The sequence below is a fragment of the Haliotis asinina genome, chromosome 3, assembly GCF_037392515.1.
Source record: "Haliotis asinina isolate JCU_RB_2024 chromosome 3, JCU_Hal_asi_v2, whole genome shotgun sequence".
In the NCBI taxonomy this organism is placed as follows: Eukaryota; Metazoa; Mollusca; class Gastropoda; order Lepetellida; family Haliotidae; genus Haliotis; species Haliotis asinina.
In genome coordinates, this window is record NC_090282.1 from 62,354,686 (window position 1) to 62,419,013 (window position 64,328).

The 64,328-nt window shown below is 39.5% G+C and overlaps 1 protein-coding gene across 1 annotated transcript; it reads right to left on the reverse strand.

The window, feature by feature from the left end:
• Positions 1–48,645: 48,645 nt before the first annotated feature.
• Positions 48,646–60,567, reverse strand: LOC137278959 (uncharacterized). Its single transcript, XM_067811456.1, has 4 exons — positions 60,549–60,567; positions 58,728–58,961; positions 56,380–57,378; positions 48,646–48,671 (listed from the first exon to the last, which is right to left on the reverse strand). The coding sequence occupies exons 1-4, from the start codon at positions 60,565–60,567 to the stop codon at positions 48,646–48,648; spliced, it is 1,278 nt and encodes a 425-aa protein (XP_067667557.1).
• Positions 60,568–64,328: the final 3,761 nt, after the last annotated feature.

Consider the following 64,328-nt stretch of genomic DNA (forward strand, 5'->3'; position numbering starts at 1 on the left):
GTGGAACTTCGCCAAAGCTAATTGGGACTGCACCAAAGACATTCTCTGGTATGAAAATGCTTTTACAGTCGGGCCATCTTAATCTGAGCAGTGAATATTGAAACGTTCGGTTTGCTGAAACAAGTCCAGCACACCATAGTAGCGTTTCTTCTCCTCCACGTGACAGATTTGATAAAAGACCTAATCATGTATCATGTGACTTTAATACAACTTGGATACATATATATCGAAATTCATTATACAAAATAAATTCACATTGAGGTACCTAAGTGTTTGTCAGTACCTACCCACTCGACATAGTTAATCACTGATTCCATGTAAGTCCTTGCTGCTTCGTTTTCGTCTTTGTACTAATCACCATTGTAATTAGTAATTAGTGTTGACCATGGTAACAATGTCGTCAGATGACAGTGACTGGCTTTTTTCTTCATCATCGTCAGCACCGAGATAATTTTCTACATTCTCCACACCGCCGTTTTCCGTCGGAAAGGGTTGGAAAAATCGCATAGATCTGATAACCCCACGTCATCTTCGTCGACAACAACGGTAGCTAGACTGGGAATGATGTCAACATGTCATCAATTCTGAACAGTTGAAGCAGTATCTTCAGCCCGGGGTGTTTTGATGAATCTGAGCGCTTGTCGAAGATTGAGAGCTGAATGGAATGGTTCACCACCAGGGATCGCTTGTAGTAGGCCTTAATATAAAACTTCCGATAATACCAGCATCCATGGCTGAATGTGTGCAGTAGTGTGGAGACAGGAAATGGGATTTATCACTGGTCAGTTTAAAAGTGACACACTTGTAAATGGCAACACTATCAACATGTAGGATCAAATGACGACAAAGTGATACCATCTGTCATTCAAGCGATCTCAGCCAAACAGAAACCATCTCCGACGTCATCCATGCTTTGGTGTTAAAGCATATCGAACATACATTTCTGGACTGAAATCTCTACCCACATACCTGGGAAGTCTTGCTTTGGTGATGACAAAGTGTTTATTCAGACTTTACTGAGCTGTACTTGATTCTGGTTAGTACATGCCTCCTTTTACACCATAGTTACCAAGTGAGTTTGATTGCTTCAGAAATTATCCCTACGACCTAGTTCGTTGCGTTCAAAAGCAGACATTAAATGAATAATGAAAAAATCAGGACGCCAAATAAATGGTTAAACCTGCAAAAGCTAACGTTCACATTTGAATACCTCTTCATGGTGGAACATGCTCCGTTTCATAAAGAAAAACACATACACAAGAAATTAAAACTATTCATGTCGTGATGGAAATGACCATCAAGGGAAACTAAAGTTAAGAACTTGTAGACACATCAGCTGAACACTCTTCCAAAACGCTCTAGATTGGCGTGTCCAAAATGCTCTAGATTTTATAAGCGTCGTAAGAAACATATCAATACGTTTTCATACAAATTAGGACTATAGTGGTTTTATATTTGTTTAATGCCGTTTTTTGACAGATGTGATACAGTTAGGGGTCATGCCAGTATTGATTTCACTATCAGCAGGACTAGTGAAAAACATTTCCCAGAACCCTGTCAGCTTGTTGATCTCAACATTTTCGATTCGTATTATGACAGTGGTTGTTTGCCCATACGTTGATGAAATGTCTTTTCCAAACACAGAATGAAAGATAGATAGTAGTGTGTGTGGTATGTGGAATCGATAGCAACGTATGCAAACGTTGTTCCATAGTAATGTTGTATGTCACATTGTCACATTGGCACCTTTCGTAAAAAGAGCTTCATTAAAAAACTGTTGTATCAATATTCTTCGACTTGATGAAGGTTTATGACACAGCATTGAAATAAGGATTGATATCTGTAGTGTCTGCATTGTGCAGTGCTCAAAGGTCGATTACTTTCCTGTCTCAAATATTGTAGACGAATGTGAACTATACAATCGGATGTTTCTAAGCAAGAATCGGAGCTAGAGATGATGATAACCCAAAGGGGTTATCTGTTATCATTTTTAGCATAAACAGAGAAAATCATGCTAAAAGGGCTAATCACAACAATAGTAACTGTCGTTTATTATTGTTTATTTTAATATGATGTGTGTAGGTGTAGGTGCCTCAATAGCTTTGAGTCTTTTAAATTTCTAATCCGTTGTTTCTATTTTTGGAAAGGTTCGTCCAGGTACTCATTTTTGTTTTCTTTTAATGTGGTGGAGGAAACAAATTTTCTTAGTATCACCATTGACAATAAATTTCAAGCAGTTGACAACGTAGTGTCATTTGATGTCGTTAAGGTGGCATCCGTTACTAAATCATGTTGGTGAGTATGCCCTTCCATACAGATATATCACTAACACGTTCGTAGTCTGATTATGATTCATGTCTCCTTGGGTCGGCATGACATTCACAGAAAAACAAAAAACATTTGTTCCCTTCATAATTTGGTTCGTTAATAATATCTTTGTGTTTTCCGAAAAAAACAGCTTGGGCCAGCACATTATCTTGGGGGACATAAAGTATGAGTCAAGTCTATTAACGACAGTGTCAATTTGCATCGGCATATGTTATAAATCACCATCAATTAGTGATAAGACTAGACGTTTGCAAAACGATGGTGCGTATCTGCCCCTCATAAACACACAGAAGACCAGTAAAGTATTCTGGTGAAAAGACTACGGGAACATATTGTACAAGTCAAGCGAGGGAATAGCACCAGACATCAATTTTTATGATCGATGAATCAAATTTGGACCTCACCATTTCTTGTGATTTGGGAAAGATATATTATTTGCAAATCCTGAAATTGACCAAATTGTATTGTCTAGGAACTGGACGCCGATTTCGTTGCTGCATTTTGGCTGACCTTCGCATGGACGCGTTTGGCCAGCCAGTGCTGTAAGGATGGAAACGTCATCCGTCTCCGCCATACAAAAATTGCCCACATGCTACAATCTAATCGGAAGAGAAAAGTTGTTCGATCAAATTGTTCCGATGTCTGTCAGGCAGATCATTGTCATTAGCGTCATTTATTGACATACTTTGACCTGATAATATCATCACGGAGTTTTCAACTAGCATTGATACCGTTACATGATTGTTTTGGTTGTGACTTTAGGAATGTATTTTGTCCGATAGTCGATTGACGTAGCATTGTTTCGAAAAGTCACTAAGCACATACTATTTTTTACTCTTTTCTATTTATGCATTTTCAACTTCAGTCATACGACACTTCTCAGACGTAGTTCGATCAAGGTTACATCAGTGAAATTTATTTTCAAAGACTTTCATTGCAGACAAGCATGACGTTTCAAAATTAATGATATCAGTGAAAAAAATATATCCGATGCAGTTTCTGGGGCAAGATATGGTCACCTTTTCGAGAACACCCGGCATCATCACTATTTGATATGATTCATAAGCACACGTTCATAATGTAGCCAGAACTGTACCATCTATTTTGCCTTTAACAGTGATTTCTTACGGGTATAAACCACGTCTTGTTGCTTTAAAGGATTTTTCAAGAGGTGGGATTTCTAATTATATAGATTTCTTTAATCGTTTTGGGAACGCTTTACCTTTCGCGCAACGTTTATGTAAACGATTACAATGTGTAACAAAAACGTAGACTGGTCGTACGACGCTAAGTCGCTGACCAGTACCGATCATATGATTTCGACAGCTGGCATCCCCGCTCAAAATAACGACCACCTGATGGTCCGATGCAGACTTAAATGTTTGCAGGTTGCAGTCATATAGCAGATACGGACCGTTGCATTAAATGACACACAAATGAAAAAGCTATCTGTACATTTAGAAACATGTAAAAAAATACGGAACTGCGTTCTACATCACCTGACAGAATGGTCTCTCACATAGGTGTCAGAATGAAACTAGTGCAGTTCGTTAGCAATGACTATCAAGCGCAATGCCCTGTAAATTTGCGAACTCCAGTCACCGGTTTATAACTGCATCTACTTTGTGTAATAAGTATCATTTAAATTTAAAAATTCAAAATTAATAGAATTTTGGTTTGATACCGTTAGCCGTTATATGAGATAATTTGCACTCACATCTGTCTAACATAATATTCTTATGCATCACTTCGGTAAATCCCTTTTTCTTGTCCTTTGGTCTTCCCTCCTAATTTCCTGACAAACTCCATCACAGTTCACTGAGTTTCACCATCAGGATTTATCCAAGTCTTGAGTAGGTCATATGGTCACAAGGGTCAGTTCCTAAATCATCGATTCCATCCTCAGACAAACCATTTGCATCATACATATAAGAGGCATATAGAATCTGAAATCCTTGAGGAGTTCGTTACACGTCTTACCACACAGAACACGGCGAAAGTATGGAGAACTCAAGACATTCAGGGAGCTGTGATCCGTAGCTCCCACAGGGCAGCACTGACTTGCAATAGTCTCAAGATTAGTGGTTCGAGCAGTTATGCAAAATATGAGGTTTTTGTCTCAATTTTAAGTCCTTTCTAAGCGGGTTTTAGTCTCCTCAATCATTTATCTTCTTTACACACGTTGTACTGTTCTAGTTTCTTGCATTTTACAATATCTTGAATTGACAGTGTACCGCACTCCCTTGTAAGCGTGAGAGAATTAACGGAGAGAAAAATACAATGAATATTTGAAGAATTGTACATAAAATAATAGAAATTATTATTATCTCATGTTGAAATAGCTTATATTAAGTGGCCCTCACACTTACCGTTTTATAACTTCAGTCTTCTGGGTAATCTTCTTATGCAAGCACTGTTTCTAGACCCACAGGGGTTATAAATACTTCCCTCTGATTAAGGAAAATAAGATTGAAATGGTAAAAATACCAAAAGGTATTCTCTTATGTTAACACTTTGAAAAACAAATTTTGTTGCTATCATAGTTCACTTCTGTAAAATAGGGCACCAAATCTGTTTCAATATTATATGCAAATGTACGATTCCATATTCATCATTAGCATGCATTTTGTAATCAGTGTATAAAAGGAATGTTGCCTGATGTTCGCAATTAGGCGTATGGGCCCACTCCCGTCACAAACACACGCACATGCATGTCAGAATGCTGCCTCAGTCAACTCCAAATAAGGGATTGCTTTGGACATGTTTGACACTGAAGAGTTCAATCTTTTGAAAACGTTTGCGAGACCTTGAATGCTGTAACTCTATCGGTGATTAAACAACCTTTGGGCAAGAGTCGTATGAGCTTGTTGTTTGAAATCTTCTGTAAAAAAGCAGACTCGAGCATTGATTTTCCTCTGCAAACATTGTTATGGCATCGAGACGTGTGTGGCGTGTCAGTTGCTATGTTGCTTTTTAACTCTGAACAAGAATTTGATCGGGAACATTTACCTGTCCTTGATATAATTCATTAAGTAGCATTACCTGATTATGATTACACCCGAGTTCTGCAATTAATTAATCTAAAGGATATTTCAACAATCCCTACATTTCCTACAATCAAGATGAACGTTAATGCGTGGTTTGAAGAAACATTTTATTAATTTATTACCTAAAGGTTTCGGTTTTGCGCCATTCATGTTGAGATGTTGATCACAGTGAAGTGAAAACTTTGTGTAAAACATAACTGTTTACAAACAACTGATGTATCTCTGTGGACTGTATCTGTGTGCGCTGAATTTTAGTTATTCTTAATCATTTACATTGGTAATAAAATTTAAAGTAGCACTGGACAAATGTTCAACTCATAAAGAAACTTTAGTATCCCAGATTCCAAATTGTCTTCTGCGAAATTTGGTGTGTCCCAATGGCTGGCGGGATCCTGCTGCTGCCCTTCATTATTCATGACGCTTCAGCTGTGTCAAACGTCAGTCCTCGTGACTTATTTACTTAGGTGCCTTAAGATGAGATTTGACTAGACTTCTATCGCGTTCTCCTTGAGGTCAACACAATCGGATGTGCATTCCAGTTTTTTACCATCTCATCTCAGGCTACTCTGAAAAAAACGACAAAACTGTTAAATATTCATAAAACAATCTCTTCAAAGTTCATTGTACCGTATTATTTGTTATTACCTAACCAGAACATTCCAAAAAGACGATCGTATCCAAATGCATCAGTAACAGATCTGGAGGCAAGAACTGAACCTTCGTCGACTGCCCATTTGTCCTAAGAGCACTATCTTTAAATGCTTACATCCATAAAGTGCTTGGACCTTATAGAGTTGAAACATTCCGAATTCTTCTCGTTGCGTCCTTCGTGTATTTATCATGCATCATTTCAAACTAATTGCATTATTCAACACCTGTCAAGGCGTCGAGTAACCACGCTTACACAAATATCACCCATCAATTCCCACCTCTCACTTGTCACTGATTGAGTATCTCAACTGCCTTTCGTTATCGATCAGTATCATTTATCCTGGACACAGAACCTGTTTGTCATCACAAGTCTGAAAGATTCGCCAAGTGTAATGAGCAAACAGTTCATCCTTGTTCCTTGTTAGTATTAATGTGGAATGATTTCATTATTCTACAAATTAATGACGTTCAACTGCCATTAAAACAGAGAGACATGTCACAAAACACCGTGTGACTTTCCTGGGGTTTTTTTTAAGGACAAAAAGTCAAAATGCACATACCGATTAAAATGTCCAATGCATCTTCTGTTGATGACAATTATGTGATTACATTAGCTTTCTGTGTTATGTGTTTTCTTACTTTGGAACAAAACTATCAACAGAAGAAAACTGCATGTACTTGAAAACAGTTTTTTCCCATTTATGGTTTCAATGTGCAAAGAAAATGTTGAAAAGTTTAGTTCCCCTTTCCTGCTTAATTATTTGAGAGTGTATGTTATACACTTTAATTGTTCATGTTTAGTCTTTTCCTTTGAATGTACATTGGCGTACTTCTATTTAAATGCTGAGCTGCCTGTATTAAAGGACTCTTAAAGAACATTTTAATTTAATTTCAGGTTTGAACACGTTAGTTCTGGTTTTCACAAAAACCAAATATTATTCACGTTTAATGAAAGGATATTCAATTAATTTCTAATAATTTTGTCGTTTTTCATTTTCAACCCAGGTGAGAGTGCCCCAAACAAATTTTACCCTAATAACATGGAATCTCACTCGCTGTTGTAGCCGCACCATCCCCTATCAACAATCTTTATGTCATCACGGTATAACACGTGTCCAGATTGTTTGATAATTTAAGAGTATATTGACATGTGAAGCTTCACAAAGAGATCATTAACGTACTCCGCTGATCCCAAACATCCATGCTAGCTGACAAAATCCTCCCATCAGCTCTGTAGTAACACAAACGGTTTTATAATTGCTCGGTCATCCATCATGTTCCAGTGTATTTTTCCTGGGAAAAGAAGGTGATGTTTGAAGTATCGATCCTCTACTTTAGAGACAATAAATCTGATACCCCTGGACGAATGTCTGCCCGTATGTTCTTTCAGGGTAGCAATGCCTTTCATAATAAAACAAAATGTCTTGTCATTTGGTAGCAATAGCGAGTTGTTCAAATTCCAATCTCACATGCCATAACTAAGTCAGAACATGGTGATTATAATATCATTTATAAGACATAAAGGAACCATGCCCTGTAGTGGTTGCAGAATAACACATTTGAACACTAAGTCACTAAGTTTTATTTGGTCTGTGTGGGGTTTTGTAATGGATTTAATACACTTACTATAATTCCGAAAAAAAACACTTTAAAAAATCGATGTAATTGTACATACAGAATTTCTGTATATTTTCATTATCTTTCACTTTTTCCTTTGCACAGCATCAAATTTATTGTTTTGATATGTGTTAATTTCAAATCTATGTTCATGTTCATAATTTGTATGGTGAAATGTTCAAATTTAAAACTATTTATGACGTTATAATTGATTTATGGTTGTATATTACAGCTATTGCGTCTTCTTGAAATGATAGTAGAGACACGAAAGTTGATGAAACAATTAAGGAACTTTACAAAAAAAAGTTCTGGTTAAACGGTCAGGTTGAACAAACACAACGAAAATGAACGAACATCCTTCGCGAGTTACCATACAGGTTGCTCGTAAAAGGCTTTGTTGCATGTATGAACATGGGCCGGAGGCTTACATTCCTCGTGAATAAAGTTGTCTATACTCTGACAAGTGGAGAAATAGAAGCTGATGAAACAATAAATGAATTTATACACAAAGTATTCTGATTAAACGGTCATCAACAAACAGCAAATTAACGAACATCCTTCGCGACTTACCCTATATGGGTTGCTCGTAAAAGATTTTGTCTCATTTTCTTTTTCATGAGAATGGTATCTAGCTTCGAACTGTGGCCAGTTCCTTAAATCTACAGGTAAATAGTCGTTGTTGATCTCCATACATCTCCATACCTTACGACATGGTGTGGTGTGCACACTGCCACGGTGTTCTTTCTGGTGTTGTGTGTTCTTCATGGTGTTCAAAATGTTAGTCACATGTTGACGTCCTTTAAATGTATTTGCAAGTAAGAAGAATATGAAAATATGAAGCTTTTTATGAATAACAGATTATGTTTTAATTCTTCATCACGACGTTTCAGTGCTGGTTCTTGCTCCTCCTCAGGTCGTTCACCTAATTATGACTTTGTTATTAAAAAAAGAGTCATGAATTCAGTCACAAGTCGTTTTTAGGAACGATTTTTCACATATTGTTGTAACTGGAAAACTCGTCCAAAACCAAACACATTTTAAAGCAACATTTTTATGTGGCCTTGATAAAACGTTTACAACAGTCCATGGCAACATCAGGATTCTGGGTTTGTTTTGTTTGTTTATTGCTCTATTTTTTCTATACTATTTATATATTGATTTCTTAATACTAGCAAGGCATCGAGCAGAATTTGAACGTAGACGATGTAATGAACAGCATGAAGATGCAAATACCTGACACACCGTGGTCGCTAATGATGGCAAAATGAGCAGCTGAATCACGATGACCTGTCGTTGAACATCGTATGAAGGTATCTTTTGAGGATAACTTCTGTTGAGTAAATGCACTGGCGCCGCGAAAAATATAGATATCCGGTTCGCTCCATATATCAGAGGACATGCTTATATGGCCGTAATAAAACATCCATGAAGACTTTGGGGTTTGTTTTGTTTGTTTGTGTTTTTGTCTAACATTATTTCTTTGCCATTTTTTATATTCATTTTGTAAGGCTAGAAAAGCTCGACGTTGCACATATGAAGGAAAGAAGATGCCACAAATACCACTGACACACCGGGGACTCTCGTGATGGCAGATTGAGGCGATGAATCATGATGAAGGTATTTTTTACGAAACTTTATGCTGAAATAAATGCACTGGCGTCGGGAGTAATATAGAATTCTGTTTTAAAAGTATATTCGCTCCGTACATCAAAGAACATGGTTGTCAGTTGTTATTAGACCCCTTTATGTGTAAAGTTCACATCTTATGTTGAGTGTATTCAAACTTTCTCCCCGAGACTCGTTTTATTCTTTAATTCTTTAATGTGGTTTATTTAGTCATAAACAGTTCATATGGTCTGTGAAGGCAAAGCCCGTGGTTGACGGATTTGTTCTCGGGCTGAATGTTTGATGTTTAAGCATGTTATTGATATTATTTTGAGTTGTACACACGGTAAATGAATTACAACACTGACAGTATTGTTTAGATAGGTTCCAGCATCAAAGAACTCTATTTGTGAATCAGTTATCCTGGCAGAAAGGGTACATAAGGAAATCGGAGAGGGGTTTTGAGTCCAGGTCCCATGCACTCTACGCAGAACAACTGGCATTGGTTTTTCAGTAATTTGGGCATAAATTATTTTTCGATATTACTTGGAAACACCGGTTCTTCGATGTAGCGAAAACACACGGCTTTAATGTGATGACTTTAAGAAGCCACTCACTTTGCTCTCTGCTATACATGCCATCTTACTTCCCTGTAACATGACCATACGCTAATGAATCTTCACAATCAGTAATGGTCTCATATTTATCTGATTTCCCTTTGTAGAGGATGCTTGCCGTATGGCATCGAATTTATTCTATAAACAGAGATATCAATACAGTCAAGACAAGCAAGCAATTATCAAGGTCTGTATTAAAGGTTTTGAGCTGACAGGAGGATTGTTTTAGCTTGCCTGATTGGCATCAAAAGATCAAGTTAACAGAGTGCATTGGTATCCATGTGTCATTTATGTGTTGGTAAATCATCAAATGATTACGAGTTATGGTTTAAGTAAATTCTAACTGTCAGTATGTCCTTCACGTAATGCAAAGTGAAAAACGGGTTAAACATGAGAGCGAAGGATATGTATAAAGCTTGATCTGTGTAACGACCTTGACCAAGCCTAAGCGGCCATGTTTATGGTTTTCCATTAAAAGCTTGACGAAAAGTCAGAGTTCAGTTTCTTTTGCTGTTCAGTATTAGTTCTTCGACTGTTGACACACTTTTGACTGATGACAAACCTTACATATTGCCAGTTTGCAGAATTTGATATTTTATCATAAGTGTATAACTGTTTCTGCTCGCGAGGTGCAACATCGCCCGTATGACTTCATTTCTCCTCACTCATTCATTCGTGTTCTGTTACGCTTTGACAGCACAACGCATGTACCTTACAACAGCCTTTGTCAATATGAACAATCCCATATCTATAAGAAGAAACATAATAACGCCATACCTGAAAGTAATTTTCATTTTATAATCGTATGTTTAAGAAAATGCACCTAGGGCATGGGGGTACTTCGAATCAAGTGTGTCTTTTTCATTTCCTTATCACAGACGCCAACAAAGGAGTTCCAGAGTCTCTGTGATGGACATGTCTGTGGGCACTCTTTTCTAATCAGTATTCGCTTCAAAGGAATCTTAAGTCAGAACGTGCGGGATCTTTGTTTAATTGGTTAAATGAATACCCAAGCTAATTATCACCTCAAACACCGACACAGAAGATGCTGAATGAGGTTTAGCGATTTGTTAAGGGGGTGGGGGAAGCTGGAGAGAATGGAGTGGTGACAACTGAAATTAAACCATTACTAATATCTTTTGAACCTTTGAAGGATACCAAACAGGGGATGGGAGTAGAAACTAACAGCCGCAGCATAACAATGAACATATGATATTCGTGAAGTCTTGTAAGGTGCAAGAACCACGAAAACAATAGCGGTGTTGGAATTTCATACTTGGGATGGATTTTCAATAAGGGGGTCAAGATTGGTCAACTATTCATTTATACGGCTTTGCGTGATCTGAATCAGTTTCACAATGATAATTCGAGGTTGTTGTCCACATCTCTTGCAGTATCAGTGAGGGCTTAGGAAGAGGGTGACCATGGATGTCGGTGTAAAGGTCTCTTGATGATGCAAATTATACAGCGGTGTTCAGTCCTCACAGAGATCGCTTCCTACCTCATTACAGACCTACCTCCATATCTGCATGCCGCCCCTACGAGTGTCCTCAACGGTACACAAAGACCAGAGTGAATCTAGAATAATCTGTGGATTCCCTCAGGTTCTTTCCTTTATAGACCATTGTCGGATGGCTAGAATGTGTCTAATGTACAGGTGGAGCAGATTGTCGCTGACGAGCTTGCTGACGGTCGTTTAGTTATTGACGTGAACAGTGTTTTGATTGACGCTAATTTCGTAAAGCTGATTCTGAATTTGTGTCACTTTCTAAGTTCACCTTCCGCGGGGCCAGTAATCAGCGTTTTGAGCCTGCTGGAAGCTGTTGCAAAATTTGCAGTTCGCAGACTGATTCCCATTGAAACAGTTTGACAACCATCATTTTGGCGCATTCTCGTCACGTTCTGGATTACGTCTTCCCAATCTGATCGCATATCGCACAGAAGCAAGAGTAGAGAGCGCACATTTTATGGATGTCAACTTATGAATCGGACGGATCTGTGACCACCATTTGCTGAAGTCTAAATCATCAATGGGATAGATATTGCAGGTTCCCGCTATGTTGAAGCGGCGATAGGCTATAGTTCCGAAAACCTGTCATATCTGCCTTTTTACGACTGATCACAACGTCTTCATTGTATGATTCCCAACTTCCGTAGCAGAGTATACACAGAAGTAATTGACATAACGGCAACGTAAAACGGTGTATTTTTGAGAGACTGTCGACGAAAACTTGAACTGAAATATCGGCGAAATAATTCAATTGTTCAAGCTACACTACTCTAGTCACAAAACCAATGACAGTTAACATCAGCCATGGCCAACGCACAAGGGTACATTTAATTCACTTACTGAAATGCTTGCCTCACGGTTCATATTAAGAGGAACTGCAGAAGCAAGCCGAATTCATTAGAGACGAGAGTGTATGGATTATCATGAACAAGGAAGGGTGGGAGAGACTCGATTTTGATCATACACGTCTTGAAGGAGATTATGTGCCTAAGGCCAAATTAGTTCAAGATATCGGTGAAGTGAAAACCCGTTGATCAATACAAAGGTCCATTTTTCATGAAATTATACTGTAAGAATTCCATGTGTATGCCACCTTTAAACGCGACTATAACATTGTTTTGACTAAGATAGTTCGAGTTAAGATAATGTAAACACCGATTTTGCACCGAACTGCCTTCGGCAAGTGCACAGGTAATACAGGGCAACGTGACAGCAAATCGGCACGTCGGCCAAATTCTTCATCGTCACATTCTCATTAACCACCAGTTGGTATTGTTCCAATATGACAACGCTACACCAGACACTGTTTGTGTCGATATTGAAGACCTTTATAATATAACACCCTAGACTCCACAGTCACAAATATATGACTCTTCTTTTCAAAACACACTTTGCCGTCGAATACTGTTCAACATACATAATTCTACCAGTTTTGAATTCCGAGGTAAATTTCATTGTTTCTTATATCATCACCCGTCATTTATGGCAAAGTATTTTAATTACCGAAAACGACGTCAGAAAAGTAGGTACGACGAGTACTTTTACCACAGTATAATACCACGGCATTATTTTGTATATGTTTTGAAATACGACTATATATTTAAACTGAATAGCCTGCTTGGGATCACACTTATCAAATCACCAATGATTTTTGAGAAACGTCTGCGTCGTCTCCAGAATCAGTTGTTTTGGAAATTACGCAAAAACGAAATTCGAAGGGGTGGTATATACAGAAACACGCCTGTTGTGAGACGCTTATTCCACGTATATTTCACACTCAAATACATCACCGAATTCCTCATATATTTTAAAACCAAATATTAAGTAGTCTTTCTTTCTAAGTGTGTACGTGAAACCCTGACATGGCAGTCGGTATTATGTCTGTTGAACATGTGACAATCACCTGGCCAGGTTACGTCTGCTGAACACGTGACTATCACCTTTCCAGACTATGTCTCCTGAACATGTGACTATCACTATTCCAGATTATGTCTGCTGAACATCTGGCAATCATCTTGCCAGGGTATGTCTGCTGAACATGTGACAGTCAACTGGCCAGATTATGTGCGCTGAACATATTAGTACCAACCGGCCAGGTTATGTCCGCTGAACATATGAGTACCAACTGGCCAGGTTATGTCTACTGAACATCTGACAATCATCTTGCCAGGGTATGTCTGCTGAGCATTTGACTATCACTTTGCTAGGTTATCTCTAATGAACATGTGACTATCACATTCATAGCTTATGTATAGGTTCCACCTTTGTAACAATCACATTAAAAGATATATGCACATTCTATTGAACATAACTACGTTTAGTAAAGTGTGTTTCCATTTTTGAAGAGCATCGTTTTCGTAATGGCGGGTTCGGACCGTTGATACTTCAACACCGTTATTTGCAGAACTGAAATTAAACAAAAAAATACAAAGTTAAGTCAAAATTAAATTATCTCACCACGACAAATAAAAAATAGAAAAAACTCCGATTGCCTGTTGACGCAGGACAAGAATATCTATTACATTACTCAACCAGTATGAATATGCATGTCGATCAATACCAGTATTTAGACTTTTTTTCCACGTGGTCGTCGCTGCCGTTAAAACCAATAACCCTATGATGCATATGGCTTTGCATCATGTTTTGGCAGCGATTAGTGACGTGACGGAACTGAAATTAACACGTAAATATCATGTGACGCCAAAACACGTCTCCCTGTACGATATGTGTGGTAAATGAGCCTTCAATTGATGGTTTTCAGATCCGACGTCATCAGTTTCGAATGATCAAAATGAACCAAACGGAATTTTGTATTTTTTATATTGCCATACCAAATCATAAAATACATGTTATTTCTTTGATGTCCATGAAAACTATCTAATCTTCAGACATCCCACTGCCTACATTTCCGCAGGACATATCGCCGCCATATAGCTGTAATATTGCTGAGTGCGGCGTAAACCTAAACTCACTCACTCACCGCAGGACACATCACGGATGTGATTCCAAACAACCATTACACAAATAAATAGATTTTTCTTATCCTTCAGCAAATTTACGTAAATGACGGTCCAAAGCTAGTTCATAATACAATTTGTCAATAGTATTTTATATAGCGAATACTGATTTTTATTTTATTTTATGTTAAAAGAAGCCCTAGTGCCAGCATTACAATTTAAATTAGGCGCTGGGGTAGACTGGTGGATAAATCGAAGTTCTCAAGCAGTGGAATGATAATAAGTAATGAATTGTTTTAAACTATAATTTGTCCATTTGAATAATTTTTATTAAAATACTGAATTGCTAGCGATTTAAGTTTATTACCTACATAGGAGAAAATAATAAGGATTTATATTTTTCATACGATGCCCTTGGGCGAAATACATGTCTTAGAAATTGTTTGCAAATGTAGAAAATCTTAGAATTTGACAAGCAAATAACTAAATTTTGTTACCTCAAGGTGCTATGTAAAGAAAACGTCATTGAAGAAGAAGCAGAAATTTAAAGGGGATGGCAATGCCCCCCCACACCTCTCAGCCATTGAAGAAAAGGTATTGGGGAAGCAATTGTATTTGTGAAGTTCACTTGAATCATTCATTAAGATTTTAATGGGTACTTACTACATATTTTGTAAGTGGAAATGTAGTAATTAAAATTTAACTGGCGCACATTTTGCATTATCCAGTTACATACTGGAGTTTACTCAGTTTCATTATATGATAATTTATCGATACAATATTGTTACAATCACATTTACTTTATAGACCCGTGAAGGTCCCAGGATAGAATAGGCCATCAGCAACCCATGCTTGTCGTAAGAGGCGACTTACGAAATCGGGTGGTCAGACTCGCAGACTTGGTTGGCTCATGTCATCGGTTCCCATTTGCGCAGATCAATGCTCATGTTGTTGATCACTGGATTGTCTGGTTCAGACTCGATTATTTACAGACCGCCGCCATATAGCTGGAATATTGCTGAGTGTGGCGTAAAACTAAACTCACTCATTCACTTTTTCGTTTTTGTTCTTTAGGCCTTGATGAATATGCGGCCTTCGGGGAACGGCGGCGGTTTAGGAGATGTAATCAGTTGAAGATTCCCTCATTTGATTGTAGGTTTAACATGCGATTGGATTGTAGATTTACGACTATCGTAGTATTACCATCGCTTTGGGGGACGGGGCCCAAGAATACATGCCCCAACTGCAGCGTACGAAACCGAAGAAGCTGATACATTTGTGCCCAACAATAACAACTATCGTAAACACGCACCAGTAATTCCTTGTCTTATCGAGAAATTCAAGTTCAACTCCCCAGCGAGTTATATGTCCTATTCTAACTGCAAGTCCACCTGAGACTTGTAGTTCCCCATAGACACAGACAGTCTGGTTGACATCAATGTAGGCTAACGAATGTACGACTAGCCTTTGAGAGTGATAGAAAATGGAAATGTAATTATTCGTCAAGGACAAAAAGAGACTTAACCTGAATGATGTGAATCAACGCGATCAATCAAAGAATGCACGGTGAAATCTACGCAAAGAAATTAATAATCAGTCATCTCAACAATGATCATTTGCAGACAAACAAGGTTATTTTTCATATTGTTTTGAGTGTTTGGGAAACATACTAAAAATTTTACCCAGTCACGTCCAGAGTAACAGCAAACGTTGCGTAAGAATTTGAAGTAGATATTTTGAGAAATATCATTTTATGTCGCCGAAGACCTGGGTTCTCGATTGATTTTGCAGATCTCAGATCGGGAGACAGTGAGTTCCATAGTTTAAGAGCAGCAACTGAACATTTTCTTTCCGCCATCTTTTCTGTGTTTCGTAGTTCTTTCAGGTAATCTAGTTCTCGTCATTCAGGCGGAAGGCGTTAGACCGAGGACTTGAACTGGATCCTCTGATTTACCGGCTCGTGCACTTACTTCAATACCGGAGTGATTAGCGAGATGGCTTTAGCAACTATGTTCTGCACCCGTTGACGGTGTGATGACACACTGGATTCGATCAGGACGGAGTTACAATAGTCTAATGATGACGTAACATAAGAGTATACATGTAGCTTAGTTATGTCGGTGATTCGTACCTTGCTGATCTTTCAAAAATACATATTGGCAATCCAGGCTGATTTCAAGACACGATGAGTTGCAGACGGAGTCTTTGTGACTGGAAGACCAACATTCCTCGATGATGTATTGGGTGTGTCTCAACTCCAACAATGAAAAGTGTCTGTGGTGATTTTTTCTGTAGCATTTGTTTAGTTTCTGGTATCATGACCTCGGTTTTGCATTCATTTAGATTTAGAAAGTTATCGGACACCCTTTTTACCTGAGTTCTTTAAACATGAGCCTAATTTGGCTAGACACGGTAGGTACGTTGATGGTTTAGCAAGGCTTAGAGTTGGTTGTCGTCGGTATAGAGATGGTAGTTTAGGCAACTGTCGCACATGATGAACTGTAGGATATAGATGGAAAACAGTACTGTTCCAAGTGCTGATCCCGTACGGTACATCCTATGACAAGTCTCATGACTGGGCTGTCACACCTACAACCTGCTCACTCATCTTGCGGCCTGTCTGATACGACGTGAACCACTACAGCGCTAATCCTGTTGTTTGTTCTAGTCATAGCATCAGACTGGAATGGTCCACAATCTCGAAAGCAGACGACAGGTTGAGTACTGAGTAGAACTTCGAGAAAAAGGTTCTGTCCAAACACTGATCTCAGGAAACTGTTCTCCAATCTCAGAACAGCAGTCTCGGTAGAGTGTAGATGTGTTCAGTGGTTCCTTTCACGAAGCAACGTTTACTAAGGTTAACCTTAACTCCCATCCTTTCAACAACCCATGCCTGCCATAAACTATGCTTGTCGTAAGAGTCGACAAACGTCAGGCTCGCTAACTTGGTTGACATGTCATCGGTTCCCAATTGCGCAGATCGATGGTCATGCTGTTGGTCACTGGATGGTCTGGTCACGTAACTCCTGTTCTTTAACTTTGCACTAGGGTTACCTTGTTGACTCACGATCACCTTAGTGCTTTGTGAAATGAGGTACAGGTCATGATTCCATAAGTGTTGATTTGGCCTCGCCAAGATGCTTCTCTCCAATACTTTAGAAAGGTACGGCAGGTTTTTCAATAAGGACGAGTCTGAGGAAGGTTTCAGTGGTTGGGAAGAAGCGGGACAAAGGCAGCCTAGTGAATGTTGTGTACAAAAAATTAAGCTCGTTAGAGAGGGTATCTCTCAGATGTGTGACCTTATTGATGAAGTACTCCCCATACTGTTTGGCCTCGCATTTGTACAGTGTGTGAAGATCATTTTTGGTCTCCCTCGGCGTGATTTTGCTAAATGCTGATCAGCGATTGTAAAACCATAGTCAATTATTTCGTTTCTTCGTTTCTTCTACGAACAATCTGTGTACCTGGCACTACATTGTGCTAACGAAACTGGCAATCTATTACCATATTTACAAAGACTGAAAACGGATTAAAATGAATCTTAAAATGATAGTATGCACATCATAATTAAGACTATGACAACGGATCAGGGAAACAAGTCTCTGATAGAAAACGGATTAAAATGGATTTGTGAATGTATGCACAGGATAATTAAGACTATGAAAACGGATCAGAGAGAGAAGTCGTAATCAGAACACAACAGCAACAAAAAACACAGTTGTTAAAGAAAATACAATTTATGCGTTTGGAGATTTTATATTTGGGGGGAAACATTCAAATACAATGAAGCAGCGTACAATAGAAATTGTTGCTTAAGAGGACGCAAGTTGTGCCTTTTGAAAGCATACCTGATGTCACTTTCCTCATGTATATGGATATTTGATCTTACAGCTGGTATACATGGCATCACGCCACGAAAGTGAAATTGATGAAGTAATGTCGCTTTCACTATCACTTTGTCATGCGGTTGGAAGTCGGTATTAGTACACGTTTCGATCTACCTGTACTTTTGATTTTACAATAAACCCAAAATAATAAAACCCAAACTAAACGAATAACAATGCCATATGAAGTTACCATATCATAAATGGCTTAAGAAATACGGATGTACTTTCATAAATGTTTTCAAAATGTTAGTTTCTTTAATTAAGGAATACGGTTCGCTCTACCACCATTCATGGTAGCTCCCTCGTGCGTTAACCAATCAGACTAAGTTGCCCAATTTAACTTTTAACGGTGATAAATCTAAGGCAGAAAATTTACCGGATGTATTGTGGGAATGTAGACATTTCGAACGTTGCCGTGTCGTTGTGTAATTAAGACATTATATCCGTCGCGAAAAATATAAGACATGTTTCCACCAGTAATGTTAGCGGGTGAAGCAGCTGCAAACAAAGAGACAGGGTGCTAAGGAATAGTTTATTGCAAGCGTCTGTACAAGGCGGTGACAAGTGACATGCATCGTGACGACGGTTACCAAAGGTACTTGGTCTCAACTTCTATACTCAAAGAAGTGCATTTGTAAATTTTCTCACAGCTTCCATGGACTTCGCTCTGTACCTGCAATGGGAACAGTTAAGAGGGACTTAAATCAAGAAGCTACGTTCTGGATCTCTTCTGATCGAGTGTAAAGAGAAAAGCCAGTCACAAATACTTCTTTCAACCAAATCACTGGCTAATGTTCCTGTGGAGGTGTCCCCTCACAGAACGCTCAATAGTTGTAAAGGCATCGTCCGTGATGTGGGACGTTGCCTTTCAGATATGGATGAGAGTGACATAATTTCAGAATTACGCTCACAAGGTGTAACTGCAGTTAAGCGGTTCACTTACAAAAGAGAAAATGACATCATAAAGACCAATACCTATTTATTTACATTTGGTCCGGAATCACTGAAGGCTGGTTATTATCACTTAAGGGTTAATACTTACATCCCGAATCCCCTGAGGTGCTACAGATGTCAGAAATATGGCCATGGCTCTAAATCATGCCGTAGTCCGGCTGCTTGTCATCGATGTGGAGGCACCTGTGAAGATGGCAAACTCTGTGATAAACCCCCAGCGTGTGTAAACTGCTCTGGAAATCATCCTTCGTCGTCCAGAACATGCCCTACATGGGAACTCCAGTCAAAAATTTCGAAAATAAAACATGAACGTAAAGTCTCTTTCCTAGAAGCAAGGAAACGTGTACTGGCTCTTGAAAAAACAGACCCATCTTATGCAGCTGCTGCTTCAGTCTCAACTCCAACTTCTAGATCGGTTTCATATCAGTCAGTATGTTGTCAAAATAATTATACATGGATGGAATCCTCTGCTCCGATCCTGACTACATCTCCCCGACAGTCATCTGGAGATCATCTCAGACGGATGATCCATCTACAGTTGTCTCACCCTCGCCAATGACTTCAGCAGTGAACCTGCAGTCGGTACCAAAACCATCGCCTGATTTGAAAACGGCAACCAAAAGAAAACTGACCATTCTAATCGTTCTGATCGTATTCCAAAGGGTCAGCGTGACCCTGTACTGATACAGAATCGTTTTCAAACCTTAGAGGACATGGATGTATCTCCTCTCCCTCATCGGCGCACCACCAGTAAGTCGCCTAGAAAAGGGAAACACAGATCCCCTGTACAACCACCTTTAATAATAGCGTTTCTAGTTCAATTATTCAATGGAATTGCAGAGGTCTTAGGACCAATCTCAATGATTTGCATTTATTGATACAGGATTATAAGCCATCAGCAATATGTCTGCAGGAGACTTACCTTAAAGAAACAAAACTTTGATTTACGTCAGTACAGTACCTACAATTCTTTCTCCCCACCAGGGACTAAAGCTACTGGTGGATCTTCAATTTTAGTCCGACAGGGTGTGATGCATAACCCTGTTTTACTTCATACCAATCTTCAGGCTGCACATTGTTTTTACTGTGTGCTCTCTTTACATTCCCCCAACATTGTTGCTTCAATTACCTGATCTTCAAGCACTGTACGACCAACTTCCAAAGCCCTGCATCAGTATGGGTGATCTCAATGGTCATAACCCACTATGGGGTAGTGTGCATACAAGCAATAAAGGAAGGTTACTTGAAGAGTTCATTTCAAATAATGATTTATGCATCTATAACGATGGCTCTCACACTTATCTACATCCTGGGAATGGTACTTATTCTAGTTTTGATTTATCTGTCACTGACTCAATCATCCTGAATGAATTTGAATGGTCCGTCCATTTCCTACAGTTCTAACACCTGTAACCCCTTCTGTTGTTCCCCCGTCATCCAGATGGAATTTTAAGAAGGCTAACTGGCCTTTATATGAAACTCTCTGTGCCGACAAACTTAAACCTGAACTTTTCACTGATGTTGCTGACGCTATAAAGTGTTTTACTGATGAGGTGAACAACATAGCAACTGAGTGTATCCCTAAGTCCTCCGCAACTCCACACATTAGAAAACCGTGGTTCAACGATGATTGCAAACAGGCTCGGAAGGCACGGAAAAAAGCTGAACATTATTTCCGCCGCCATCCTATGGTCCACAATTTGAACAAATATAAAATTCTTAATGCTAAAGCTCGGCATACTTTTAAGCAAAGTAAACGCCATTCTTGGCGAACGTATGTATCAAAGATCAATGCACGTACACCGATATCAAAAGTATGGAACATGATTCAGAAAATCAAGGGTAAGGACACTAAATCCAGCATTCAACACCTTCAAGATGGTGATCAGCTATTGACTAACAAATCCGATATCGCAAATAAACTGGGTGAAACGCCTCTTTTAATAGAAATTATTGAATTATATAATGATCTTGCTACTGGCCAGTACGACATCGTCTTTTGTTGGTTACCCAGCCACGTTGGTATTACTGGGAACACAATGGCCGATCGTGTTGCGAAGGTAGCACTGAACAAATCTGTGACACCACTTTTCCCCTACTCTGATTATAAAGCTATTATCAGATCTTATATCCGGGATATAATGCAGAAGAGGTGGGACACTCAAGTAGGTATCAATAAATTACATGAGGTAAAACCCTATGTTGGTTACACTTACTTGGGTTGTCAGTCCAGATTTGAGGAGGTCATCATCCGACGATGCCGTATTGGCCACACCAGGTATACACATCAACACCTATTGACAGATCCCTTGTGATAAACGAATCACAGTCAAGCATCTCATCATATTTTACATCACGAACTTTGCAGGAACTTTTTATTAAACATAGTTCTCATTTAATTATTGCTTTTTAAAAGAGTTAGATTTGTTGTCTGAGCTGTAAATAGATAAATATTTTACGACTGGAAGTTTCAGTTAGTAACTGACATTGTTAGTGGCAGTATCCTCAAGGGGGGTTAAAGTACAGTAAAATTATTGTCCTCCCGAGAGGGTACGTAAGTCCCATAACATTAGAAGTAAGTTAAAGCTCTCCACTGTTTTACTCGTAGCATACGTGTAGTTTTAATATATGGCTAGATATGACGAAATTGCTAACGGCTGAAGGGATGATGTAAATCCAGCTAGGGTCCATGCAGGTAACAAAAGTACTGTAAGTCCCCATGGTCCCTAGTATGGTGATCTACCTTCAGTTGTTGGCCATCTATAGCCCGTTTTTATAGTGTAGTGTTCTCAGTAATTAAACTGTTTTAGATATCATTACTAGATTTAAATGAATGTCTGTGATATACTAGACGTTTTTGCTGTTCTTTGTCAACAGGCTTTAGATTGTTTCAAGTATTATTGATATATATAATTCTTTTTTGGTATTGTTCTCGTCACGACAAGGCTGCGATACTGCCGATGTGACGATAAATATTAACTCACTCACTCACTCACTCCATGTAAGCCGTGGCAGAATATTAGAATATAGAAAAGTAAACGGTTCGGTTCTGAAGCATCATCACTCATTAAACCACAAGTGAAGAACAGAAACAAAGAGGCTTTGAAGACGCGCACATGGAGGTTAGACCCTTCCATTTCGAGAATGTCATCCCGTAACATCGCTTATAAAACGTGTACAGTCTGTGATATACCTTTACGATTGCCATGCCCTACTGCACTGTGAGAAACTTCCGTAAAGCTGTAACAGATATTTTTCTTTTCTAATACATCACCTGAATTTTGAAACCTATTTCAACTTTGAAATGCTGGATGAACATGACATGCTGTCGTTCCTGTTTTGGAGCTGATACATACCCGACTGAATGTACAGAGATTCAAACCGGGACTGACATTATTATCACATTTACGTATTTCATTTGTGTATTCCATCAGACAATCTCTGTGGCTTTGTTATGATTGACATGCTTCACTTATAACTCACATGTACATGTGTATATTGTTTTTTTCTTTCTTTATGGCCCATGCTCCTATATAAATGAATGATAATTTATATATATCTACGGCACAACTTCTCTCTCACTCTCTCTCATTAAACCACAAATGAAGAAAAGAAACAGAGAGGCCTTGAAGAATCGCAGATGAGATGGAGGTTAGACACTTTCAAGAACCCTCAGGTGCAGCCAGTACATTTGCCAAAACAAATATATTCATGCCCCCAGCCTCTGCCCACAAGGGAGGGACCGCCATCTGCGTACATTATACCGTTTCCTCACCGTGACTGGGCTGACGCATCTGCAGACATTTGTCAAAACAATTAATTCTTCAGGAATTCAGGCCCTCAGAAACATCACAGTGGCGTTGTTCGTTGAGTTCAACGAATCATACGTCAGAGGTCTGTAACTGCGCGATACTGGCAAATACGTGATTAGTCTGGGATACTGTGCAGCTAGCGTCTTAAACCTCCGCTGTCCACTGCCAGAAAGACTGGTTACTTGATGCATCCTCAAGGTGCTTCATGGTGTGGGCGGAAGTTGAAAATAACACGAGATGGCCTTGCCGTCAAGTTATCTTCCTGTGTACTTTTCAACCCACAATAAACCAGGTTTGTCTTGCAGCACATTGTCCTTCGCGGGTGTGTGCACACTCTTGAGAAATGGGGAGGGGGGCACACTTCAGTGTCATGAGAGTGTTAGAGGTCAGTTAACATACCTTCAGGACAAAAAGGGGGCACATACGCCAGCAAACCACCTCAACCCACCCCCTTTGGATCCGCCTATGCTTGTTCTCTTCCAGCCATAGAATTGAGTGAGTGAGTTTAGTTTTACGCCACACTCAGCAATATTCCAGCTATATGGCGGCGGTCTGTAAATAATCGAGTCTGGACCAGACAATCCAGTGACCAGCGAACCTGACCACCCGATCCCGTTAGTCGCCCCTTACGACAAGCATAGTCACCTTTTATGGCAAGCATGGGTTGCTGAAGGTTTATTCTACCCCGGGACCTTCACGGGTTCTCAGCTATAGAAGAATACTCAACTACTGGACATGCTCCCCCACCCCACCCCCACCCCCCACCAATCTAATATCAAGGTTCATATCTGATGACCACCATGCAACCAGGATATTACTCCATGGTGGTCATCTAAAGTCGATTATGTCAAGCAGACAAGTAAGTAGATGTCACCGTGAGATATGACGCCATTACTATTACAGGGAAGGACGCAGCTGAATAGTGTTTTTTAGTAATTTGAAACCAAACTCACTCAAACTCAAAAACGATGGGGCAGCATAGTGGTTAAAGCGTTCGCTCTTCATACCGAAGAGCCGGGTTCGATTGTGCACATGGGTACAATGACTGAAACCCATTTCTATTGTTCCCCGTCGTGTTATTGCTAAAATATTGCTAAAAGCGGCGTTAACTATTAGTAAATTCATTCACTCTCAAATGGAATACAAACGAGTGAGTGAGTTGAGTTTTACGCCGCACTCAGTACTATTCCAGCTATATTGCGGCGGTCTGTAAATAATAACCAGACAATCCAGTGATCATGATCATCGATCTGCACAAATGGGAACCGATGACATGTGTCAACCAAGTCAGCAAGTCTGACCACCCGATCCCGTTAGTCGCCTCTTACGACAAGCACAGTCACCTTTTATGGCAAGCATGGGTTGCTGAAGGCCTATTCTACCCCGGGACCTCCACGGGTCGGATACAAACGAAGTCACGGGTATTGTATATAACAGTAAATAGTTTTGTAATATAACATAATAACTGTAGGATACCAAAGTAGCAAATATGTATCGATGTAGTTAATAAGGTACATACACACAACGTCAGCACGTCTGTTGAGTTCTGTTTCCGGTTAGGAGAAAGTGTAACGGAATAAACGGATAATATACTCTTCCAAAAAAGATAGGAATATTGTCGTCAAAATATGTAACAAAAGTGTTGATAACATGATTTTACACAGTTGCAGTAAAATGTCAATTTTTCCTGAATTTGTTGATATTGATGAGATTTCTTACGAGGATTAGAACAACGCGACAGAAATCACCTTCCAGTTCGGTACATCGTGGGTGTCTGGACTAGATATCCGGTCAAACTGTACGGAGCAGGTTGAATGAAGTTGGTCAGAGAGCCAGGAAACCCAACGTTGGGATCGTGCTACGTCGTCATTATCGCGCCCAACGTCTCTAAATGTATCCACATGGTTGTACAGACATTACCGTCTCCTAAACTGGTGTAACATGTCATGCACTAAAGGCTATTTATGGACGAGTTACACGTGTTTGAACTCACATTTTCGCAACAGATTTCTCGTGTATGCGGGTTTTTGTCGTTGTTTTGTTTTGTTTATTTTTTTAATTTATTTTTTTTTGGGGGGTGGGGTGGGGGGGGGGGGGGGGGGGGTTTGAGGGGATAGTATATTCACACGTGTATTCGTTTTCAAAATCGAACATTCTAGCTCAGCACACAGGTACAAGGCTTAAAATGAGACTGGGGTTCACTGACTGGGTAATGCTGTTGTATCCAAAGTGCTTATAACTCGGTGGTGATTATATCAATTATTGGAATGTCCGATCTTGACTGCACTATTTACAGGATGTTGTCATACAGCGGAAATATAGAAACTAACAAAACCGAGAGGTTCCATTCTCTTCTCATAGAGGTTACTTGTCATATCTTCCTACGAACCTCTGTTCTAATACGGCCATATTTCTCGGTTCTCATAAAATCCCCTAGCTGCAAAAAATGGCAGCAGATTTATCTCCTTTTTTCTGTCCAATCAGAACACGTGTTACATCGACTTAGATTCAACTTGACAAATGTAAGCAATGTGGAGAAACAAATATGACATGACTGAGTTCTGTCTAGAAGAAACATTTGAGTATCGCGCTCGGGAAGAGGTTCTAGTTTTCACGATGCATCCAGAAATTACCGAGATCTTTCGAACGATCACCTTTGAAAACAAGGTCGCTGATTGCACTACTAAATCTGATTGCCTCCAATCACGAGTCTTGAACACTCACACCATGAAAGGATCGTATTAGAACAGAGGTTACATAGGAAGATGTGACAAGTAAGCACTGTGGGCAGAGAATGGAGAGGTTCAGGTTGCAAAAATATTTTTTCAAGTTTATTGGGATCCGTAAAATCCGATCAGCACATTTCCATGACAAAGGTTTTATGTAGGAAGGGTGGTGGGGTAGCCTAGTTGCTAAAGCGTTGCCCGTCACGCGGAAAATCCGGGTTCGATTCCCCACATTTGCACATCGTGTGAAGCCCATTTCTGGTGTCCCCCGTCGTGTTATTGCTGAGTGGAATGTTGTTAAAAGCGGCGTAAAACTCATTCACTCTATACCTGAACCCTGACAGGCAAAGTCAACGGATTAGACGTCATTGACCTCACTGCCATCATAGCCTATAATGACCATCCAGAGGCCATTTCTGACCCCTTCATTAGTTGAAGCCAGAAACGTTGTGTGTCAACGAATTAAAAGAAGATTTATCCATAAAAGATCTCGGTCAAGATGAAGAATAGTTCCACGAACATTGGCTTATGTATCTGTGTGCTCAGATTACCAAAGATCATGTTAACATTGTCCCATTAGTTGGTTAGCTGGTCTGACCACAACTGGTCTTATCTTTACCAAGTGGGTAAACTGACCATTTTGAGGCATGTCACTTTCTGTGTGGCTGTAGATGTTCTGCACGTACAGATAACTTGTGGCTTTGAGAACTTACCCAATTGGAACCTTAGGTTCGTGGCACTGAAAGACTTGGTATAACTTATAATATGAAAGTATGAAGGAACAATTCATGTAATGTTTAAAAGCTGTGTAAGCATCCTCATATTACCTTCTTTGGATTCGAACTCAAGATTGTAACGGCTTTGGTGCATGTGGAATGGCACTGCTGTGTATCGACTTTATGTATTCAATTTTGGCGTATGTTACAGATAGTAAGAAAGATCCGATCAAACCAGATTTTGAAACCATATATGTTCCAAGCCACACCGAGGTAAAAATATACAAGAAAACACTTGGTTAGTGTTCAAGGTTGTTATTTGTACACCTTGGACATTTACAAACTGATTCGAAATGTGAATACGACATTGGTGGCTCTTGGCACGGAGATAGACTCAAGTGTATAGAATTACTTAATAACATGTCTTAGGTAAATGGAGCACTTTTCGCTTAAATGTATATCGTTTTGCCTACGTCACACAATGTTCTCAGATGGATGCTACGGTGTCATTTACCGTTAGATTATGCCAGCGATCCATCATCTCTTTACACTTTCTGTAATTCCAGTACCACGAAAGACAGACTGACCTTATCAGTAGTTAAGAGTGAAACACTGCACTGTTCAACTGTGGCATAAATAGAGTATGATATGACTGTAGCGGGCAAACAATAGTAACGTTCCAGAATCTCAAACGCAGTGATATCTCCGATTCCATTCTCGTCTTTCCCCGAGATGATTTAGTTGATTTAGGTGACTAATAACAGTGTTGGAGCCATACACAGAGGATTCAAGAAGAGCGCTTCTTGCAAACGGAATATTGCACACATGAAAACGATCTACGACGTGTGTCACAGAATTTCATAATTAAACCTTAGCCATTGCCTGAATTCAGTACGATTGTGGTTCCGATAAGAGGAACTGTGTACTGAAATTGTGATTAGTTCGTGATGTCATGAATATATCAGGATGCAGCAGGACAGAGTCACAATGGACTGTGCTCTAAGCCCATTCTGAAGAAGAAGATTAATATTAACAGGCCTTAAGATGTATGATTATAACTTGTATCGTTACGAGGCACGAGTAAGAACGTAATCCCACGAGAAGCTGCATTAAACAAAGGAACCCCGTTAATCAGGACTATTTCTTTTGGCAATCCTATTTGAATATCATAGTTGAAAGAACGTGTCAGTAAAACACTCAGCATATTAGTCACTGACATAAAGAAGACAAGGCTTCATATCGTTCTGTTAGCATATACTAAAGAATGTTTCTGTGGGCGAGTACCCTGAGGCGCCAACGAGCATAAGGTGTCGGAATCGAGCCCACTTGTGACCGGGTGTAAAAATCTTGGGCGTCAGATTTGTGTGCTCACTCTTTCAGTGTTGTCACAACCCCTTGTGTACAGTACACAACCCTGTGCACTTAGGACAACCCACCAAGCCGTTGGTGTATGACCAGATGGTGGTCACATGAATACGTGCAAACACCTAGTTGTCCCAGTCCACCCAGCTGTGAGTGGGTACCTCGTAATGATTGAGAAAGACGCAAGTTGGTGCACCTAGTGGCTTCAAGAGTTGTATGGTCCTCGGGGAGTTGAGATTGATAATTCGATGTGCTATTGAGATTGACATCCAATTTTCCATGGGAAAATACCAGCGCCTTGAACATGTATTAGTTGCGATGATATGTGGGCTACCTAAGTATCCAAGAATAAAAATAATTCTGTGCATGGGCTGATCAGTTTTCTACTTTTCTACTCATATTTTCACACCGAATTGAAGATGTGAAGCTACAGGCATGAGGTCGCAGTAGGATTGGTTCCTATAGTTTTGCCAATCAGATAAACCCTTATACATGTGATTAAAACGGAAATATGCCTGATATCGCTTACACGCGTTTCAACTGTGCTTGCTGTCTGGGATATTCTTACGTAAAGACTCATACTACAGCCTGCATTACAAGATGTCTTCCTTCATTTGGGCATTAAAGGCACAATGTCACACATTTACGACAATATTTGGCCTATATTATATATACTGGAGCATGTGCTCTCGCTTCATACTTGTTACCCCTTACTCATACGTACCCGTGAACGTCCTGGGTAGAACAGGCCTTCAGCAACCCATGCGTGTCATAAAATGCGCCTGTGCTTGTCGTAAGAGGCGGCTAACGGGATCGGGTGGTCAGGCTCGCTGTCTTGGTTGATACATGTGATCGGTTCCCAATTGCGCAGATCGATGCTCATGCTGTTGATCACTGGATTGTCTGGTTCAGACTCGATTATTTACAGACCGCCGCCACATAGCTGGAATATTACTGAGTGCGGCGTAAAACTAAACTCACTCACTCACTCACCCTTACTCATATGTGTCAATGATTACGACTTGCCTGAAATCGATAATTGAAACTTCGAGGCGAAACAACTTCCAAACAGACAGCACTTGCCATACACAGTTGAAGCTGTTTAATCCAGCACTCACTGGGACATCCGTTTTAGATAATGCGCCAGAGTGTACAGCTGATGATAAATGTACACGTTATGGAAGGGACTTGGGCTTTTTGCCAGTGTTGACAACTTGCTTCATTAGACAGATGCCGGTTGTGGCAGCTTCTACTGTAGTGTGTGTAAACGATTGCTCCGTACATCAAAAAGTGTCGCACGCAGTGTTGTCGGTGTTTGTGTTTGACCTCAATCACAAGTTGTGTTATAGGATATTCGTAAAAGGCGCTTCAAGGGACCTAACTCTCTGGGGTTCGCTTCAAATAATGTCCGGTCCATAGAGGGTGCGAGAGACGATTTAATGCAACGTTGAATATTGAATATCATAGTCTTGTCTGTGTTCTATTTTAGCTGGTTTATAGAGGAATCACAAGCCTTTATCTCCGTAATTTCTACACCGTGATAATTCATCATTCAAGGCATATGAACATTTGCCATAAATACACTTGAACTACATAATGACTGTCTGATGACATTAACGCGCTATGTCACTGATAAGCACCATGTAGATGGATAATTGACATAAAGGCTATGAACTATTTGAGGTAATCCCTATTCAGTGCTACATTTTACACACACATTAAGGAAGAACGCATGTTATTATCATATAGAAATACATTTCTTTGTAATTAGAAAATAGCAAACGTTTGATCGACTCTTACGAAGCCAACATTCAGTTCCCACAAAAAAGCCTTTCACAGAGGTCCTTGGTAAGAGACACTAGGATGCCAGTTGAATCCACTTGAGACGATATTGATGTAGATTACCTTTGATGAAACACTTTGAAATCGATAGCTGTTCTGAAAATCGTAAACCTATACTCATCTGAGAGTCAATTTCCATCACATATCCATTGATTGCCCTCTTAGCACTTTGGGGTACTTTGGATTGGGGGAATTTAAAAGGACTCCGACATAATGAGGATATGATGAATAGCTAGCTATTAAGGGTTTGTTCCTGTAACAGAAGGTACATAGATCACATATCAGAGTACGAGGCATATCGTTACTCTTTAAGAGAAATAATTATTGTAGCATGTGGGTATGACTGTGTGCATGTCGTTGTCGTCTGGTCTTGTTTTCTGCCATAACATCAAAAAAGTACAATAATACCTCATCAGTGCGAATACCTAAAGTAATAGCCATTTCAGCGGATGTTAAGTCACCGTTTCTAATTTTCGCAGGAAATAGCGCCGTGAGTCAAGGTCGATGCACCAAAAGACCAGACGGTGTTCCCAAATGACATGACATTTTGGTCACATCGTCAAGGAACGAAATACGTTGGAAGTTTTTGATCATACAAATACCTAGATGGGAAATGCACTGACTTTCTAAAATGTGAAAATATGTTGATCATAGGGGCAAATATCAGCTATATGTCGGCGGTTAGTACATAATCGAGTCTAGACAGGACAATCCACTGATCAACAACATGAGCATCTACCTGCACAATTTCGATACGATGACTTCTGTCAACCATGTCAATGAGTCCATTAGATTGTTCATACTACAAGCACGTTTTGGAGATCAGTTTTATCCCGAATCTTCACAGGTCTGTGACAAAAAGGATAAACAGTTGCGCAGATAATGTAATAGAGACTAAATTCAAATTACGCTATTGTACATCAGAAGGTGGGGCTGACTGAATCGCTGCTCATGACTTTGGTAAATTCCTGTCAATCATCATGATATATATTGTACGCCACTTCGCAGTGTACTTGAAATAACTGCATATTAAACACAAGCAGATTTATCTTACCTCACACATAAATACTCGTATCACTTTCTGACTGTCTGAGCGCTCTTCCATTACTCTCAATGTACCCGACTCACAAGCGAGGAACATTTTCTATGTAACCACCCGTGAATGCCGACCTCATTTGGTACTTTGTGGTGGTAATTCTTTATCTCGAATAACACTGACTCACATAAAATGTAAATTACCGGTGTTTTGTAAATGCAAATAGATGGAACTCTACATTTGGGTTTCTTGTCTGGCGAAAATTTAAAATCAACATTGTGGTGTTCGATGAGAAAACTACGTTGTTCACTAGTCCCTCGGGGCCCATGAGGTCACGCACCTTCGGGTTCATGGCACATAAACAAAGATCGAGGGTATATCATTCCATGTTCCTTGGGGACGATCTTACAATGGAATTTATATGATGAGCCACTAGATCACTGAAACTTAAAGAGTGGCATATGTGTCTGCCCATCACTGACAAATTGCTGTAGCTTAAAATGGCAAAACTGATTTTTGTTCCCATTGCCTTTGTGCATTTTTGTTTTTGTATTTCGGATTAAAACACCGCCACATTCACACTGAGTGGGAATGAGCGTGGCTCAAATGATGATGGAAGAGCTTGTTTGTAGCCTTCTTCGGGAAGGGCACGTTTAGCAAGTAATGATTATTCATTCTAATTTGAGAATAGGTTTTGTATATAATTTGGGATGAGAAGAAATACATCAAACGACATGCTTTTTAAGTTTTCGTTGTAGAGTCCTTTGAAATTCCAGAGTAATCATTTTTGCTCTCTATTGATCTCTAAAATATTTTGTGTAGAACGTAAATGGAATTGTGTAGAACGTATAACCTCTCTATGAAATTAACGAGTCTTTTGACAAGACAGGGCCATTTACATTTAAAAGAAATATTAAATGAGCCATAACAAGAAATTTGTATCGTCAAACTTAAAAATGTCTGAATGTACGTTAATATTCGGGCAATCACTGCGGCAATTACAAATAATATACAGTTAGGATGCAAGTTAACATGTCATGCCTCATTCTACGAAGCACGGGTATTGTTGCCGATTTTCCTTAACTATTGCATTGCTTTTTGTGAATACCACTCAGGATTTTCTAGCATTGGTCGGAAAAGTGAACCGAAGAACGAAATAATATTGAAAATGACAACATCTATTACGAAAATCGTTCATGTATATTCGAGAAGTGTACAGGTAGTGAGTGGAAAAGTCCATTATTCTATGGTAAAGCTCGTTTTACCTCGGTCTTAATAAGGGGCAGTGTGGTAGTCAAATGTTTAAATCCAAATGTTTGCCGAGATTCGATTCCCCGAAAGCCCATTTCTGGCGTCCCCCTCTGTGACATTGCTGGAATATCGCTGAAAACGGCGTACAACCATATTCACTCAGTTAAATTTTAATCGAACAACACAATACTAACTCATAATGTGCTACAAATACAAATACATTTATAACACGTAATTTTGGTTATAGAGAAAGGATAATAAAATATCATGTGAAGTCCAGGTTGGATATTTTGCTAAAATTCAGAAACATTTCGTTCATTTCATTGTCCCAAACAGCTGGACACTGAAGTCTAGGAGGCGTCGAATCCTATGTGTTCTATGCCTATTTATCAAACAGGAACTAATTTAAACCAGGTTCAAGGCTCCGTGGACACTCTTTTCTAATGATCAATCGTTTCAAAAGGAATACTAACTAGAAACGAGTAATAAATGGAAGAAAGTGATTCAGTGAGTTACCAAGAAAATGATGACACTGGTCCTCTTGTCATGGCACGGATGTTGCTGAAGAATCCCCAGGGCTATCGACGACGTTGGGCACAGATGTTCATAGGGCGCAGGTTGTGACTGAAAATTGTAAGAAAAATGAATTTATCAATGTCATCTGATTGATAGCAACACGTCTCAACCGATAAATGTTTGATATAAATCATTAAGTATAATAATCATTTTACATAATGTATTATGGTTGATTGACAGAGCACCTGAAGATGCTCAATTGCATTAAAGTATATGATATTTTTTTTATCTGATCACACAAATCTGGAATGTTTAACACGTGATCGACTGTGATCAGCTGTGATCAACAAGACACAAAGCCAATATTCAGTTATCTGGGTGATTAGCTTTTGTGGTCCGTAGTAAGAGACACAAGGGTGCAAGTTGAATCCACTCGAGACGACACTGATGTCGATTACCATTGAAGAAACTCTTTGAAATCAATAGCCGTTCTGAAAATCGAAAAGGTATATTCAGCTGAGGGTCAATTTCCATCACATATCCATTGATTGCCCTCTTAGCACTTGGAGGAGGATTTAAAGGGACTCCTAGGAAAGGAGGTCAATAGCCGTGAACAGGAAGGTCCGGAGAAAAGAGGAAGACACATGGGTTTACAAATCTAGATACGATCGCGAGTACTGTTATTAAACTAACACAAAGTAATTATGTATGAATGCATCAGTTATATATGCTGGACAATTGAGGGTTGATCTTTAGGCTAAGGTTTATCCAAGCAAACCAAAGAAGATGGCGTTACCTCCTGGGTGATGGTGGTGGTGGTGATATGGATATTGGGTGACTTGTACAAGAAGTGGGGCTTAGCTGCGTCCTAGTAGAACCATCACAAATACACATAGGTCTACTGCAAATGTGTGTATTTATCATGCGAAAAGTGCATTGACTATCTGGATATTTCGATGAAATGCCAAGATCTTTTGTTTAATGATATGTTATAAAACATCAAGCAAGCAATTTTCGTTTCAAACTTTGATGCTCCTTCAATAAAAAGCAGAAAACCAGACAGAAAAAGAAGTATAAAAACAATACATTTAAGTGATTTAAAGTTTCTACAATTTACTTCCTAGGTATGACAATCAGAGTTGGAATCTCGAGCCGTTTCAGTTACGTTCTTGTGTTTGGCAACACCATGACAGTGCTCAAGGGTTTCATCAAAATGGTAAATATCACAGACCTACATCACTTTACCCACATCGAAAATTAATCTTACCCACTTTGACCTTACTGATTTACTGTTAGAAGCGACGTTAAATTCACTCACTCCTTCACGCTTTGTTGACTGCGTGTCCCCACTCACAACATTAACACACTACGTAAGACCCTACACCAATAGCGACGTGTACTTTTAAGAAAGAAACGATGCATTTGAGACATGCCTTTATCACTGGAATCAATTACATACGAGTGCAGTCTTCATTTAGATAATTGTAAGGTTGGGGGGATGGGGAGTGTTTCCTTCTTGCTCCCTTCAATAACATCAATAAAGTACAATCACACCTCATCTCTAGGATAGTCTGGAGTAATGGTTCTTCCTACGCATGTTCGAGAACCGTTATTTATTGTCGCAGGAAATAGCACTATGGTTCAAGCTTGATGAAGAAAAGGACCGAGAGTATCTCGGTAATGACGAGGTTTTCTGTCATATCGGCGAGCAACAGAATAACACGTCCTTAAGTTTCTTTTATTTCGAAGTTAAGAATGACGACTACGAGATGATTACTAGGAAGCTAGCATACGGTCGTCACTCCAAAATCTCGGGTTCGATTCCCAACTCAACGTGTGGAGCCCATTTCTGACGTTTCCCGACGTATTATTGGCACAATATTGCCAAAAGAGGTGTAAAACAATACTCACTTCCTAGCTTACTTTCATCGGTTCCAAGCAAGCGAATATCAACTTGAAATCGCAATGTCAGCTTCCTCGATGTGTTGTCAAGTACCAAATGGAAACCAGTTGCAAGTTTCGCTGAATTACAACGACGAGACAGTTTAAATCTCGAGACCGTGCAGACCACCTTCATTTTAATGTATAAATGAATACATGAATCATTCACTTAATTAGCTGCTTTTTGGGAAGCAGGCATAAATTAATAACTGGACAAATTAAAAAATCAGAAATTGTATTTTCTTACTTTGGTAACCTAAAGTCAGAGGATAATCTGGTGCGGGCTTTCAAATTCGTTGTTCGTCAACAGCAAAGTGGCAACTGACACGGGGTACGTATAACATAATCAGTCAACATGGCATAACCAGTCCAGTAGAGTCAAAACTGATATAATTGTCATTATTAATAATGCATATGATACTCTACCCTTCCGTCATTCGCTTTCAAAAATCATGATGAGATTTGTCAAGACGTAAATGTTACCTGACGCCAGAATACTTCCAATGATACATCGAACCTCAAAAATGACAGCAAATGGTCTTTCTTTAGATCAACCTAAATTGATGAGAATGAAACAAATGAAACTGGAAATAGTTTCCATTACAAGGTAAAAATTAATTAAAATTAATCAATCATTGATTTTTTGTCCCTTTTGACAACAGCGTGATTGACAAGATTCAGGAAAAGCATGCTAAATATGGGGACCTCGCCTTCGAAATTTATCGCTTGCATCCCAATACACTATCGTCAGACTTTCCATTGTCCTCGGTGCCCTTGGGATGCTACCGCCTGATCTAATGGCTCAGGTCAAGAGAGTGGCCGAGTTTTCCACCGGGAACACAGCCCTTCTGACTCTCTAGGTAATGCAGAAGGTGCTGTTGAGTCTACATATTCTCCAGCGCATACTGGGAGAAGTCCCATTCGCTGTCTGGACTGCGTGTAGATGGGGGAAGGGCCTTGAGCTGACAGTGAACCTTACCTGCCTGACATTGCCAGGATCGCCCGACCCATCTCTGTAAAACATTAAAATAAACCTATTACAAATATATGTAACATTATTAAATAAAACATGTTATTGTTTTGATGGCCATGAAACTGTAGCCATCTGACATTTCCTTTCGTTGTCAACATTTCGTGACTAAATCTGCTCTGGTGGGAGAGTGAATAGATTACAAAGAAGGCATCACACTGTGACATGGCTTTCTGGATTACAACAGTTCACGGTGTCCGTCATAATTAAGATATAGTTATACCTTTCGAACGCAAACTCATCATTAATAGACCTCAGCTATGAACAGATGATGGCGGTGGGAAGACCCGGGGTGTATTACTTACATGGGTTCAGTGTGTTAAGCCCATTTCTGGTATCCCCAGCCTTGACTTTGCTAGAATATTGATGACAGCGACGTAAAATCATACTCACTCACTCTATACATGTCAGGACAAGAAGGGGAATGTTACAGCCCGAAAGATGCCCATTTAATAATGTCTCTATTCATTCTCCCGCAACCTAGCCTGTATTTGTTGGCGCGTTTTAATGCTAATATGTACAATCCAGATTTGTAGTTACACTCAGAGTGGCCCTCTGTTCATGACACTGATAGACACTCGTCAATAATCGCATGGTGCGTTAATCACCCTGTACAGTGTAGTGACCGGCATTGCCAAAATCCGTCACTAGTGATCTTCAGCAAACCACGCTTGTCCTAAGAGGAGACGGGTGGTTCGGCATCGTATCTCAATTGCGTTGTTCGATGTTAATGTTGTCGATCACACGATTTCCTGGTGTTGATCCCATATAGCTTGAATATTTGCTGAGTGACGCGTTAAACAACACACAAACAAGCATTTCTGTTGTACAGCGTTCAAAGTTTCGCGTCCTTGAAACGAACATAAGGCAATGAATCTTATAACCCCGTACATCACAGAGCTACGGTGAATGTGATATATCTTACGTCCACCAAGGACAACTGTCTCTACACCAACCCCATCCCACTCTAATCGAGAAACTAATTTTGGTTTCAATTGATTTTTCAGTTTGTTTGGCGTATTCCGGATTGAAACAACACCTGTGTGATCTTATAAAACCATTTCCCTTCTGTGCGAGACATACTGGTTGACGCCGATGTACGCGGAAGAACGCTGTGGAGAACGGGGTTTGAAACTGATAGAATTTTTACGTGTGTTTTAGGCAAAAGACTACCAAGGCCAAAGGATATCAAATAGTACTCTATCTGTTCATGTGGGCGTTTTAGCCGGGGTATTAAAGTTCTGGGGCAAATATCTTTTGCCGTAGTCGTTTCCGCACCGTTGTGCTTGGAATTTAGAGACTGACACTGTGTATTTCTTGCATATTTTTCAGACATACATAATATTCGAATTAACCACCTCCGTGCTGCAGAAGAGAGAGCGTCTGCTCGGAGTAAAAACAAGTTAAAAGAACTTACGCTGGGGATAACGTGTTCTTGAGAGCGACGCCACCCCACCATCACCGGACGTCTTCACATGAGTACCTCTCATGATGTACCCGTGAAAATCCGGATTAGAATCCGCACGAGGCGATGAACGGGTGGTCGGGCTCGCCCACTTGCTTGACATATGTCATCGTATGCCAGTTGCGGAGATCGATGCTCTTGCTGTTGATCAATGGATTGTCTGGACCTCACTCGATTATGAACAGAGTGAAAAACGAATGGGTGTGACGTTAAACAAGACACCAACAAAATCTCCCAGTATGACTAATGTTACAATCCACAAACTGCTAATTATATGGATACCATGACTGCCATTACTATCAGTCATCCCAATATATTTCTACATGAGGCTGGATATGAAGGCGTTACAAAACGTATTCTGATGAGTTTTCTTTTGTATTCATATTCAGGGACTGAATATAGGAAACCTCATAATGGGGAGAACCGACCTGGGTAACAACTGTCCTTCAATGTCAATAAAACGTAGGGTATTAGTTTCTATGGAGATAAAAAAAATGATACATTTGCATCTTTGGGTGGAAAGAAAAACTTTGCACAATTTCTTTCATGTCTTTGTAGTACAGAGCCGTTGAAACTTTCATAGAAGAGCTTCGTATCTTTTGCACATATTGATCTTGCAATATTTCTCTTTCGAAGCCGGTCATTGAGGAGAACATTATAAACAGCTTACGAGTCTATTAAGCAGTTCTTCAATTAGTAAGTATTGACCTGTTGCATCCTTACGTGTGTGGTTTTTTTCCAAATCCTAATCATTCCTCAATCATAAAACAATATGATACAATCATAAAACAATATGATACAATCATTGTGACAAATGGAGATAATATGCAGTCAGGTAGCAAGGCTTCTTTGTGCCTCTTGCATTTTCCAATCACGACATTATATATACAAAGTAGAAAACGCATAAGCCATTTTAGAGAATGTATTGCGTTAGTTTAAGAGCAATTGTTTCCCGTAATTTTGATACTAGTAAAAAGGTGAATATTCACAAGTGTATTGACAAAACGTTGACATACAATCCAACACCGATATTTTAGTGTTCCCATTTACATGAGTTCACAATATGGCGTCAAAGTCAGTACTTTGTATGGCAACGGTTGGCTGAGTATAGAAGGCTTTTATTAACCTGGAACATGGATTAAGGACCCATCGATCCTAAATTTCTGAAACTTGAAAAAACAATTGTAAATTGCCGATTTGTTTTCCCACCATCTATACAAAAATGTAATGCTTATTATTCTGTAAACACTACTCGGGAGATAAAAAAAATGTAAAAATTAACCGCATATTTGTTTGCAATTTTTACCCTGTTAAGGAAATCTAGTTCTCGTTCTCGTAGTTGCTTGTAAACAAGTAAGAGATGTGCGCCCCTGACTACAGCGCTCCCTTAGTGCCGTCTGCAAAGGGAATGTCGGGATTCATATTTGACACATGGTGTGTTTTGACACGTCATGTCAGAGACATTTTGTGTTTGCGTGGACGGTAAGAAACGGGAGTACTAGGAAGCTTTGCATGTGTTCGACATAATTATTTTCATTGGGCACTTCCTGATCCAACAGAACATCACTAAGGATCCCGTGATCATTTTGTCGGCTTTTATTTTCGGATGCTCGAGCGCGAAACAACTAAACAGGATCTATTCATCGACCTGAGTACTTGTACATTCAACTCGCTCATGGACTTTGGCAATAAAAGATATATTCATATACGCGCGAAGGATGCAAACGAAAAATGGGAAGTCACAGTTCTTGCAGAACTATTTTAGTACTTGGATCCCCATCATGCAAGGTTTCTCGAGAAAGGGTTACCCCCTTTTCAAAAGATTTCAAGAAATTTCAAGGCTCTTATGGCTTGTAAACTCAGCATAATAAGGAGCAGCAGGTGTGCATTTCTACTATTTCAAACTGTGTTATTTCCACTTTTTTAGCATATTGATACAGGCCAGGTGTTGATATATTAGCCACATGATTTTAAATATCTACATAGGCATTGTTGTTTTAAATGTATTGAAACTGAAGGTCTAAAAAGATACCGAAGAAAAATGTTTTGGGGGTTGTTTGGGTTTGGTTTTTTTGTTTGTTGTTTTTTTTCTTTTTGTTTTTTTTTTTTTTTTCTTTTTGTTTTTTTTTTGTTATGTCTTTTATGTTGTTTTTATTGTTGTTGTTTGTTTTGGGTTTTTATAGATTTTTTATAGTTGATGGCTTCAGTTTCTGAATATCAAAATGTAATCAAGTAAAACATTAAAGAAATGGTAATGTATGGTACTGGTGTTGGAAATTAGTTGAAATCTGATAACCGATGATTATTTCATCACCAAACAGCAAACATCGAAAAAATCTAAACACAAATGTGGCCGCTTTGATTATTTCAATTAATACAAATATTACTATATTTCACATATAGGTGTTTTTGTTGAAGCTCTGTTGTTGAAAGTATTCCTACTAAAAGTATTTCTACCAAACGTATTTCTACTGACACGGTGGATCTAAGTTAAACATATCCCAAACTGAAACGTTTTTGCACTTTTATTGGTGTACCAATTTATCAATCTGTTTATACCTTTTAGCTTTCTTCCTCCAAGCTATTGGAAAATCTCGATTTTATCTGTATTGATGTTGCCCTGGCTGTTGAACCTTTGCTTCCTCCTTCAAGCAGGCCTTGGTCAACTTCTCACATCAGTCACCATGTACAGATACCTTCTTGACATGAGCAGTGACAGAAACATCAAAACAAGACAGAATCGGAACCTTTGAGACCCCCGGGTGATCACTTGTCATTCGACGTTGTAAAGGAGGCATCAGGTAGTGCGTATGAAAGAAAATTGTATTCTGCATTCATCAGTGAACTTGATTCTGCATAAGTCTACATACCGGATTTTACACTTGACATTGAACTAGCGGATAGATTTGACAGACGAAAATGGTTTGATAACTTGAAGCTGCCGTTTCATTATGCAAGATATACTTTCGATCATGGGGATTATCTAGGAAACTAAACATGGATTTGGAATGTGGATGGAAATGTCGAGCCTGATCATGCAGATCAGAATATTTCAATCATTGCCAATCTCTGTAAGAAAATCTCGGTCACGAGGAAAGGTCTTATATCTCAGTATACCAAGGCTACAAGAACAAAACTAGCCATCACACATGATGCCTCTGCACCAGAGACTGTACAAGAAGTCCCAATTAATAAAAGACTACTGAAAATCCGATGAATTAGGTCTTTAATTTACGAAAACATAATCTGCGACCTTGTGATCAGCACTTCGATGATTTTTGGTCAGAGATGATTTTCCTTGAAGAAAAGTCAGTTGTTCATGTAAGAAGACAGCTTGCGGCTACATGCAATTTGCAGTCTCTGTGGCCGATCGACAAGTGAAAGATAGACTTCCAAAGGATTCACTCATTCCATCCGAGTCGTGGGTCAGACTTAATTTTTATCCATGCAATCCCCACAATGAATTACACTGGCAGTTGTCATGTGAAATGCAAGGTTCAGCAGAGATTACTGAGAGCAGGATTCAAGATTTGCTTTTCATCAGTACATTATGATGAGGTACGTGGTTGGTAGGTACAGAGAACATTCTAGTATGATAACGGTTGATGCCAAAGTTATCATTCCAGCTGTTGAACCAAATAAACCAATAGGAACACGTCCCTACAATCGATGCCTTGTTCCATCATCCACAAGTTCACTCAATGCACTGAATTTTGATGAATTGTGATATTGTTCTGTTTATATTATTTCACCAGGATTCTGCATCACAAACGTGCTCAAAATGATCTCGACAAACCTATGCTATTTGTCCATTCAGTTGGAGGCCCAGATCACTGGACAACTTATGAAAGTATACAACTGACAGCAGTTCGAACCTCCATCGCATTGCACTTAGACATGAATGTGGCTGTAAGAACAGCACCCTGTCAGCCTTACAATATTAGGTCTGCAGCATGTTTTATGTGAAAGCTTTGAACTTCAAGTAAAGAGGAACATGTCTCTTAAAAGATTTGCCCGGCTGTCGCTCATGACTCGCTTTTTAAGGAAGCAGTACAGGAATCAGTGGAAACAACGATTGCCAGTATGAAACAGGATTTGGACGACTTTATCGAAAGGAACTCAAGTTCAGGTTCATGATGCTGCAAATGAAAGAGATATGGAAGCTGCCATGGATATGCTATCTTTCATGAAATCGGGAGATGTAACTTGTCAGGAAACAACACTTGGGCTGCGAAGGAAATAAAAGACTTCCCTGGTCTGGAAACCGTCGTGACGAAGCACTGACGATTCCGGTATTATACATTTCTGGCATGTGAAATTGTTGTATAATAATAGAGATTTTCCTTTGAATTTTGTAAAACGACTTTTATCTTGGCAGTGTTTCAAATATTGATGTTTAAAAAGAAAGTAATAAGTACGTTCTTGAACATGTCAAGTAAGTGTTTTGTGTTACTGAAATTTTAACTATTTTACTCATTACTCTTGTGAACGTCGGGGTAACTTCCTTAGCAGCTGAACAGTTTCATGTGGATTCCGTATAGTAATATGCTGTCTGTTCCTGTGGAGTATTAGGTAATGATGTTCTCTAAGAGGAACTGTGGTTACTGTGTCCTCAACCCACATAGACTTCTTGATGACGAGTTTGCACAGCTTTCCTAACATAACTCAAGTGAACTTCACTTTTCTCAGCAGTTGAACAGTTTTCTTTGGGTTAAATATAGAAATATGTTGTCTGTTTGTGTGGGGTGATAAGTATTGAAGTGCATTGGAAGGAATTGTGATCCTCAACTTTACTGTGTCCTCAGCCCATACAGACTCCCTAATGACGAGTTTGGTCAGCCTTCCTGGCCTGGTTGCCTGGTCCTACCCTGTCTCAAGTAGATGACACCTACAATACCTTTGATGAATGTAATGGACAGGTCACCAATGACAAGCGACGCGATCTCAGCCAGCTGAAAATGACAAGAAAAACAGAAAGCTCCTGACATTAGGTAGGCTTTAAAGTGATTTATTGTTAGTTCAGTAACCTGATTTTTTGTATATGGTAATCATAACTAAACAAAGATATTTATTTGGAATTTTCAAAATTTGCATTTTTTTTCTGTGTGTGTGGGGAAGAGGGTGATGGTTGTATACAGTGCCTGTAAGCTGACTTTACAACAGGAACGTCTCATCGAACGTCACCAGACGTATTCAGGTGAGTTCATTGTGAAAAGCAATATAAATACAAGGGCATTTGGATCACTTAATCTGTATTAACATGTATGTTCACAGCTGAATATTTAAGATAATATGCAAATGTCACACATGCTCGTTACAAGTTTGTTCATTGTATTTAATTGCAGCTGTGACAGTACAGTTTCCGGCGGTTTGGTTCCACTGCGGTGACAGCGAGATCTATGATCGAGAGGAAGTAATCCGTCTTCAAAAAAAGAGCTGTTGTCTGTTGCCCGGCCCATCTAACAGGCATGTGTACAGTCTGAGAAACAGCCGTTAACAAGGTCTGTCATCAAAGTTGGTGTGAAAAGAAAACACCATTGACGGTTGGTACTGAAAACAGTCTTTTTGTCATCACAGTATGATGATGAAGTATAGTACCTGGTACAAGAAACTAGTCATTTGCACCAAGAGCTAAATAAAAACATCTTGATTGACCTACTGGTGATTTTTCCCCTCCAGCTACCAATTTTTGAGGTGTTTGCTGAATTGCTCCCCAAAACAATCTGCATTCCAGTGAAAAAAATCCGTAATCCAAGTTATTAAGTTATGTAACAAGAGTCATCAGAAGATGACATATCCTCCCGGCCCCCACATGTTTGAAAGAATAATCTGAGAGTTACTCATTGTTTTTTAAGACTAAGTTTGAATTGTTTCCACGGAATTCATGGAAATTATAAATGCCATATATTTGTAACCAGCAAAGTCACAATTTCAAGATCTGTCTCATATATCTGCCAAGATCAGTTGAAAGATATGAAATGGTTTTCGAGCTGTGCTCTGGGAACGAAGCCCACCCCTCCATTTTGAGACTAAGTCCAAAACGTTTCTGTGGAAACCAAGAAAATGATACATCACAAAAACCGTTAAAAACCCAAAGGCACCACTTTGGGGTCTGACACACACATCTAGAAAGTTTTACTAACAGATATTAAGAAGTTTTTGAGTTCTGCTCTGGAAGTGAAACACACCTCTCACTTTTTAGACCGAAACGTTTCCTTGGAAACCGAGAAAAGAATAAATCACAAGATGCTGTACATAGCAAAAGGCACCACTATAGGTTCTGATTGGTATATCTACCAAGTTTTGCAGAAAAACATTGAATGGTTTTTTAGTTCTGCTCCGGAAACGGAAGCCCATCCCACCATAAAACACTAAAATGTTCACTGGAAAAAGAAAAAAAATATAAATGCCAAAAATCTGTAAATAGCAAAAGGCACAACCATAGGCTGAGATTACTATATCTTTCAAATTTGGTCTAAAAATATTGAACGGTTTCAGAGCCATGCTTCGGAAACAAACGATTACGCACGGACGGGACGGACGGATAGACGAGGCGTCGACTATAGCGCCCGGATTACATGCCGGGGGGGATAAAAAGGGTGGCCGAATGGAAAGGCGACGAAGTCGCTGTCGCGGATTTCTTCAGCACCTTTCCTTCTTTGTGATGGCCAGTTCTGGAAGTGTCTTGGGCGTGTGTTCACTGACGTATGTGTCGATAGAGGTCATCCCCAGGGCGTTCTATTCGATTAAGATGTGGTCAGCGGGAAGGCCATTTAAAGACCTTGACGTTAGAATATGGCAAAAATAGCGAACCCTGGCGCGTGTTGCATGTGAAGTAGTGTTGTCCTGTTGGAACTCCCTCTGTCGATCCATTATCGAAAGCATGCGACGTGCAAGGACTTCGTTAATGGACCGATTAGCCGTCAAATCCCATGAACCACCACTATATCCGGCCTTTGTGTGCTGCACATATCACCCCACATCAAAAGACTGTCTCTACAGAATCTATGGGCCTGTGGAATGCCGTTTGGGGAAACATCCATTTCTCCGACAGTAAACGGTGTCTCCCATTTCGGTGGTAAATGAGAAATCGGGATTCATTGCCCAACCAGACACTCCTCCAGTTTCTAAAGATCTGTTCGGACTGGACTGCTCCGATGGAAATCTCTCAAAACAGGGTCGACTGTTGTACTTCTTGGTCAAATCCCTACTTTCTTGGTCAATCGATTCCTGAACGTGTGGTCGGAAATTCTTCTCAGACCTGGGTACGTTGTGCTGTCTCCACAGCTGTGGCAAGACGATGGCCCAAATGAGCAACCCGGATGTAGTAGTCCTGGGCTTGGGTGGTAACTCTGGGACGGCTGCTTCAAGGGTGATCTTGTTGGAAATTGGTCGGCGGCAAACGATCTGGTACTCTGATGAACGTTGAAATGTCGGGCAAGTACGGACTGCGACTCCCCAGCCCCAAGGCGGTCTAAGGCAATTTTCGATTGCCGGCGATCAGCCGTGGCATGATGATCTCATTTAAAGGCAAAAACAAATGGCAAAATTTAACAGTCTTTGAATTTTATAGCGATCGATGCCACATGCTTTTCCTCTTGCTTGCAAGTGCAGTTTGCTTAACATGTTTTCTTGGTAACGTTCCGACAATCTCTAAAACGCCTTCATAACCAGGGAAAAAGTTAAAATTGTCACGATGTTTGCAGTCACACGAAGATGCCGTTTGGATAAAAACGTATTGATGTTGCTGCAGCATACTATATGCTAAAAATCACCTATGGGTTTGTTTTTCTTTTTCTTTTTTTTCTTTCTTTATTTTTTATTTTATTTATTTTTATTTTATTTATTTATTTATTTTTATTTTTTTGGGTTTTTTTTATTTTTTATTTTTTAACTTTTTATTTTTATTTTTTATTTTATTTATTTACTTTTTTTTTTGGGGGGGGGGGGGTATAGTAAATATGCAAACAGGTTTCTCGGCGAGGTCTTCTCTATGACTGTTGCAAGGAGTAATGGATACAAAAAGAAATAATGGCTTTAACAATAACAGTGGAGTAGTCTATTCCCGTCTTACCAAAAGGCTTGTGCAAAGCACAAGAAAACTTAGCTTTATAAACACAAAGCTACTATACTTATGGTTAATTTTCGATCGCCTTTTTAGTCACAGGGGATAAACTAACAGTGCTTTAGTGGTGATGTTATATCTACGGCCTGGTTCACACGATTGCTAAAACTTTGTTGTCTTTACATAGAATTAAAGACTGTTTAATCTGGTTTGAAGTACTTGTGTATAACATTTTGTTCTTTCCATGTCATTGCTCTTAATACCATATGAGATAGCTTTGTGACACGGACTTCGTAGCAATGAGTATACGGTAGTCTTATTTGCTATGCATTCCCGGAGCCAAGGGGCATACGTAGTAAATCTCTGTCTCTTTAGTGGGCAAGTCATTTGCTCTTCACACTGCCAATGTTTAAAATGAAATTATCTGTCAGCTAGAAATATTGCCTCTTTCAAAGCTTTTTTCAAGGAATGGCCTACTATGAAAACATACGTTGAGCCAAATCCTCTTATACGTCGAAGGGTGGTTTGAGTATGGGATTTCCTCCCACACGGAATTAACATGGTGTGATATAGCCGAATATAAAAGCGACGAAACCATTTCCATAACCAGACAGTAGACCTCCGACTGTATCATGTGGTCATGAATCGAACAGTTATGATACCGGATGCTCACTTACACGGGCAACACCACACACACACACACACACACACAAAAACAACAACACACAAACACATACAAAAAACACACACAAAAACGCACAAACACACACACACACGGATGGAGATCATGCGCAACCTGTACGATGGACCTGAAGAATATTGAATTTTTGATCGGTCAAACGTGCTTTTCACAACAGAACCGTCCATATGAAAACATCCATGCATCAATAGACTATGCTTCGATTTTGGAACAGTGGTTGCTGATATCAAACGTATACACTTCGAACAGTCTATAGACAGCCTTTGTTAAATGCTTTGATGTGTAGATCCGTCGTCACGCGTTAGAACGTTTGTTTCCGAATTAAAACAAGATGTATCAACGTACACTTAAACTTAAACAACACGGTAGGTGTATTTCGGAAATGACACATTCTTACATCTTACAATGCTAATAAACTAAATTGGAATTTAGTTAACTTCATGTTAGTTTGATGCATTTTGCTTGCCTCTGATTTTGCCGCATGATGGGCATTTGCGAATATTATGTGTTCTTCGTTACAGAAAAAAACATCCAAAACCTACATTGACCTCTTGGTGTCAAGTTATTCAAGGTTTCATAAGAACACTAGTACCATATAATAGTAATCAAATGAATGGTGAGGTTATAACAGTTTGGCAATGAAACGTTGCGCAGTGAGAAAAGCCAACAAATAAACAATGTGTGATTGATTGTGTGTTGTGGTCTGACGTGGAACTCCTTATGCCAGGTATGTGGAAGTCAGAAGATCCAGTGATCGATGCAATGAGCAACAGCATGCCATTGAATCCCCGAATATGTGAAGCCGATTAATATTTTTGGGGGTTTTTTTCATTACAACACGAAACGTTCACTCAGCACATATTCCACCAGAGGGTTTTTTGTTTGTATCCCAACTGTATGGCGGAATATTTGAGTAAGGACCAGACAATCCAGTGATCAACATCATGAGCATCCATGTGGCATGTGTCGACGGCGAGTCTGACCACCCGATTCCGTTAGTCGCCTCTAACTACAACTATGGAATGCTGAGGACCAACATAGTACGGTGTGTAGTAACGCTTTTGCATCTAGTGCTGCAGAAGAATTTGGAATTGGAGGCTTAGGAGTGATCGGAAACATGCAACCATGTTCTGTCCTAGATCTTCACCTGTCGGTGACTTGCTCGACACATGTCATCGTATCCCAATTGCAGTGATCGATGCTCATGCTGTCGAGCACTGGGTTGTCTGGTCTAGACTCGATTATTTACAGACTGCCGCCATATAGCTGGACTATTGCTGAGAGCGGCGTAAAACTAAACTCACGCACTCCTTTTGCATAATTGAACAGTTTATTAACAAAAATAATCGATAAAGTGCAGTAGTGTTTATTTTCACGCCAGTAATGAAATACATATGTACAAATGTGGGATACTCTATACAAAATGACATTTTTTACAAACACGTACAGACTGACACTAAACACATCACGTTTAAAACAATGTTGGTTTCCCGAAGTAGACATAATATCGTCTATACAGAAAACATTACTCACTACATTTCAACGTGACACACGAGAGTAAGTGAAGGGAACACAAAGAAAGACAATGATATTGTTGGTATATGGTACAAATAATACTATTTACAATATATCATAATATAAAACAGCTATAATTGCACTGATTACATATATAACATGCAAAAAATATAACAAGACCGATGACATATGGTCAACTAGAAACTACATTGCACAGCGGTTTTCCAAATAGTTTGCAATAGGACACAAATAAATTAACACGCGTAATTCAATTCATTTTTTTAAAACATAAATCAGTATATGTTGGTTTGTTTAATTAACGTTTTAGTTAGAAGGAAGGACTGTGATGGTATTTTGCTTTCGGTCTAGTTTTTCAGTCTGGGTTTTATAGTTGAGGGACAGAATGTGAAGCCCATCTCTGGTGTTTCCCGTCGTGATATTGCTGAAATATTGCTAAATGCGGCGTAAAACTAAACTCACTCATTCACTCAGTTGTTGTTAGAGGCCAAGTCATGTCACCCCCGGGACATCGTGGTAGATATTCAGAGAATCTTGCTTTACACTTGTTCCTTTTCACTTGTCAACATAACGGGGGATGCTCTTAAACACAGACGCCTCACTACTTCTAGTTGCCATGACTACGTGGTGTGGGTGGTTGTAGAGGGTAAGAATGGAAGTGGCGTTGCCGGGATCCTGTTGGAGAGTACCATGACTGATTTTCTGTGATCCATATATTCCAACTGGAATAATATCCATCGGTACCAATATTGATCTCTTGTCTGTGATTTCCCCCACTGAGTGAAACATCAAGACAAATTAGCTAACTTGTCATTTTGTCAATGCTCTGTGTATGACAGTCGTCATACATTTTTCTCTGCTGCGGTAAACAACAAAACAACCCAAAAACCCAAAACCCACGTCTGAAGATGACAAAGTTTGCTTTCATCATAAATTACAATCCCAAAGAAAGAAGAAGAAGAAATATGAAAAATGTCATCGCACTTGTTGGAAATGAAAAGTATTAATTAACCCCGAGTATCATTGATCGGAGTCTGACCAGGTTATATTAAAAAACGTAGCTTCCAAATCTAATTCTGGAATTGAATTTAACATGCAACAAAATTATTGTCAGGTCTGTTCTGGGGGTCGTGGAGATACGGAAAAAATAATAATGTTGCCTTGGGTATAAAATCCTAGCAGCTGAAAATGAAATCTGCTTTCGTCGGATTAAGTGTCGGAGAAATTGTGTTCTTGCACGATTCCTTCCACGTGAGACACTGTGTCAGCATTGGCCCTGGTCATGTACAGAACATCTTTCTTTATTGGGTTAATATACCGGTAATTACATACAATCATACTAACTCGATCTAACTCCAAATACATTCAGACTTTGCATCTGGGGTACTCAATTAACCAAGGCTCTGATTATACCACAATGTGTCATCCATCTCAGCGTGTTGATAGTGTTGTTGTGAATGACGACGGTGCTATGTGGCTAGAAACATCGCTGTTTTAGTTCAGCTGAAACATACAAACACATTAAAGCTGAAACATACAAGCATACAAACATTCATGAAAACATATTATCATTATAAACATTATGACACAATTAAAATTTCAAACATGTAATTTGTAATCAAAGAACATACTAAGAATGTACACTCAGACACATTTCAGTGAAAATACACATTCAACGTAAATGTATTTGGTACGGGTATCAAGTCTGTGTTTGTACCATAACATTACAGAACCTCGGAGAATCTTTTCAGCCTAATAACATTGTAATAACGTTTGTTATAGTTTTAATGATCGAATCCATATTTCTAAAGTGCACACGTCATCTGTACTCGTAAAAGTGAGTGAGTGAGATAAGTTGAGTTTTACGCCGTACTCAGTAATATTCCAACTAAATGGCGACGGTCTGGAATCGGAACTGCAATCATTTGAAATTGAATGTTCACACGCCATTGATCTCCTTTTGACTGGTGTTTGATACATTATCGAAAGCATCAGGCAATCTAGTAATCATCAGCATGAGTATCGATCTACGTAACTTCAATATGATGCCATGTGTCAACCACGTAAGTGAGCCGACCATCCAATCCCGTTAGTCGCCTCTTACAATAAGCACGGGTTGCTAAAATCAATTCGATCTTCACGGGTCTCACGGCTGTAACGAACTATAAGTGGAAAGTTCGTTAAAACCGTGTAGTTTAAAGTATCATTTAGACATTCAGACATACAAGGGTTTGGTTTGAACTGGGTTTACAAACCATCAATCGAAAAGAGAGGATCCGATGGTCGTGGGTTCGAATCTCGGATATAATTATCCCTCGTTCCACCAAGACGTATGTTGGTTAGTTTGGGGTTTAACACAGTACTCGGCAATATTCCAGCGGCGATGTGTGAATATTCGAGTCTGGACCACTGATCAATAGCATGAGCATCGATCTACCCAACTGGAATACGATGACGTGGGTCAATCATGTCAACGAGTCTGACCCCCCGGTCCGTTAACCGCCTCTTACAAGTATGAGCTGCTGAAGAACAAAATACTACAGTGTGTAGCAATTTCTTTGCACCTAGCACTGCGGCAGGATTTTAATTTGGAGGCTCACGAGTGAACGGGAACATTCATCCATTAGACCATGTACTGTCACGATTCGTCATTTGATGTATCTGTTTTGCAAGGAAACGTCTTTCAGCCAGCGTTTTGGTTTTGAATTAATTAACCCAAACTAATTTCATTCGTCTAAAGTACCTTGGCACTTTTAAAAAATAGATAATTATTGGACTCGTGCGTCAAAGAAGTTGACGAAAAACAACCATCTCCTGCCGGAGACCACCAGACCTAAAGATTACAGTAATCTCAATTCTGACGTGTTAAATGCGAGACACCGAAAGCGCCCGAGGTACGCTTTAGTGACGTTTGCTCCGTGAATTTCGTTATTGATTAGTCCTGTTGTTCGTCACTTGACTACCCCCAATGGATTTAACACGGAGAACTCGTATTGGTTGAGCCCTCATCTTGGTCAAAGGTAGCTGATGGCCTTCTTAAACCCTGTGCATTCATTTACTCAGTTTTCTGGTTCATGGAAGATTCTCAGATGTCAGACACGTGTTCCGATTTTGAATACAGGATGGAAAACATAAAATTGCCATACATAAGAAAACATTTTTGGAAAATTAATTTTTAACTACAAAATTGGTTAAAACGTTACTTATTGAGGCAATTTTCATTGAAGACGTCATCATCGAAAAAATAGTATTTTTATTTGTTTCATTTCTTCAACCACGAAATATGCACATATTTTCTTTTTCTTCACAATTTAGTACTTTTACTAAAAACTATTAGTAATTATTTCAGGATCTGAACGTATTCCTCAATGTGGATGTCATCATAAGTTAAATTCACGGAGATAAATTCGAAAGGAAAACGTGTTAATATAACCCGAATGCATTTTTTTTGTCTGAGGACCAGCTGAGTTAATTATCATCTGTTACATCATGTTCTTGCCATTGTGTTATTACTCTTTATGGTTCTGATTGTAGTATTAGATCATAAGGGAATATATGAATATGTGTCGGTAGCCAGTGCAATCGAATATGCTATCAATACAGAGTATGTGTGTTTGTGAGTATTGTTTTACACATTCTTTTTAACAATATTCCAGCAATGTCACGGCGGGGGCAGCAGAAATGGGATTCACATATTGTGCCCATGTGGGGTATCGAACCCGGGTCTTCGGGTGACGAGTATATGTTCCAACCACTAGGCTACCCCACCGCCCCAACAATACAGAGCAGGGGACCAAAAAAGGAGTCACTACACGTCAGACCGAAGTAAGGATCGAACCTTAGGCTTTGAAAACCACGTAATAACCACATGACTACCCAAGGCAGTGAGCTTTAAGCTAGAACTTACTGCTTCCTTATGCAACATTTCATTGAACCAACGCCAAGCACATCCTGGCACAAGCAGAGACCGTAACTCCAGCCCCGTGTGGTACGGCGCCTATGACTATCTCGATGAAACCACCCCAGAGTAGGATTATTAGGACAATCCTTGAGAGTCGCTATGGTTTATTAACACGCTCATCTGTCATCCGGAAGTCTATCAATAACCAGCTGACGACTGAGAAGTCATTATAGGCGGATAAATGCAGCGACTGTACAAAGCATGGTGGTACCAGTCCTGCAGCTAAAACAAGATACACCCGAGACACAGTTCTGTCTTGCAGCAACAGAATGATAGAGTCACAGTTCTGTCTTGCAGCAACAGAATGATAGCTTTGAAAAGTATTCCGAAAGGCGTCAAAGTTACTTAGTGAAACATTATAAGTAAGTACTTTTCAAAACAAAAAATAATTAGTTTTGAACTCATAGCAAGAAGAAACACGCTCGTGTTATAGGAGTTCCGTGTTATAGGAGTTACAGTAACTACTAGATGTTATTAACCTATGCTAGAGTATAGAGATGGTAGACGTGATGCAATCCCCAGTCAGTGAGGAACAGTATTTGGTCTTGCGAAATAAACCGATGCAGGAATAACGGTTGTTCTGTGTTTAATTTCGTCATGCCACACATAATGTTTTGTTCTTCAGGGAACCAATATTTAGTCCTGAAATACAGGAACATAGCACTAAATGGAGATCCTGAAAGTCAACTGAGACAGCTACCTACTGCAGGAACATTGCACTGAATGAAGATCACGAAAAGCAATTAGGAGAGCTACCTACTGCAGGAACATTGCACTGAATGAAGATCATGAAGGTCATCGGAGACAGCTACCTACCGCAGGAATGTACGTGAGGTGAGACAGCTATCTCCTACAGAACCTTTGCACCAAATTAAGATCATGAACATCAGCTGAGACAGTTACCTACTGCAGGAACAATACACTGAATGAAGATCATGAACGTCAGCTGAGGCAGGTATCTACTACAGGAACACTGCACTGAATGAAGATCATGAACGTCAGCTGAGACAGGTATCTACTGCAGGAACATTGCACTGAATGAAGATCATGACCGTCAGCTGAGACAGCTACCTTCTGTTGGAAAATTGCACTGAATGAAGATCCATGAGCGTCAGCTGAGATAGCTACTAACTAATCTGCGTACGCGATCCAGCCCTTTAAGAGCGTAAGAAGCTTTAAGAAGACTCGGGTTAGGAACTGAATAGGGTTTAACTTCGCACGGTAAATGAATAACTTGAGAAAAAATAATTATTTGTGATAAACCTCAAGCCTGAGTACGTCAATAAAACGAAAGAAGGCTCGCGACTAACACTTTTAACCCAAATATCCTTAAACCTATTGATTCAGATTGAATTACTTTCAGTGAAACTGGTCGATTCAAGAGCGTTCTTTTTCCTAAGAGATTCCTCGTGCCTCTCAACCTAGCGAACAAAGTATCGTTCCTAGCAGATTGGACGATACAACAATTACAGTGAATACGGGGTCCCTGGAATATTGATGAACGACTTGAGCTCATGTCAACAGGCACCGCCTCTTAAGATCAGTTCAATGCAACCTGTTGAATGACTCCACTTATAACTTGACTTGTCTGCCTGTGTAGCTCTCTGGTAAGCCATCAAGACGGATCATAGAGTGTTAACCTGTACTTATGTGAAAAAAGTTTACGCTGATTAGTGTCAAGAATTTACAAATGATAATGAAGTTTATCCTGATTGGTTTGTCAAGTATTTACAAGTGAAACCCTGTACTTGTAATCCAAAAACGGTGTTTTTCCTGATTTGTATGTCAAGTATTTACAAGTGATCATACATCATGATACATTATCACAGCCAAATATGATCCTATTCTGAGCAAAGGCGTATACTGTTTGATAGGGGGAAGGATGAAACTATAGAACTATCGTATGTGATAAATGCGCACTGGACTTAGTGTGCACTCTAGCATTGGTTCATTAACGTTTTGATAGGAAGGTATATACTTTCTTATGTCATCCCATCCAAGAATACATAATAAACACACTAAACGCCAAAAACAACGTTACCCTCTTTCCTTTGTGAATTGCTTTAAAACTATCAGTGATATCTTAGAAGGTATACGTTTACAGGAAAGATTAATAACACAGCTTTATGGAAATCACGAAAAAACTCCCAAATGTATTAATATTTAGGTGAAATAGAAGACTTAAATTTTCCTATTTTCGACCTTGCCGAAATAAGCCAAAAACAGTGATTTAGATATCCAAAATTAAACGTTGACTAAAATTCTGCTTTGTGACAAAAATAAATAATTTTAAAGTCACCATGTTTCAACTATTAAAACAATAAACAACAGTTATAGAGTATGTAAAATTATAAAATAATCAGCATGAAATTTCCCGAATTAACTCAATCTACAAAAGTGGATCACAATTTCAATATCACTCATTGTTACTAACAGTTAAAACTGTTGTGGCAGTGACCTCAGCTTGACTGTGAAGCATTTACACATGTTTGGCTGATACTCGCCAGAGCAGCCACACCTCACAAACTCCAGTCCTACACATATTGATAAAATTAAATTTCAAAGTATATTGATTTTTGTTACACAAAATGACGCGAAATGGCTGACCTCTTTGTCATTTCATGAAATGACTGATTTCACAATCTGACTTAACATATTCACATTTTCTCATGTTATCCGAATAGTACAATGGACTTTTATACCAGTGAAGTACCACTGAAGAAGTAGTAATGTACGAGACGAAGACTACTTTTATGATAGTGGCTTCCTTGCGACATCATCTGTTAATTTCAGTGTCTCAGAGATTCCATGTTGGTAGTCTGTTACACGGATTAATGTGGAAGATGGTTACTTCCCAAGCGCATTCAAAGTTCGTGCAAGGATATTGATTAATCTATAAAAAGACATCAAGGTGACAGTGTTTGAATTCAGAGACAGAAATTGAGAGCACTTGCTGTTTAAACGTGTGGGTGTCTACAATAACATCTTAGTTAACATGCCACAGGCAACATTTTGACTTGAGAGGTGTAATTCATATTTGAATGAATGAATGAGAGAATGATTGTTGTTTTACGCCGCACTCAGCAATATCCAAGCTATATGGCGGGGATGTGTAAATAAACGAGTCTGGGCCTGACAAGCCGCTGATCAACAGCATGAGCATCGATCTGCGCAGTCGGGATACTGTGAAATGTGCGAACCAAGCGTGACCCAGTTAGTCGCCTCTTACAAGCGTGGGTTCTGAAAATCAATTCTAACCCCGGCCTCCACAGGTGAATGAATGAATGAATGTATGAATGTATGAATGTATGAATGAGGTCTTGCCTCACAACCCGTGGTGAATGAATGAATGAATGAACGAATGAGGTCTTGCCTCACAACCCGTGGAACACCGGTGTAATTACATGTCGGAATATCACGATACACCTAAAACAACCGTTGTAACTACAACTGTGTCCACAAAGAGCGTGCTTCTGCTCATTTCACAAATTAAATATTTTTGGAACACAGTATTTATGTATCAGTTTATCAGTGTACCAGGGATTCCTGATCTCTAATTACACAATGTCTATATCCCCGTAGCAGTTTTGCCCGTTTTATGACACTTTTTATGAGATTTTTTTATGAGAAAACGCCTTTGCAAAGTCTCATTAATGTGATGGGATCGGCATTACATAACCATACATAACCTATCACACCATCATCCGACGCCACAACAATGTTTTAACGCACGCAGTTAGGGTTTTGTATGTATATAAGTGTTCTTTGCAAGACAAAATATTATCTGTTAGCTATATCAGCATGGCTATTCTGTATAATTGAATCTAGAAGTAATCACATTCAGTTTCTTTCAAACGTTATACATCAAACATTGTTTATATCGGTTCCGCAATCGTACGATATACAGGGCACATAACAGAGTTGTGATAAGAAAGTTGTACATACCCCAAATTGCCGTTATAATCAGTAATTGGGGAAAACAATGAATATGGCCTAATATGCTAATGTGGCCTAATATGCTAATATTTAAACAGATATGGAGGGAAGCATCTACTTAATGTCTGTGGAAAATGGACAGGCTTAATTGTTTTATGTGAAGCTTGTCCGGAAATATATGCCTCAAATGAATGCTATTAGGGTATTGTGTGCGTCACACACACACACATACACACACACACACACATACACACACAAACATACAAACAAACAAGCACAACAACATTCATACACAAACAAAAACACCTACAAAGACAAATGAACACACACACGCGCGCGCGCGCGCACACACACACACACACACACACACACACACATTTCATTTATATGGTGGCCTACCACCCACCGTTCTTGTCAACAGGCTTTGTTGACGCCCACGTTTTCCACAACTTCTGTCAAGTTACCGGAATTACATTCTCAGTGCTGTTGTTAACTTGACACTCATAACGTCAACTTTACGTCTTCCGAATCCCCGAGACTAGTTTTTGTGCTAAGTGTCTTTACAAATCAAAGCAGGACGGTATAATTGTTCGTTGCTTTGGCAGACTCGTGAAGACAGTGAAAAGCGGCCATAACATCCCTAATCGGTTTAAATATAAAACGTTAATGTAAAAGATTATCCAGCAGTGATTAACCGTGGAACCGAAGTCCCTTTGGCGCAGAGGATACAATCCAACGCCCCCATCAGTGTTGAAATCGTACATTGCGATAAAATGGTTTACGGCAGTGTGCGTGCTAGTGTATGGACTTCATGTTATGTTATGGACTACGTGCCAAATGGAAGCACGCAAATGGTCATGAATATTCGACAGTTATGTACTGGATACAGGCTTTGTTTCGGGTATTAATGGTTCTGTGTTTATCTTACGGTTTTCAGACGAGTAATATTTTGTGTTTGTATGTTTCTTCCGCCAAATTAACATGAACATTGATTAGTGTATGCTTACTTTTGCCCGTCAGTGTATCCTTCTAGAAGTTAAGGACCATCCATATATTAAATAAAGACAACGTGTCGGTTTGATAGATGGCATGTGGTATACGATCGGATACGATGGCATGTGTCAACGAGCCTGATCAATCCATCCTGTAATTCGCCTTTCACAGGCATGGATAGCTGAAGACCAATTCTAACCCGGATCTTCACGGGTCCCAAGAGATTTGATGCACTTCTTAACCTGAGGTCGTTGCACAAGCAAGGCGACACCAAACCAAACTCTCCAACTTAAAAACCAATAATAAACTCCGTAATCATACCTTGATATAGGTCTTGGCACACACTTGCTGGAAGGTCACACCTTGTCATCTTGGGGCTGAAGACAAGTCCCCCTTGGTCCAGATTGCACTGCCTGTATGTGATGAATGCGTTGTTCTTACACTCATAGTAATACTGCAGCCCTTTATTGAGAGCTGGATATAAACCATCTGTTTTGCTACGACACGGAGGTGCGACGCCACATGGAGGAGACGTACTGCCAACTTCATCACATATTTTGAGAGCTTCATTATAGACTAAATTATTTTCACACTGAAATTTGGCGACCAAGAATCCTCTATCACACTGGATGTAACTGTGACACGACGAATCTGGAGAAGGATGGTAACCATCTTCTAAATGAAGACATGGGTTTGTTTTGTTTCCGCAGGGTTTGACAATATCTCCTGATACATCACAGATGCGCTTCTCGGGATTGAAAATTCCATTCGGACACATGGATACACCTGCTAATTCGTTGTTCGTACATTCTAGGTAATGGGTGCATCTTCCAAAGGCGTCAAGAAAGAGTCCATCCTGTCTGTCTTTGCAGACATTGGGCATGTCAAGGTTACCACACGGGTATGGGACGTACTCCGAATCCTCGCATCTCTTTGTTATTGGATTGAAAAGCTGTTCGGAGTCGCATCTGAAAAAGCCCGTAAACATCTGTCCTTTGCAGGCGTAGTACACGTCGCATCTACCGTATTCGTCGGCGTACACGTTGTCTCTTCGTCCTTCGCAGCTGGGCCTCCATCCGCCATGTTGTCTTGGTATGCTATACGGAGTCTCACATGCTCGGGTTAGAGGGGAGAAGACGGCACTCTTTTCGCAAACGCCTTGGAACATGGTTCTCTCCTGGTAACACTCCACAAAGAACGGCTTCCATTCAAGTTCTGGCCATGCATTCAGTCCACCCTCCTTGCCCAGACAGCTGGCGTAACGCACCCAGCAAGGGATGCAATGTGAAGTCTCATGACAATGATTGGCGCGATAATCACCTGGAAACAGCAACGTCAAAATGAAAGGTTTTCGCTATTTGAATCGTATTTTTCTCTCTTTATCGCCCGCGAGCATAAGTTTGGGAACGTCTGGTATCATTGCTGATTCACAGCTGATTTACTTTCTACCCTCAATGAAATTCGTTTCCAGGGGATAACCGACACTGGTTAATTTCTTGTGCTGACGTTGCATATTTGCGCAACTTTTGACAGTAATATACATTATTTCGGGAGTAGTAAGAATGGATTTCACAATATCAACTAGTATGGGGATTAGAATCCGCTTCATACTATACATTAATCCACATTCCATTAATGACGTTTACAGAAATATGAACAAAAGATTCAACACGAACTGTCAGTTTACAATGACGACCCCAGGTGTTCGAGTCAAAGTGCTTTCAACCTCAAGCACAAACAAGTCGAGGTCAGCCCAAGTTTCAGACAGCCCTAGTAATAATTATGCCAGAAAGTCTTTGTCGAATTATACATGCGATGAAAGAATACTTGTATACGTAGTCGGATTTGTGAAAACTGGTACACATAGATACGGAAAAGTGGATTTCATTCATTAGCTGTGGTTCTGTACAAAAATAGGTCTCGACAGACTCCTTTTCGGTAATAGCGACATATTCTCATCATTGACACCCCATCTCCTGAATTCGTTACTTACTGTTTTTAAGTTAAATGTTCTAATACACCTGCATGAACTACTATATACTGTAATAAAGACCGAGTAACTAACTAATCTGCCTATTTAAAAGAGAAAAGAAGGTGAGTTTTGGTTGTGCCATATGGTTTCATACTGTTTCAATACTACACACATTTTATCTGTAAACAGCCGACCTCGGTACATATTTTGCCACAAAACATTTAGGAGGAAGAGGATTCTTCTGTTATGCAAAAACCTGAGGCAACAAATAGAGACTCTCACCCAAGTGTCTCCGAGTTGATAAAGTAACAAAGTGATATTTTTACTTGTATCAACAAGTGTTGATATAACTCATATCAGAAGACACGAGGGTGAGATTTCATTTATCATCCAAATCACTCTTCATAAGTTGTCAATGAAAAATGTACATCTCTGAAAACAGCACTGCCATTAGATTTGCAATGCAGCGATGTCATAGCATTGTGACGTCGTCAACTTAACGACATCATATCATTGCTAGGGCATTGTGCAAAATCTACTGTCAAAACGATATCTCATAGGAGATATCGTCTGATCTCACACAAGCGATATCTCCAGTGGAGCACAGCTTTTGAATGATAAAAGCTTTATTTCTCCGATGTTTTAGATTTTAACCTACCTATTTCGATCTACTTCAATACTAACTGTTCCTACTTACACGGAGACTTTGGTTCTTCTCTCCCTCTGCATTCAACGTCTTCGAAGTCCTCACACTGCATCGTATCTGTTGAGAACAGCTGAGGATAGGGGCATTCCATGATGAAGCCGTTATAGAATGTCTCCATTACTGCATCTGGCGTCATGGAGCAGTTGAAATACCATGCACAGTTGTCAGGGTGGGGCTGGATGAGGGATGCTCCTGTGTGACAGGACGTGCCGTCAAGCTCATCATCTGGAAGGACAACCAACGAAATTGGTGGTAAGTCTGTGAGTTAGGCTTAAGCATGATAACTAATGGCATGTCTTGTGCGTGTATTTGAACACCACTGGTACAATTCATACGAATATAGCAGTGACGCTGAGAGGTCAAGGTTCACATGATGGCTGAGCAACGACACTCGACGGTGAGTTGCAGCAAATCACACAACAAGGCATAAAACATTAAAATAATAAATTTTAAAACACAAACGGTGTATCTAAATTAAGGGGTTTGCCATTATGATGCACTTATGTTTTTCGCATGGCAGAAAATTTGCTTCGTGTGTCATTCATTGTCAAGAGCAACACCATTAGCAATAAAAGCCTTTTGTAATGCATGCGTTGATGTGACAAGATCATAACATACTGATACCGATAAAGCAACCTATTGCATTATTGCAGGATGATATCATGTACTGCATTTAATAATAGTGTTGCCTTTCAGAAATATGTCCCAAAATGAAAAGTGAAAAGTCACTAAGTAGAGGACTTTCAAACAGGATGGAACACCCATTACAAAGATATGCAAAGGTATGTCAATTACTTATATTCTTTAAACAACACGAAAACAATTATTGGTTATAAGTCAAAATTTGGCATTGCATAGGATGTCTTTCGGAAAATCCGAAATGTCCTCCACATATCTGCCTTGAAATGTTTTTCCAAGTTTAACTGAAACCTTGAATGTGGGAACAGTAATCTTTTTCCAGATTCTTTTAAACCTCTCTCGAAGAATCACGAGTACCTCCGAAGTTGTTATACGCTCTTAAAGTGGCTATAAAAACAGACTTCTCGTTTCGTGACTTTCACCCATTAGTTCACGTCACATTTTGACCTTAAGAATAAACCTTCTTAGTGTGTGCACAATCTCACTGATATCTGATTTACGTCAGTACGATGCTCCTTTATCTGTAAAGGATTTCCTCTTTAGAACATACATTTCCTCAATAATTGTGCCAGTGTGGGTAAAGATGAAATGATGACAAGAAAGGACAAGGTATATAAATTATAGTAACATATATTTTCGCCCTGATTATATCTCAGTCGGAATTGTGCGTAAATATTTGATTTCTTCATACAGGAATGGAGCTTCCTACCTTTTGACTAAATACATAACTTGGAGGGTATGGCAAACATCGGAGTTAAAGTCCGTACGTTCTACACACTAATATCTACATGACTGCCTTATAAACGAAAACGTACAACAACGTTGGCAATGATATGACGTACCGGCTTTGAGAAGACGGTTTTCAAGTGTGGTTTTAATCAGCAGAATATGGTGGTGAAGGTCACGTGTGCCAGACAGGTAGTTTCACACATATTCACCAGAAATGATCTTCACACATTGATACATTGGGGAATCGAACCCAGGTCTTCGGCGTAACAAGCAAACGCCTGCCGAAGCGCACCAGATGATATAATGAATGAGAGCAGCAAAGCCTGGGGATTTCCTCCAGTATGGAGACGCCTTGAATACTTGAAGAATACTCAGGAAAGAATGAACCAGTACTAATCAATTGTACAGGCAATTTGTCATGCAAATTGTGCTAAGGTCGCGTACTCTTGGTGAGATAGGGCATGTTATCCCTTTTCGTGAACACTTATTAACTTTTCCAAAACTTTCCTCGGAAGGAACATGTTCATAATTACTTTCACTATCAATGAATCCGTCTTGCCCACGTACACTAATGTGAAATTGAATGGCATAGTCAGGGAGAGACGTATTTTCTTGACACCTAATCCGCTTGCTACTTTCGACAAATCCATTTACAGACTATAAACTAGCGATAATCGAAGGGTGGACGTTTAAACTCGTATCAGAACTACATAGAGCGTCTGGAATTCATTATGCTGACAGCTCGTTTTTTTCAGCGTTTGTTTTAAATTGCCGAATTGCATGATCTCCTATTTCTCTGACACATCTGCAGGATTACTTAACTATGTGTCCACAGTGTGTTTGCAAAACACGCTTCAGCTCTGAAAGGTACATGCCTACATATGTCAGAATGATTATTGGTGTCAGTGCCAATGACTTCGAATTAACATATCCATCTTTTCCAACAATGGGAAAACACACACCCCGGGCGAAAAAAGTACACACCCAGTAAAACGATTGCAAACAAAAGCACAAGAAAAGAAAGCGATAAATTAGGGATAGTATCATAGATGTGGTTTGGATTTTACGGTTGCAGTGTATCGGCGGCTACTTTCAGGCTAATGCCGTTCTGAAATTGCTTGGTCATACAGTGTTACCAAATGTATGCTTTCCGTAATGTTATAAACATTTGGCAGATTGTTTTCGGCGCCTATGGGTATATCAAAGATATATCTGTCATCTTTGAAACATACAGACGCAATGAAACAATCTGTGACGTTTTGTACAACTGTCGAGATAATGTTCTACTTGTGGAGACTTCATTACACGATTACACAGAACAATTACTAATGATTATCTGATAATCAAAATGAGACAACTGATCGCTGTGTGCACTCAGTAGGGTCGGTACTTCCACATTATACTAAGTGGCAGGCTATTGTACGTTGGTACAGTGAACCATTATCATGAACATTGAGCCGATCTCAATTTGAACTTCTCAGTTTTAAGTAAGAAAGCATTGCTAGGTTTACCAATAATGTACACTGACAATAGAGGTAAGAAGTCTAACATATTCTTCAAGATTCTGGTATGTGTAGAGAACACCAAATTTAGACTTATTTTGTATATTTTGGTTATGTTCAGCAATTAAGTGTCGTCCAGAGTATAGTCCCAGACTGGTAATATACTGGAAGCTATCTTAACCGGCATTCATTGGGACTGAAGAAATAATAAAGTTTAGACAATGTGCCGGATTGCAGAGCTGATGATAAATGTACAAGTCACGGATGGGACGGAGATTTTATATCGGTGTTGTCAACTTGCCGGATTGGACAGATGCCGTTTTTGACAGCTGCCACTGTATTCACTTGTGACGATATAGTAAGAAACCTCATTGAAATGGGTTAACGGCTGGCGCCAATGCAACAAAATTAGAGCATTATGATTTCGGTCGACTCAGGAAATATACGAAATCGAACCCGACCTGTCATGACGATCATGGTCATGGAGAGCAGACCCGAAGGACTAACGAGCGAAAGCGAGATGTGCAAGATGTGTCATCACAGTCCTGAAGATAGTGATAAATCATAGTAATGCATGTCTCCTGAAGCAATTTGTTAATGACCAGAGGCACTATATGTGAGAAAATATTTGTGGTTCCTAAACCATCCACTGATTTCCTTTTCAGTTAACTTCAATTGCGAATGTGTAACATTTAAGCATAGACATATTCACAGTTAATGGTGATAAACGCAATACACTTCGATGAATACAGGAATATTGTAGATTTGATAGGTAAGCAGAGATACACCACAATGAATAACCATGCAGAAATATACCACGATTAATGGGGATGTAGATGTATCTCGCATTTAATGTTCAGTTGAAAGGGGTGCAGAGACATATCATAGCAAGAAGACACAGTCATCAATACCCCCGCATTACTCCAATTTCAGTCACACTTGTTGCCATGGAAACGCGAAAAATATTAAGAATACCCAAAAGGCACTAATACCACCAAAAGGCACTAATACACCACCAGATCTAACTATGTGCCAAGTTTGGTGAAGAAATATTGAATGGTTTTAAACTTCTGCTCCGGAAAAGAAAAATGTGCACGGACGGACAGACGGTGTGCATTTTAATACCCCCGCAAAACGCGTTGCGGGGATAATTGATAGTGATGCTGAGATATACCACAGTTAAAAGGGATGCAGAGAAGTCACACAGCTGAAAGAGATATAGAGATATATCAAAATCAATTTGGATGCAGAGATATACCACAATTAATAACAATGCAGATATATACCACAGCTGAAAAGGATACAGACATATATCACAATTAATTGGGATGCAGAGATATATCACAATTAATTGGGATGCAGAGATATATCACAATTAATAATGATGCAGATACATACCACAGCTGAAAGGGATACAGACATATATTTCAATTAACTGGGATGCAGAGACATATCACAATCAATACGAATGCAGATATATACCGCTGCTGAAAGGCATACAGAGATATATCACTATAAGTTAGGATGCAGAGATATAGCAAATTAATAAGGATGCAGAGATATACAACAATTAATAAGGATGCAGAGATATACAATTAATAAGGATACAGAGATATACAACAATTAATAAGGATGCAGAGATATACATCAGTTAATAAGGATGCACAGATATACAACAATTAATAAGGATGCAGAGATAGATCACAGTTGAAAGGGATGCAGCTATACACCACAATTAATATGGGTGTCAAGATATACCATAATTAACGATCGAGCAGTGATTTGAAATGCTATTCAAAGCTGACATTACTTCATCGCTTTGTGAGATTTTAGCTTTGGATACGCATACATCGCACGCCTGTCGTGATTTCAGATTCCGAAGTACATGACAAGCCAGGCCAAGCATTACCATCCTTATCAATATGCATTGACTACGGTTCTATAACTGCCCCGGTTCGTTGGATTGATCTCAACCTCCATGCCCCGTCCCTGTTCAGAGGAGTACATAAGACCTATTTATAATAGTAGTCGCGAAATGAGCAGAATAGAAAATTGTCTTTGATTAGGTGGTAAGTCTTTGATGCTCAGCCATTGAATCATCCGTCAGACCAATCACAATTCGTAAATGCCTGTGAATATGCTTCGGAATGATTTGCTGTACAATCAATAACAGAACCCCAACTTAGTGGCTGCCTCATATATCATCCATCAAAAGTGTAGACACACTAGTGTAAATACAGCCACTTACTTCAGTCAATTGCAAGTTCATATGTACCTTAGTGGCTGCCTCATATACCATCCAGCAAAAGTTTAGACACACTAGTGTAAATACAGCCACTTACTTCAGTCAATTGCAAGTTCATATATACCTTAGTGGCTGCCTCATATATCATCCATCAAAAGTGTAGACACACTAGTGTAAATACAGCCACTTACTTCAGTCAATTGCAAGTTCATATGTACCTTAGTGGCTGCCTCATATACCATCCAGCAAAAGTTTAGACTCACTAGTGTAAATACAGCCACTTACTTCAGTCAATTGCAAGTTCATATATACCTTAGTGGCTGCCTCATATACCATCCAGCAAAAGTTTAGACTCACTAGTGTAAATACAACCACTTATTTCAGTCAATTGCAAGTTCATGTGTACCTTAGTGGCTGCCTCATATACCACCCATCAAAAGTTTAGGCTCACTAGCGTAAATAGAGCCACTTACTTCA

Excerpts from the sequence above, each read along its gene's own strand:
- LOC137278959 (XM_067811456.1), bottom strand. Across the intron at positions 57,379-58,727 it reads AGAAGAACCAAAGTCTCCGT|GTGATTATCGCGCCAATCAT; the intron begins GTAAGTAGGAAC and ends TGCTGTTTCCAG. Across the intron at positions 48,672-56,379 it reads GTGCCAAGACCTATATCAAG|CTGAACTAAAACAGCGATGT; the intron begins GTATGATTACGG and ends TGTATGTTTCAG.